Raw genomic sequence first — 72,089 nt, forward strand, 5'->3', positions numbered from 1 at the left:
CTTCTACTTCAAGAAACCAAAGAAAGAAGAGCAAGGTAAACATATATTAAGCATAGGAAACTGACAGAGAGGGATTGAGGAAACCTCAATTAGGAAATAAGAAGTCTGCAAAACCAAGTTCTTCATGAATATCAGCATCACTGATAAACCTATATGAGGCTAAGAAAACAGAGGATGTAGGTCAATGGTAGAGCACCCCTGAGTCCAACACACAGCATCAGAAAGCAAAATAAAACATTAACAAAAAGACATAGCACTTATATAATACGAAGAAAAAAAGTAAAGAAATACTGACATATAAACCTGACAAAAATCTGTATGACAAAAAAAAGCAAGTTTCTAAGGAGATTATAAAAGACAAGGCAAATACATGGAGATATTTCATGTTCACAGATTAAGAGATTCAATGTTATTAATTCTTACCAATTTGGATTATGGTAATCCATTATTATGAATTCAATGAAATCCCCCCAAAATATCTTTTAAGTTACATTTTCAGTCATGAAAGACCCAGAACAACCAACACAGTGAAGACAACTAAGTCCACGGGATGGACACTACCTGAGGTTAAGAACTACAAAAAAGCTACAGTCATTAAGAAAGTATATATTTTGAAGAATAACAAGCATAAGCAAGTCCCTGGCTTGAATCCTCAATACTCAATACACAAAGTATAAAATAAATAAATATAAATAAATTACAGTCTATAAAACTAATTTTCTTGGGCTGAGGAGTAGCTCATTAGGAGAGCACTTGCTAACATTCATGAGGCCCTGGGTTCAATTTCCAGCAGTCCACATACACATACATACACAAAAACAAAACAAAACAAAACAACCCACTAAACTAAAATACTTCTAATGAATGATTAAAAAATGATTATAATAGAAAAGGTACACAATGAGAAGCATAAAATACAATGCAATGAATGGAAAGATAATACACTTTCCTACCGAGACTAAGGAGTCTAAACTTCCCCATGATCTACACTCTGAGCATTTCAGTAAATTCTGTGAAATTCAGGGCCAGGTTTGCTGTGCTTGTTGAACTTCACAAAAACTACTTCTAAAAATGGAAATATTAGACCATACCTAAAACCAGCCAAAATGTTGTACAGATCACAGTGAGTGTAGACACAGTATTTATGTGATTCCCAAATTTCATAAAACCAGCTCCTAAAGGGATGGTCCAAAGAGGAGGCACTTGGGTGGGAACAGGAATTAGGTGACATGGTGAGAGTGCTTGTGAGGGAAATCAGCACTCTTATTTAGACACATATATCTTTTCAGAAAACTTATATCACTATTTCAAAGATAAGTCATTTAGTGATTAAATTATCACATTTGGGCATTTTAGGTATTGCTAAAATTGTCTTTAAAATTTACCAACAAGCCAAGTGTGATGGCACATGCCTGTAACCCCTGCAGCTTGGAGGTCTGAGGCCCTAAGCAATTTAGTGATACCCTGTCTCAAAACAAAAAAAATTAAAATGGGCTGGAGTTGTGGCTCAGTGGTTAAGCACTTCTGGGTTCCATTCCTGATACCAAAACACCACACAGTTAACATGAACCTGCCAAGTCCAGACAATAACAACAGCAACAAACTGTCATTCCTGTCAAATTCTCCACCTTGTAAGAAACTAATGTTTTTGTGAATCCTCATTTATAAATGTATCCACTTTTTTTTCATAGAAATAGATTCATGTTCTGCAGCAACAATGCAAGACAGAATTTATCTCTTTCTTAAGTGGCATTCTGGAGTCAAGGACCTAGTAGTCAATTTCACTGAAAAGACAAGATCAAATTTCACAAAATTTCTCTATATACTGAGGGGTAGCAAAAGATAAATTATCATTTTTTCCCCCTTTTTGGTAACTAGGATTGAATCCAGAAGCACTTTACCACAGAGTCACATCCCCAGCCTTTTATATTGTATTTACAAGACAGAGTTGCCTAGGGTTGTGCTAAGTTGCTAAAGCTGTCCTCAAATTTTTAACCCTCTTGCTTCAGGCTTTGGAGCAGTGAGAATTACAGGTGTGCACCACTGTTCCTGGATGTAAATTAGGATATTTAACAAATGGAAATGTAAGTAGACTTTTTTTTTTTTAAATCCAATTCTTTCTTCCTTCTTTCATAATATTTCATCATATTTGGCTCTGAATAAATGAACCTGGGCCTCAAATAAGTGAGCAGATCATTTCACAGTGAAAAACTCAGAAACAGCTGGTGCTGAGGGAGCACAGACTTGTCAGACTCAAGGGGCAGGTAAGGTCCTTGCCAGCTGGACATCTCCCACCTGGTCCTGCTCACTCAAACACTCCATGATCACCCTCCCAGGAGACCTGGACCATGACTCCAGTCTATGAGGCTTTCAGGTTTGCACAGCACTGCACTGGGGTGGGTGGTCCTTATGCTCTGGGAGAGTTTTCCTCCTTCACAACTATGAGGGAATGCAAGGGCAGGAATCACTGCTGACCTGGCCCCTCAGCACCAGCATCCACAGGCTCACTGTCCACCTGTCTTCAAGGAATAGGAACAGGGCTTGGGAGAAACAATGTCCCAAGGAGGTAGCTATCTAGATGAGGCCTGTTCCAGGAAATCCCTTAGCCCCAAGGCATTCAGCTGCTCCCAAGAGGCTGCACCCCACACCTTAAGCTGTCTTCTAAGAGGAGCTGACCCAGGGCCCAAAATTCCCTGCACCCTCCAAGGCACAGGACATCTGTGGGCACCTTGTGGACACCCCAGGAAAGGATAGTGGCTGAGGACATAGGGCCCTGACAAGGGTCCAAAGGGAACCTCTGCTCAAGAAATTGTGATATGGTATCTACACCTAAGAAAAATAAAAGGAGAAGCACATGATTTTTACAAGTGTGAACTGAAGTTTTCTATGAAGTTGCTCTACATCAAAAAACCTTCAGAGTACTTGACTTCTGTTAACTAGATCACCATAAGGGTGGAAAGACAGAGTTCTGTATGGAGAGCAACAATTATCTTGGGCTATGTTAAGCCCTTCAATAGCCAATTACCTTAATTTCTGTATCCGATCAGAATTCTGAAACTAATAAATTTCTCAGACTATATCACTAAGCTTACCAGATGTATAACCACCATTTTCAAAAGCTAAGAATGCAATAACAACAGACCTACAGAAGAAATCCCCCCCTTTTTTTTTTTGCTGTAGCCCACCAATCTGATGCTCCTACCAATGCAATTGGTTAATGTATTGAAACATAACTTTGTTTTATAAAAGTTCATGTAGACCCAGCACAGTAGTGAAGAACTATAATCCCAGCAGCTTGAGAGGCCAAGGCAGGAGGACTGCCAAATTCAAAGCAGACTCAGCAACTTAGTGAAGTCCTATGGAACATAGAGAGATCTCTTCTGAAAATAAAATATAAAGAGGGCTGGGAATGTGGCTCAGTGGTTAAGGGAGGGAGGGAGGGAGGGAGGGAAGGAAGGAAGGAGGGAGGGAGGGAGGGAGGGAGGGAAGGAGGGAGGGAAGGAGGGAGGGAGGGAGGGAGGGAGGAAGGAAAAGATGCAATCTCTTCCAAGGAGGGACACACACATCATTCAGGATAAGCTGATTAAAATAAATTATTTTCCTCAGGTGGGGTGGCCAATGCCTTTAATCCCAACAGCTTGAGAAGCTGAGATAGGAGGATCAAAAGTTCCAGGCTAGGCAGGTCAACATAGCCAGATCCTGTATGACTACATGATTGGTGTGAATGTACATCATGTGCAACCAGAAATAGGAGCAGTTACACTCAATATTTATGTATGATATATCAAAGTGCATTTTAATGTCATATATAACTAATGAAAACCAAGTAAAAGAAATAAACAATTTCTGCCCAAAACAAACAAAAAAGGGCTGGGGATGTAGCCCAAGATTCCATAACCCTAGTACCAATAACAACCAACTACCTTATTTCATTTTAAGCAGTTATTCTACCCAAACACAGGGATGTGTCAAGTGATTATTCTTTCCCCTCAAGTATAACATTCAGAAACAGAAAACAAATGCTTTCAAAATTGTTATTCTTGCCAGAGATACTGGCAGAGGCCTGTAATCCCAGGGACTCCAGAGGCTGAGGCTGGAGGATCTCAAGTTGGAGGCCAGCTTCCGACACAACTGGGATAAGATCTCAAATTTTTGAAAAAAGGGGGGGGGGTGCTGGGGATGTCACTGATAAAGCTTCCCTAGTTTTGATCCCCATTAGAAAAACAAAATATTCTTCGCAATCTCACTAGAGGAAAAGTCAAAGTTAATAGACTGACCCGTTTGAAATACAGTAGGAAGAATGAATATTTGATAATGATGTGGAAAGATGAGATTTTAGAATGAATGCAGGAGGCAACTGCAATTTTAATGGCCTACAGCAGCCTTCAGAGGAGCTAAACCAGGGGAAGAAAGGTGGATTAGCGACCCTGCTTCTACACATTTGGAAGGGTGGGAGTGGGCAACCAGCAGGGAGAGGAGGGGACCTAGAAACCTGGGCCGCCCAGCTCACCCCGCAAACCCATGGGAAAGGGCTCAGGGCCATGCGCCAGTGAGAACTGGGCAGCACCGCTCTGCAGCTGACCTCGGGGACCCACCAACACAGCGGGACTAGGATACAGACACCCACCAAGGGCCACCCGCAAACGGGGACAAACAAGGCCGCCCGCTCTGCAGCTCACCCGCACGCCGGGGCCCCAAGGCAGGCGCTGAGCGGGTTCCGTCAGCCCTAGTCGCAAAATCACCATTTTTGACTTCAGTAGTGATCCGGTGTCCTCGCGAGGAACCTTCGGGCACCCAAGCTCATGGGGGATACAGGCAGCTCAGCGTCAAGGGAGCAGGAACCAGAGGAGCAGAGTTGCTGAGGAAGAAAAGGCCGCGAGACTGCGAAAGCCCGCCCTTCCCCTACGTCGGCGCACTTGATTGGACAGTTCCACCCGGCGTCCCTGATGGACCGCCTCCAGGCACGCCTCTGCACCGTGACTGACAGCAAGGATTATCCAATCACTGGCTCAAATTGGCTGGAGTGACACGTTCGTGACTCCAGCCCTTTTTGGTGGGGCTTCTTTGCTGTTCTGGGAAATAATCCAGGTAGGAAGCCTTTGCTGGGAACCTGGCACAGAAGGTGACTTCTGGGACTGAGTTGTGGCTCCGCGAGAGAGGCTTTCCTGGCACGAGTGAGGCCCTAGGTTGTAACCTCGCCACGGAAACGAACAGCAATGACAACAACAGTTCCTGGGGAGTCTGAGGCAGCAGGAGTCCAAGTTCACGTCAGCTTCTGCAAACAGTGAGACCCTGAATTGAAATAAAGTAAAAACGGTTGGGGACCCGGCTCAGAGGTCGACCCCACTGGGTTTGTTCCCTAGGACGGCAAGGAAAAAGTTCTAGATAGCTAGATATAAAGATATACAGTATACACTACAATCTGCTTCGACCTCAGGCAACTTAGCAAAACACAATCTCAGAACTTATGAAACACTATTTAAGATATCATATATATCACATGATATCTAAAAATGAAAACAGTTTGACAATTATTTTAGTAATTCTCTTCACCTCCTGGCCTCTGCTCTTTTGAGGAGGCAGCCTGAGTTGTAAAAGGAAGCAATTGGTGTTCCTGCTTTGGCTCAGTGTTCCATCTTCCGCAGAATAAAATAAAAATAAAAGAAGGCAATCCTCTAGGACAGCAATGTGTGGTGGAAATAAAATGAGCACCTTGTGCTTAATGTAGATGTTCTACATTCTACCTTTAGGGAAGTCCTAGGCAGAGACCTGACTCTGGTGATTCCATAGGTCAGGTCGTCTGTTTATCCCAAAACCAAACAGAAAAGGTCATGATGAAAAACAGGAAAAGACTTTGATCAGGGCAGGTACACCAGGAAGACAAGAGAATCATGTCCTTAGCCCTGGCTTCGGGGGCTGAGTAGGACTTTCAGGTTTTATAGAAAGGGTAATCATAGGCATGTATGTGTACAAAAAACTGTATAGGATTTGGTATTATCTGTGGCTTCAGCCATCCCTGGGTCTCATAACATATCTGTGAGCTCATGCTCACTTGTCCCAATCATACACATCTCTCCATTGCACAGACTGGTGTCACTTTGTCTCTCAGGAGGAGTCCCCCTCCTATGTGTTCTTTCCATGCCAATGATTTAGAGGCACCAACATTTTTCAACAAAAAACGCAAGCCTGTTTGCTCCTGACTGAAAAGCAAGATGCTGACCCAGTGTTCTCAGCTTCCTGGGTATCAAATGGTAGTCAAACCAGAGTGAAGAATAAACAAATATCATTCACCCAAAATGCCTTAGGAAACAAGGAAGGGGAGCGGTAGGGGTTTTGTGTGTGGAATTGGGGTCTCTGATAAACTTTGTGATTGTGTCATGTGTGGTGGCTAGGAAGTTTCTGTGCAAAGGCATAGGAGGCCTGGCTGCTAGGAAGTTTCTGTGCAAAGATGCAGAATGCCTGGCTGCTGGGAAACTTTCATGTAAAAGACATGGGATACCTGGCCACTGTAGCAATGTTCTTCACAAGGAAGCTCTGTTAAGAATTTTATTAGTTTTTGAACTTGATTTTAGGCACATAACTCCTGGGAATAAAGAAACTTGCTTTCTAGGTAACTGCAGTGTTTCACCACACGCTGGTGCTCCTGGATCTGGACTTTCTTAAGAGCTGCACAAAGCTCCTGACATTACATATTGTAACTGTGGAATGTAACTGCAGAATTAGCAACCTTACTGATACTCTATAAACAGTAATATAGTTAAGGTAGTAACGACCTAATGTAACCTATTGGTATAAATACACATGGCCATTTTCTTTCCTCTGCACCTTGTCTCTTTGTACCCTTATTTATTTTCTTTACATGTATCATCTATCTACTGTGGGCTTATCTGTCTCATTAAAGTTCTCTGGTAAAAAAAAAAATTAAGTTTACAAGTTACTTTCTCTAGTATTTTGTAAGTGGCAATTGTTAATTAATCTAATAATCTCAACTTCAAAATACAATAAAAATACCCTTATAATATGTTCCTTTCTTCTTACTTCTCTTCCATGAATTTCCTGGATTGGGTAGCTGAGAGTGCTCCTAGCATGTATCCATTGTCAACTCATTTTCTAGGTAAAGTTTTTGAATATTTTCAAACTAATGTCCATAGTCATCTTTTATTCCTTTATTTTCCATTGAGATGATTCCTGGAAGACTCAAGGGCAACCATGTATCACCCAAATTTACATGGAGAGAAGTTGGCCATCTGTGTGTGCTTGCATGTGTGTGGTGCTTCTCAGAAATCTCCACTGAGACATTGCCCACAAAAGTTAGTCAAAACCAGCACTGACTGACTGGCCTTTTGCCAAGATGGGAACCAGTTCTGTTTTTTTTAAAAAAACATGTATCCCAGGCATGTTAATGCTCAGTTCAAATGGAAAAGAAACAAATGCTACTACTCAAGTATCTTATGTATTATTAATAATTTATTGCATCACAATAATGTGTCTATATGAGTACTTCAGTTCTGAATCATCTGGTAGAAAATTTACTTCATCAAAATTGAAGCAATATATTTAAAATAAACACATTAGAAGGTGTTACTCAGGGAACAGTCTTTAATCTGCTTTTGGTTACACTTAATTTCAAATTGTTCTTATGTCAGAAATTACTATTAAATCACAAAAATATCTTCATGTTTTAAAATGGGTAAAAAGGGATAGCATTTCTCACTTTCATGATGTATTATTTAGAAAATGTTCAATATTACATTTTTTAAAATCACAGATATTACCTTGAATGTTCTTAGACTTCCTTTCCATAGTCTCATCTAATTGAACAAAAATGGTATATTTATACTGGGAAGGAGGTCCTCTGGGTATAGATTAACCTTATTTTTTTCTTAACCCTTAATGGTAGTAAAATGTACATTAAATACAACTTATAATAATAATAATCAATTTTTGCTTCACTATTCAGTTACATTTAGCAGACTCACATTTGGTACAGCCATTGACACTATATGCCTCCAGAAATATTTCATTACCCAAACTGTACCCTTCCCCACTGTCAACAAGGAACCCGTAAATATAGAAAAGGATAAAATTCCAGAGAAGGACTATAGCAAAAGTAAGATAATCAAAGGAACAAACTAAGAGAACAAATATAGTGGGTAAAAAAATAATTTCAATAAAGAAATAGACATTCTGAAAATAAATCATTCCGTACTGGAAATGAAGCTTATAATGAATCAAGTTAAAATTCACTTGAAAGTATCACCCACAGATTAGATCATATAGATAATCAGGCCTTGAGGACACAATTCAGGTCTTGAAAGCAGAGTATATGAACTTGAACACTCAGTATGCAATGAAAAAATAAAAACAACTAAAAGGCTATGATCAGAGAATTCATACACAATTTGAACCCTTAAAGAGGCAGCATACAAGAACTCTGAGACAAAGTCAAAAGAACCAATGTGAGAGTCATTGGGATAGAAGAGAAGATGGAGATGTTGACTGATATAATTAAAAACTTTCAATAAAATAAATAGCAGAAAACATTCTAAACCTTAGATATAAAATGGAAATACATATACAGAATGCATAAAGAACACCAAATAGAAAAGATCAAAACAGAAGTGACCTAAGACACATCATAATCATAATGTCTAATGTAGAAACTAAGGAAAAATAGGAAAAGCTGTAGGAGAATAATGTTAAATCACTTTTAGCAGCAAATTAGTAAGGTTCACTACTGACTTCTCAACTTAGACCCTAAAATGAAAGAGGGACAATATCTAAAATTCCTAAAAGAAAAAAATTGCCAGCCAAGATTGCTATATCTAGCAGTTATCTATCAGAATCAGAAAAAATAAAATCTTACTTTGGTAAGAAAAAAACTAAAAGAATGATCACTAAGATATTGCTCAAAGAATAACAATATGATGCATTGACACAGAGAAAACCCCATAGTCACAGCCATCTGACACCGGACAAAGGTGGCAAAAGCATGTTGGAGAACAGTTATCCTTTAAAAACATGGTGCTGGAGATCCTCCCACACCAACCTGCATGGGACCCAGGCTCACAACAAGCTTGGGTCCATCCTGCCACTGCCAGACACCCACTGGAGCTCATGCTTTGGCAGAGGACCACCTCTTCATACCAGCAGACCATTGCAGGAGCTCAGGCCTGGCCTAGATCCACCCACACCGACATACACAGTACCCAATTTCACCACCCTCCTTCACCTGGAAGCCCAACCCTAATCTACTTCCATCTTGGAACACTGCAGACATTGTCATAGCCTTTACCATGCAGTAGCCCTTACCTTTTGACAACAGACAGGGCCTAGAAGGAGCTGTGTCTCAGAGCAGGCATCCCAAAATCAGTGTAAGGCTCACCTTTTTAGCCCCATTTCTGTAAGACATTGCATCCATCTTGGGGCACCTCCACTATTATCTCGAGTTACCTTGACTATTGCCGCCACCAACTTTGGCTGTAGTAGCATACATTGAGGAACACCAGCAGGGTCAGGAAGCCCAACACCAAGGTGAGGTACAGAATATCTGCAAGGGCGCTACGAGACTATAGGGTGGAAATTGTAACATCTCAGATCCACACTGCAAGAAAGGAAGACATATAGGCAACATGAAAAAACAAGGGAGGAAAATGCCCCCCAAATACCAGGATGCTATAATAACCGAACCCATGGAAAACAAAGTTGATAAAATGTAAGAGAAGGAGTTCAGAAGGTTCATAATTAAAATGATCTATGAATTAAAGAATGATCTAAATGAGCAAATATAGGCAAAAACTTATTACTCCAACAAAGACATAAGAGAGCTGATACAGGTAGCAAAAGATTACTTCAAGAAAGAGATAGAAATTCTGAGAAAAAAAAAAAAAACAGGGGCTGGGATTGTGGCTCAGTGGTAGAGCGCTCCCCTAGCAGGGGCGGGACACGGGTTCCATCCTAAGCATCACATAAAAATAAAAGGCATTGTGTTGTGTCCATCTACACCTAAAAAAAAAATAAAAATAAATATTAAAAAAAACAGTCGGAAACCCTTGAAATGAAGAAAACAATAAACAAAATAAGAAACTCAATAGAAATCATAACCATCAGACTAGATCACTTGGAAGAAAGAATGTCAGATAATGAAGGCAAATATTACAATCTAGAAAATAAAGATGATCACACAGTGAAGATAGTAAGAAACCATGAACAAAACATCCAAGAATTATGGGACAGCATAAAAAGACCAAATCTCAGAGTTATTGGGATAGAGCAAGGCACAGAGTTTCCAACCAAAGTAATACACAATCTCTTCCGTGAGATAATATCAGAAAATTTCCCAAACATGAAGAATGAATTGGAAAACAAAGTACAAGAGGCTAATAGGAGATCAAATATATAAAATTACAACAGATCTACACCAAGGCACATTATAATAAAAATTTCTAGCATACAGAATAAGGATAGAATCTTAAAAGTCGCAAGAGAGGAATCAAATCACATCTAAAGGGAGACAAATTTGTATCTCAGCAGATTTTTTAATCCAGTCATTCAAAGCCAAGGATCATAGGACAACATATACCAAGCTCTGAAAGAAAATGAGTGCCAACCAAGAATCATATCTAGCATAATTAAGCTTTAGTTTTGATGATGAAATAAAAACTTTCCATGATAAACAAAAGTTAAAAGGATTTACATCTTGAAAGCCTGCACTACAGAACGTCTTTGGCAAAATATTCCACAAACAGAAAATAAAAAACAATGATGAAAATCAGCAAAGGGAAGTATTACACTACAGGAAAAACTAATCAGAGGAGAAACCAAGTAAAGTTAAATATCAAAAATATACACAAATGACTGGGAATTAAAATGTCTCAATAATAACCCTTAATGTTAAAGGCCTAAACTTACCAATTAAAAGACATAGACTAGCATATTGGATTGGAAAAAAAAAAGACTCAACAATATGCTGCTCCCAAGAGACTCATCTCAAAAAAAAAAAAAAGACATCCATAGACTGAAGGTGAAAAGTCAGAGAAAATCATACCACTCACATGGACTGTGGAAGCAAGCAGGGGTTCATCCTTATTTCAAATAAAGTAGACTTCAAACTAAATTTAATCAAAAGAAATAAAGAAGGACACTACACACTGTTCAAGAGAACCATACACCAACAAGACTTAACAATTATAAATATATATGCCTCAAACAATGGAGCATCAATGTTCATCAAACAAACTCTTTTCAAGTTCAAGAGTCAAGTAGACCACAACACAATAATTTTGGGTGACTTTAACATACATATTTCACCATTGGATAGATCTTCCAAATAAAAAATGAATAAAAAACTATAGAAATCAATAACACAATCAATAACTTAGACTTAACTGACATATATAGAATCTTTCATCCTTCAACAAGAGAATACACTTTTTTCTCAGCACCATGTGAATCCTATAAAATGGATCATATATTATGCCACAAATCAGTTCTTAGCAAACATAAAAAATTAGAGAAACTAACCTGCAATCTATCAGATTATAAGAAATTAAATTAGAAATCAATGATAAAATAAGAAATAAAAGCTACTCCAACACCTGGAGACTAAATAACATGCTATTGAATGAACAATGGGTTGCAGAAGACATCAAGAAGAAGATTTAAAAAAAATTACAGGTGAATGAGAACACAGATACAACATATTGAAATCTCTGGGACATTATGAAGACAGTTCTAAGAGAAAATTTCATTGCATGGAGTTCAATCCTTAAAAGAAGGAAGAGTCAACAAATAAATGATTTAACATTACATCTCAAAGCCCTAGAAACACAAGAACAAATTACACCAAAAGCAGGAGAAGACAAGAAATAATTAAAATCAGAGCTGAAATAAAATAAAATTGAAAGAAAAGAAACAACTGAAAAAAACTGACAAAACAAGAGTTTGGTTTTTTGAAAAAATAAATAAAATTGATAGTCCCTTAGCCATGATAAAGAAGAGAAGGAGAGAGAAAACTCAAATTACTAACATATGTGATGAAGAAGAAAATATCACAACAGACACTACAGAAATACAGAAGATAATTAGAAATTATTTTGAAAATTTGTACTCCAATAAAATAGAAAATATTAAAGGCATTGACAAATTTCTAGAGTCATATGATTTGTACAAATTGAATCAGTATGATATACACAATTTAAGCAGATCAATTTTAAGTGATGAAATAGAAGACACCATCAGAAGCTATGAACCAAGAAAAGCCCAGGACCAGATGGATACACAGTTGAATTCTACAAGACCTTTAAAGAAGAACTTATACCAATAGTCTTCAATTTATTTCAGGAAATAGAAAAAGATAGAGCACTTCCAAACTCATTCTATGAGGTCAATATCACCCTGATTCCAAAACCAGGCAAAGACACATCAAAGAAAGAAAACTTTAGACCAGTATCTCTAATGAACATAGATACAAAAATTCTCAATAAAATTCTGGCAAATTGAATAGAAAAACATATCAAAAAGAGTACACCACGATCAAGTAAGGTTCATTTCAGAAATGCAAGGCTGGTTCAACATATGGAAAACAATAAATGTAATTCATCACATCAATAGACTTAAAGATAAGAACCATATGGTCATCTAAGTAGATGTAGAAAAAGCATTCGACAAAATACAGTACTGCTTCATGTTCAAAACACCAGAAAGTCTAGGGATAACAGGAGCATATTTCAACATTGTAAAAGCTATCTATGCTAAGCCCCAGGCCAACATTATTCTAAATGTAGAAAAATTGAAAGCATTCTCTCTAAAAACTTGAACAAGACAGGAATGCCCCTCTTTCACCACTTCTATTTAACATAGTTCTTGAAGCACTGGCCAGAGCAATTAGACAGATGAAAGATATTAAAGAGAGAGGTAAAGAAGAACCCAAATTAGCTCTATTTGCTGTGGATATAAGTCCATACCTAAAAGACCCCAAAAATTCCACCAGAAAACTTCTAGAACTAGTAAATGAATTCAGCAAAGTAGCAGGATACAAAATCAATACCTAAATCAAAGACATTTCTGTACATCAGTGACAAATTCTCTCAAAGAGAAACTAGGACATATACCCCATTTACAATAGTAAAAAAGAAAAAAAAACATGAGAATCGACTTAATAAAAGAATTGAAAGACTTCCACAATGAAAACCACAGAACACTAAAGAAAGAAATTAAAGAAGACCTTAGAAAATGGAAAGATCTACATTGTCCTTGGATACACAGAATTAATATTGTCAAAATGACCACAGTACCAAATGCACTATACAGATTTAATGCAATTCTAATCAAAATCCCCCCCCAAGAAAACAGTCATGAAATTCTTCTAGAAATATAAGAGACCCAGAATATATAAAGCAATTCTTAGTAAGAAGACTGAAGCAGATGGCATCACTAAAACAGACCTTAAATAGACCTTACAGAGCAATAGTAACAAAAACAGCATGGTATTGGCACCAAAACCAATGATACACAATGATACAGAATAGAGAAAACAAAGACTAACCCACATGTTTAGAGTTATGTTATATTTGACAAAGTTGCCAAAAACGTATACTGGAGAAAAGATAGCCTCTTCAACAAATGGTGCTGGGAAAACTGGAAATCCACATGCAACAAAATGAAATTAAATCCCTGTCTCTCACCATGCACAAAACTCAAGTCAAAGTGGATCAAAGACCTCAGAATTAAACCAAAGACACTGTGTCTATTAGAAGAAAAAGTAGGCCCAAATGTCCATCATGTCAGATTGGGCCCCAACTTCCTTAATAAGACTCCTAGAGAATTAACATCAAGAATCAATAAATGGGATAGATTCAAACAAAAAAGCTTCTTCTTAGCAAAAAAAAAAAGAATCAATGAGATGAATAGAAAACGTACTTATTGGGAACAAACTTTTACCACACACACGTTAAATGGAGCAATAATCTCTAGAATATATATAGAACTCAAAAATCTTAACACCAAAAAAACCAAGGAAATGAACAGACACTTCTCAGAAGAACATATACAATCAATAAACAAATACATGAAAAAATGTTCAACATCTCTAGCAATTACAGAAATGCAAATCAAAACTATTCTAAGATTTCATCTCACTCCAGTCAGAATGGCAGCTATTAAAAATACAAACAACAATAAGTGTTGGCGAGGGTGTGGGGAAAAAGGCACACTCATACACTGCTGGTGGGACTGCAAATGAGGACAGCCAATACATAAAACAGTATGGAGAATACCTGGGAATGGAACCCTCATTTGATCCAGCTATCCTACTTCTTGGTCTATACATAAAGGACTTCAAAATAGCGTACTACAGGGGCATAGCCACATCAATGTTTATAGCAGCACAATTCACAATAGCTAAACTGTGGAACCAACCTAGATGCCCTTCAGTAGGTGAATGGATAAAAGAACTGTGGTATATATAAACAATGGAATATTACTCAGCATTAAAAGAGAATAAAATCATGGCATTTGCAGGTAAATGGATGGAGATGGAGAATATAATGCTAAGTGAAGTTAACCAGTCCCCAAAATCCAAATGCCAAATGTTTTCTCTGATATAAGAAGGTTGATTCATAGTGGGGCTGCGGGGGCATGGGAAGATTAGACAAACTCTAGATATGGCATAGCGGAGGGAAGGGGAAGGAGGGCACAAGGGGGTAAAAAAAAGATTGTGGAATTAGATGGACATTACTACCCTAAGTACATGTATGGAGAAGACATGAATGATGTGAATATACATTGCCTACAAGTGGAGATATGAAAAATTGTCCCATGTATATGTAATATGAATTGTAATGCATTCTGCTGTCATGTATAATAAATTAGAATAAAAAATAAAAAATACACAAAACCCATGAGATTTCTTTCAAGTTTGTTTACAGTGTATAACAAGAAAGACCATGTGAGCTGGGCAGGTGCCTCACACATGTAATCCTGATGACATGGGAGGCTGAGGCAGGAGGAATGCAAGTTCCAAGCCAGCCTTAGCAACTTAGCAAGGCATTGAGCAACTCAGAGAAACCCCGACTCTAAATAAATTATTTTAAAAGGGTTGGGAATATTGCTCAGTGGTTAAATGTCTCTGGGTTCACTCCAGAAGGAGAAGAAACAAGAAGAAGAAGAAAAAAAAAGGAGGAGGAGGAGGAGGAGGAGGAGGAGAATGAGAATTGTGGACAATTGTTTCCATGGATCACAGCTGTGTTGCTATGGATATGAGTTTTCCCCAAAGCTCCTGCTAATGCAGGGATAGGCAGTGAAATGCCTGGATTGTGAGTGCTGTCACCTTACCAGCCCATCCTAGTTTAATGGTAACTCACAGTGGCAACACTGAGCAGGTGGCACATGACTGGAGGAGGTAAGTGTCTGGGGACATGTCCTGGAAGGGCTCGTCTTCCTTGGGCCCCTACTTCATTCCCTTCTCTCTCCCCTCTCCCCTCCTTCCTTCCCTTCTCTCTCCCCCTTCCCCCTCCTTCCTTCCCTTCTCTCTCCCCCTCCTCCATCCTTCCTGGTTGCATGGGGTCAGCAGTGCTCCTCTGCTGCTCCCTTTCTCCCTTCAGCACTGATGCTCCGCCTCACCTCCTGTTTCACACCCACCATGACTGAGGCTCTGAAACCATAGGGCAAAAACAAGCTTTTTCTCCTCAAAGTCGTTCTTATTGTATACTTTAGTTACAGTGAGGGTGAGCTGCCTATCATCAGGGCACAACCGTGGCACTCCCACAGGGCAAAGGGAAGAATTGTGAGGATGCTGGGTGAGATGTAGTTTATCAGTTTTCAAAATTATATGGATTATGAGAAAATCCTTTACATTTGGGAAGTAAAACAGCATGAAGGCTTGCAGAATGGGGTCCTGCATTGCGAGCCCCCAGTGTCCCAGGGGTGGTGCTAGCCTGTAGAGGCACCTGAACTCCATGACTCTGGCCCTGGGTCACCAGGTACAGCTCCCCACTGACCCCAGCTGCTGGCAGAAAGGCCAGAGAGAATGCCCTCTGGAGCCCTGAGCTTCAGCTCTGGAGGTGTCACAGGAGCATGCTGAGGAGAATGTGGGTGAACACAGACTTTCTCCAGTTTCCAGTTTATATTAAGTTCATCTTAAGTAATATGTAAAACAAGTATGCATATGAATAGGTTCCACCTGACGTCCTGATGCACGAATACCGTGTGACATTCAATCAGATATATAATTACTTTTGACATTATTAAAATTATCTTTATGTCAAATGTTGGTAAATTTTATTTCTTATCAATTATTCAGAACACTAACAAGGAAAATCCAAAACATTAATGGCTATGGGTGGGCATTACGGCAAAGTTGTATTCCGAGTTGACAAAGTCATATTCTATTGCTTTCAGGGTTAAGCAAGTGTGGGAAGCACTGTTTCTCAGGCTGCTATATAGAAATTCTGTATTTGCCCCTTTCCTGGCAGTTTTCAGGAGCTGCTCTTACAGTGTTGAATCCTCAGTCAGTGCCTGATTGTTAAAGTCACATGACTGCACCAGTGTCCATCACCCAACAGTCTCCTCCCAGTCCCATGACTTTCCTATTCCTCAGGATATAGATAAACAGGTTCAGAAGAGGTGGGATCATGGTGTACAATGTAGCCACACCTTGTCCTGTGCAGGGGAATGCAAAGAGTGTGGCCTGGTATAGGTGGAGAGGATGGTGGCATGGAACAGGCTTGCCAAGGCCAGGTGGGAAGAGCAGTGGAAATAGCTTTTGTCTGTCCTTTGCTGGAGCTCATGAGGACTATGACAACAAGCACACAGGCACTGGAAGCTAGAGTGGCCACAAATGGTAGTGGCAGGATCAAAATTCCACTCACCATGACTGTGTACTTATACTGGGTCATGTCCTGACAGATCAGAGGCAGCAGAGATGGAACCTCACAGACCTAGTGGTTGATGTGTGGGGACCTGCAGAACGGAAGCTAAAATACGTACAGCGTGTGTTAAAGAGCTGACGGCACACTGCTCCAAACACCTGTGAGCATGCAGCCAAGGGTTTTCTTGCTTGTGAGCATGGGGTAGAAAGAAATTAAAGAAGACCTTAGAAAATGGAAAGATCTACATTGTCCTTGGATACACAGAATTAATATTGTCAAAATGACCACAGTACCAAATGCACTATACAGATTTAATGCAATTCTAATCAAAATCCCCCTCAAGAAAACAGTCATGAAATTCATCTAGAAATATAAGGATGGCTGAATAACACTTGTAGGACATGACACACAGCAGCAGGGCTTTCATCTGCCAAGACTCAAGAACACAAAGTTTCAATCTCACAGCCCAAAAATGTAATGGTCTTGGTATTGGACAGGAAGTTAGCTGCCATGTTTGGGACCGTGGTGGAGATGTACTTCCTGTCAGTGTGGGAGAGCTGGCTGAGGAGACAACCCGTGTTGTGTGGAGCCAGGGGCTCACCCTGATCATGTGCATCAGGGTGGCATCAGAGCTACAGAAAGAGGCTGGCCTTGGCAGCAGAGAGAGGGGCATCCACCAACAAGTCCAAATCTGTCCTGGGACTTTGGTTTCTTGCTTTCATGGCTTGAATTGAGATATCAGGGCAAAGAAGACATGAAAAAGTCCACGAGACAGTGTTGGTGCCCTTGGAGGGAATCAGAGTTAATCATTAAAGAGGATAGGCTTTATGAAATCACTTTGGGTGAATATAACTCTCCTGTATGACTTCTCTATCTATTGAAAATGCCTAATTTTGCTCTTTTGAGTTTCTTATTTGTACTTCTGAGTGAATGTAATAATAGACCAAGTGAATATGGTACAGTGTGGTATTTCAATGCTTGCCTCCAGTGTGTGTGGAGCAAATCAGGGGAATTCGCCTCTCCCTCTCCTAACAATTTCTTCATGTTTGCAGCCTTCCAGTCCTGTCTTGGTGAACTTCATCAATGACAAGGGCCAAAATTAAATCAAAGATGTTCATTGATGGCAGAATTAAAATATGAAGTAACAATATAATGTATTTAGGTGATCTGTTTGCAGAAAGTTTGGTCCCTTTGGCATATGCCTTTTCGAGTGATAAACTGAAGCACTTTTCCCTTGATGTGAAAACATCTGGCCCTCGGTGCTCTCATGTAAGTTGCTGATTTAATAAGAATGAGTTGGTAAATAATAGTATGATTTTAAAAGAAATTTTATTTTATTGTCAATTTCTCCAGTTATAAATATGGAAAAAAGCATTAATATAATCTAAGTGGAAGTAACAAATAGACTTTAGCATTAATTTCTTCTTATAAGTGCAATTTTATAAATTTGCCAAAAAAATGTACAGGAAAAGGTTTGAAACATTCCAATTTAACTTAACATCTATTATACTTTGACTCATGTACATAAAATCAATGACTAATTAATTCAAAGCTAAATTTTGAAAGAAAATTTTGCCTTTTTTCCAGCACAAATCCTGACTTCCACATTTCCAGAGTTATCTAACACCTCTTAACTACACAGAGAACATGATAAAAGCATTTAGTAAAATTTTATGGAACTAAATCCTGTGCTCTCAGCATTTATTGGGTCTTGAATCTGAACACAACACTCTGAGAAGGGTCTCAAGCTCAAAAGATATCTAATGATTATAGTTAGGCTAAAAATCTATTTCTTTTGCGAATTTGGAAACTAAGGAAAAAACTGCTAAAAGGATTTGGTATGTTGATTTGTGAAGTTGGAATTATACAGATTATGCTGTCTTATTAGGAATAGTCTAAAATATTTGCTCACTAATAACAAACACTCAATGACATAAAATGTTTTAATATGATTATTTAAAAAATGGTCTATGTCACAAAATAGGTAGAAATAATATCAACTGATGTTGGTTCTTTATAAATAAGTCCATGAAAACTCAATCTGTACCTAACCCTAACCCTAACCCTAACTCTAACCCTAACCAAATAATGATGTAAGTATTTTAATGAGAATCTAGAAATGACAGAATGTAGCCAAAAGGAAGAGTGAGCTCTGTTTCCAAGACAATTGTCGAAAGGATAGACCAATATAAGATCTTAGAGAAGTAAATCAATGAGACCTTAGAAACAATAAACAAGATAGAGGAACAGAAGGTAAGAACATTGAAATTACACAATAAAATCCATTACATATAAAAACACATCCTGTGTTCTATCAGGTGTGCTGTCAATCAGCTGTACAGAGAAAACTTCTACAGCACAATAAGAAAAAAAGGGGGGGGAATTTCAACTCACCTAGAGACCCCCAGACAAAGGGCACCCTCCACATGGAACCTCACCTGGAGGAGGTGATGACGTGCTGAGAGGACTTCCTGGGTCCTCAATCCTAGGGAGCCTCTCACCCTATTCACCCAGTGTATAGGTTCTCCCTTTTGGTGAAAAAGCTCAAGGAAAAGGAATACAAAAATGAGAAATTTCTGTGATAACACATTCAGATTATCTTATGTCAATCTCCAATCCCCAAGGTAAACAATAGTTGTGTACTTCTGCTCCATTAGGTAGTGGCTCAGACTGTCATTCTGAGTGGAACAACTTAAAATAACACCCACAAATAAAGCCTGTGACCAGCCCTCCCAAGAGCTTGGACAGGGAGAAAAGAAGCAATTTTAACAATTCAGCAGGCCATGGTACAGTTGGACAAGCTGAGCACTGCTGAAACCACAAAGAGTCAGCTACACATTTCTTTTATAGCTTTACCAGTAAGTGATTGGATTGGTAATAGCTGCTCAGAAGAGTGCCTTCTGTGGCACTTCTATCATCACACAGTATGCAGTTGACCTCATGTTAAAAACTGAGCTGTAAATTTTGCCTTTACTAGAAATCCCTCTCCTAGCAATGTAAGCTAGTTAGTTGGTTGCACTTAGGGTGCTGGTAGAGTGGTAAGAGCCAGCACTCAGGGCTGTGGTATCTGCTCCCACCCTGATGTCACCAGGTGATGAAAACTAGCTGTAACAATGGCAGAGTGCACAAATCCTAACCCTACCAGGGAGCCAAAAACCACGTGAGATGATATTTTAGCAAAACTGGTTAAAATTTCCACTGTCTTTGCCATTTTCAGAATGTTTACCTATACTATAATCTTGTCTCTTTCTAAGAGCATTGGTGAGAGTAAGGAAACATAAAAGTGCACTTCTGAATTTTGAGGTCAAATTCAGAGGAAAAAGCCATGCTTGACACATGTCCCTTCAGGTGGAGGCCACACTGTCTAAGAAGCCTGGTCCTGTCACCCTGAGGAGGCTGCCCCCACTGAGCTGACTTAACTCTACCTGGAACCAGCTAAATGTTCGGTGATTCCCTTGGTGTCCTTTTTGCAGATGTCACTAGATACCTGGATAATGGCACAGCCCAGCCTGAGTCGGAATCCAGATAGTGAGCACACAGGCAGAGAATGCAGTGCACACTAGGTAAGCACTCACATCACACAGCTACCTGGAAAGTGCAGATGAGGTGTGCACACGTCCTCTTCTCAGCCTGACCAGTGGGAATGTGGGTTCACTTGGTTGAGCAGACAGCTGCATGTGAATTCAGATACTGTGGGCAAGTTCCACCAAGCCCTGCCTTTAAACAAGAGGACAAGTTCTGGAAAGATCTCTTCTTTCAGACTAAGGATCATATAGGTTGTCTTTTTTAATATTTATTTTTAGTTTTTGGTGGACACAACATCTTTATTTGTAATGTGGTGCTGAGGATCAAACCCGGCGCCGCACGCATGCCAGGCGAGCGTGCTACCGCTTGAGCCACATCCCCAGCCCCCATATAGGTTGTCTTTTGCTTTATAAAACACTCGGTTTAAAAATCATTGCAATAGAGATTTATATAACCTCTTCCAAAAACAGTTTAAAAATTCTAGCTGTAGAAATAAAATAGGTAAGATCCTGGAGGTGGGTCTGCAGACCTGCATAAGGATTCCCTGCCATTTCACTTGCAGATGGTGGTTAGAATGTCACAGAACGTCTTCTTTGAAGAGCTTTCATTTAAAATTACACCATTTTTCAATTATGTCTGCTAAAAAGATATGAAAATAGAAACATATCTAAGAAATGAAGCTACTTCATATGACCTCTTAAAGTAGACAGCCTAAGCTTCCAAAATCTCCAAGTTGAGCACATTTTAGTAGCTCTTTTCACACTGTGAGTTTATAAGACAATTGCTTTTTGGTTCCAGACTGTGTTAAACTTAGTATTAAAATTCTCAGTGCACAATGGAATTTAAACAAAATATTGTGATTTTCAAGGCCAGTGAAAGACGCTGGTGCCTCAACTTCAATGGGCTGCTTCCTGGTGGAGACACAGCCGCACTAGGCTCCTTTTTCTGCACTCCTGGGAAAACTTGGTCTCTACTCACAATTAAACCTCAGGTGCCCTGCGCGCCTCCTACCCGGCACAGACCCTGCAAATGCTGATCTGCCCTTGTCACCGCCTCCTCCGAGTGACCCTCGCAGCCCCTGCCCTCCTGCGCCCGGAGCGGAGTGCCTTCCTCTCAGCCCGCACGGCTCCCGCACTCCCAGGTGCATGTCTCTGAAACGTGGGTGCCTTGCTATGGAAGATGATGACAGTGCGGCCCCAGCTGAAGAGACAAAAAACAGAAGGGCTCTGAATGCTGTCTGACCAAAAGACAAGGTGGGCTGCAGAACGATGGTTAACCCAACTGAGAAAATGTGCCTGGGCCACCAGAACCTGTAAGTGCCAAGAAAGGCAAAATGACTACTGATGATCAGTTGGAGGAAGAGGAAGAAGAGGAGGAAGATGGCCTTTCAGAGGAGGGGGAGGAGGAGGAGGAAGAGGAAGCAGAGTTTTGCAGACATGATGAAACATGGACTTACTGAACTTGATTGTAGGCATCACCAAGTTTGTAAGTTCTCATCAAGAATTCTCCGGAATTTTAAAAGAAAGATACTCTGACTTTGTTGTTCATGAAATCAGAAAAGATGGACAGATCAGCCATTTGGATGACTTGTCTATTCCAGTGGATGAGGAGGATCCTTCAGAAGATGTATTTACAGTTTTGACAGCTGAAGAAAAGCAGCGACTGGAAGAGTTCCAGCTTTTTAAAAATAAGGAAACCAGTGTTGCCATTGAGATTTCAGATGATCAGCTGGTCATGAAATCAAGTTAGTATGTCTTACGATCAACTTTTTTTTGATCAACTTTTTTTTTTTTTTTTTTTGCCGGGGGATACCAGAGATTGAACTCAAGGGCTCTATACCACTAAGCTACATCCCCAGCCCTATTTTGTATTTATTTAGAGACAGGGTCTCACTGAGTTGCTTTAGTGCTTCACTGTTGCTGAGGCTGGCTTTGAACTCATGATCCTCCTGTCTCAGCCTCCTGAGCCATTAGGATTATAGGTGTGCTCCACCAAGCCCTGCTTTACAATCAACATTTCTTAATTAATTTTTTTATTATATATGATAGTGAAATGCATTACAATTCTTATTACATATAGAGCACAATATTTCATATCTCTGCTTGTATACAAAGTATATTCACACCAATTCATGTCTTCATACATGTAACTTTGGATAATAATGTCCATTATATTCCACCATTATTTCTAACACCACGCCCCTCCCTTCTCTCCCACCCCTCTGCCTATCCAGTTTGTCTATTACTCCCATGCTCCCCCTCCCTACCCCACTATGAATGAGCCTCCTTATATCAGAGAAAACATTCGGCATTTGTTTTTTTAAGATTGGCTAACTTAGCACTATCTTCTTCAACTCCATCCATTTACCTGCAAATGTCATTTTATTCTCTTTTATTGCAGAGTAATGTTCCATTGTGTATATATGCCACATTTTTTAATCCATTCATTTATTGAAGGCATCTAGGTTGGGTCCACAGTTTAGCTATCGTGAATTGTGCTGCTATAAACATTGATGTGGCTGTGTCCCTGTAGTATGTTGCTTTTAAGTCCTTTGGTTATAGATCGAGGAGAGGGATAGCTGGGTCAAATGGTGGTTCCATTCCCAATTTTCCAAGAAATCTCCATACTGCTTCCATATTGGCTGCATCAATTGCAGTCCCACCAGCAATGAATGAGTGTACCTTTTTCCCCACATCCAAGCCAACACTTATTGTTGTTTGTCTTCACAATAGCTGCCATTCTGACTAGAGTGAGATGAAATCTCAAGAGTGGTTTTGATTTATATTTCTCTAATTGCTAGCAATGATGAACATTTTCATATATTTGTTGATTGACTGTATATCATCTTCTGAGAAGTGTTTGTTCAGGTCCTTGGCCCATTTATTGATTGGGTTTTTTTTTTTTTTTTTTTTTTTTTGGTGCTTAGCTTTTTGAGTTCTTTATATACCCTAGAGATTAGTGGACTATCTGATGTGTGAGGGATAAAGATTTACTCCCAAGATGTAGGCTCTCTATTCACCTCACAGATTGTTTCTTTTGCTGAGAAAAAACTTTTTAGTTTGAGTGCAATCAGCATTTTTTAATGGAAATAAATAAAATAGAAAATATCTTTGTATTCAGTATAATGTTAGCATTTTTTTGTGAAGCCTTTTTTTTAAAAAATATGGCCTGTATACCTATTTGTGCTATTAAGTAGAAGTAAAATGTGTTTCTTAGTGTGAGATGCCCTCAAAAACTGAAATGTTGTGTAATAAATTTACATTTTGTTTATATATATATAAAATAAAATAAAAACCCGCAGGTGCACAAAGAAAATGACACTTCATTAGCACCATGGTCTGCACTCCATAAAATACAGTCAAATTTAATTCAAAATAAATGATAAAAATCTACTTATTCAAATGAAATATACTTTTTAACTGACAACTTTAAAAATGATCCTTATGTTAAGGAACACTTAAGATATGCACATAGATTGACTCTCTCTGATTAACCAAATGATGTATGATCTTTACAAATCACGTATTTATGACACATCAAGGAATTACATAACACAGGATCTGGACTGTTTTACATACTGCATCTTTTATATCTAAGAAGACTCTTTAAAGGATGCTAACGATCATTTGAAGTAGGAAACTCAAATGTCTAACTGCAAATAAACTGATATGAACAAACAACCCAACTTCAATAGTTTAATACTCTTAGACATCTATTATCTGTCAGTTTCTGTGGGTTGCATGTTGAGCACAGCATACTGGTCACTTTCTTAAGGCTGGCAGGAATGAGGCCTGACCTCAGAGACACCTGGTCCCTCCTTCTCCCATTTTCATCTTATTGGCCTGAGCAATTCAGCACAAGTGCTTTTTTTGACTCAAAATTAATTCAACTTTTATCTGCAAAACTCCTTCACATTTACCCAACAGCTCAGTGTGTTTTACCCATCAACTCTGCCAATTCCTGAGGAGAATCAGGGAACAGCCCCCATCTGCAGGGAACAAAAGGCCCTATCACCAAGCCTGCAGGAGGAAGTCCCCTGGGGACCCCAGGGACTGTTGCAGCAGCCTCCCAGGCACTTTTGTTGACTCTGAAGATTGAGCAGATAGGGTCCCTTAGTGTTTGCAATATAAGCCTTCCTTGACTTTGTGTTGTGATTAGGAAAGCCAGAAATTAACCTTGACGACTATCAAGAAAACAAGTAACAATTAATGCTGGATAGCATGCAGGAAAAGAATTATACACTCATACTTTGATGTTGGGACTGCAAATTGGTTCAATCACTCTGGAAAGCAGTGTGGAGATTCCTTAGAAAACTTGGAATGGAAAAAACATTTGACCCAATTATCCCACTCTTTGGTTTATACCCCAAAGACTTAAAATCAGCATACTATAGTGACACAGCAACATCAATATTTATAGCAGCTTAATTTACAATAGCCAAGCTTTGGAATCAACCTAGGTACTCTTCAACAGATGAATGGGTAGAGAAAATGTGGTACATACACACAATGGAATGTTACTCAGCTATAAAGAATAATAAAATTATAGTATTGGCTGCTGAATGGATGAAACTGGAGAATATCATGCTCAGTGAATTAAGCCGGTTCCCCCCAAAACAAAAGTTGAATATTCTCTCTGATGTGTGGATGCTAACCCATAACAAGGGAGGCAGGGAAGGGAAGTATAGAAACTCATGGGTCAAAGGGGATTAAATGGTGGAGTGGTAATAGAACACAGTAGAATAAATCAGACATATGCTCACATATGAATACATGAAAGTATAACTCCACATCATTTTCAACCATGAGAATGAAATAAAAATTGCAATGGGTTACACTCCATTTATGTATGTCAAAACACTCTACTGTCATGTGCATCTAAAAACAATACATAAAAATATAAGAAGTGAGCCTTGATGGTTTATCATTAAGTGTGACCTGACGTTTTCCTCTTGCAAATTTTAATATTCCTTTCTTGTTTTATATGGTAGGACTACTACAGTTTTATTTAGTGCAACCAGAAAACTTACAAATATTAGATCATCATGTATGTTGAAATAAATTTATTTGTTGATATCTTCATTTGCTACCAAAATGTTATTTTATTATAGAGCCTGACAAACCTATTATTAACAGTGAAGAAAAATTTAAGTGTACTTTTTAGTTCAAGATGTAAAATGCATAGCTAGGCTGAAGCATGCACACGTTTCCTTTTTTATATAACTCCCACAGGTTTGAAATAATGAGAGAATCATTTAAATGCTGTTGATTAAGTTTCTATTTAACTTTAGGTGCAAGTATATACCTAGTGGTGGAGAACTTGCCACATTCTCTTACCTTTCTTATAGAATTTAGAACTTCTCAAAATTCATGCACAATATATATAAAGTCAGAAGGTATTGAAGAGATAGTACATACTAGATTTTAAACACACATATATACATAGTATGTATAACATTATGTCATAATATGTAAGAGATGCAAAAAACTTAAAAGTAAGAAAAATAGAATCTAGGGCTAGGGATGTGGCTCAAGCGGTAGCGCGCTCGTCTGGCATGCGTGCGGCCTGGGTTCAATCCTCAGCACCACATACCAACGAAGATGTTGTGTCCGCCGAAAACTAAAGAATAAATATTAAAAAAAAAAAAAGAAAAATAGAATCTAATAATATGTAAACAGAGGTTTAACCCATAAAAGCATGTTGCTTTCACATCCTCATGCTGATGCAATGTTCATTCACCCCAGGATGCATTTCCATTACCTCTGAATAGACAAAGGAGAAATGAAGGCACACACTTGCAGAGCTTTTCTCAAGAAAGATGTCACTTGCTGAAGGAAGCACACAACTAATTCCAATGGCTCAAAAGGCTAAGCAGGAGAAATACAAGTTCAAAGCCAGCCTCTGCAACTTAGTGAGGATCTAAGCAATTCAGTGAGACTATGTTTTAAGTTTTTATAATAATTTAAAAAGGGCTGAGATGTGGTTCAGTTCATAAGCAACTCTGGGTTCAATCCCTGCTACCAAAAAAAGGAAAAACAAATGTACTCAAATATGAACAAGACTGAATGAAACTGAAACAACTGAAGGCCTTGCCACATTTCTACATACAAGGCTTTTCTCCACTATGAGTTCTTCCATGCGATTTCAAAAGACCTGGAAAGTTGATAGTGTGACCACCTTGCTTAAAGGACAGAAGGTGATCTCATTCCTTTCGTGTCTGAAGGAAACTGTGTAAGTTGAATATTGTCCCACATTGTTTATGCACAGGGTTTTGATACTGTGTGAGTCCTTTCATACAACTGAAAAAACTAGAATATCTAAAGCCTTTACATTTCTTACTTGAATGAGATTATTTTATTATTATTATTTTGCATGAATCGTTCAAGATGAATATTTCCAGTTCTTAGAAGGAACTAAAAAACCTAAAAGACTTCCCACATTTCTCACAGTTACAGGCTTCTCTCCATGAATACTTTCATATATAAGAAGGAAAATAAAACATCACACTTCCAGGAGATTTGTTTTACAGGGTAAATGAAATTTCTTTGAAGGCAATAGAGAAAAAGGAAGAATTTCCATATTTTTTACATTTAGAGTTATTCAGTCTGACGTGATGGTGTACACCTGTAATCCCAGCAATCAGGACAATGAGTCTGAAGGATCACAAGTTTGAGGTCAGCCTCCAGAACTTAGCATGACCCTAAGCAACTCCACTAGTGCCTCACTCAAAATAAAAAATAAAAATGACTGAGGATGGGCTCAGTGGTCAAACACACAAGTACAAGACAAAACAAAACAAATCTGCAATTTGAGCCCTCTCATGTCTTAGAAGACGACAAAGAGTATTGATTTACCACTTTTTTCACTGCAAGGATTTTTCCCCAGTACACTTACTACATGTTTATGAGTAAAATGGTAATAATGAAGACTTTGTCCATTGTTTTCATTAGTAGGATTTCTCTCCAGTATGAGTTTGTTCATGTCTGTGAAGCTGAAAAAATGTAGCAAAGGCTTTTCACATTGTTGACATTCATAGGGCTTCTCTCCAGTATGTGTTCTTCCATGAATCTGAAGGTGACTGGATCTAGCAAATGCTTTTCCACATTGTTGATGTTAAGAGGTTTCTCTCCAATGAGTTTGTTCATGTGAGTGAAGATGACAAGACTGAGTGAAGGCTTTGCCACACTGCTTAAATTTATAGGGCTTCTCTCTAGTATGAGTTCTTCCATGTTTGTTAAGGCAACCGGACCTAGCAAAGGCTTTCCCACATTGTTGACATTCATAGGGCTTCTCTCCAGTATGTGTTCGTTCATGTGAGTGAAGGTTAGAGGACTGAGTGAAGGCTTTGCCACACTGCTTACATTCATAGGGCTTCTCTCCAGTATGAGTTCGTTCATGTATTCGAAGATAAGAGGAAGTAGTGAAGGCTTTTCCACATTGTGGACATTCATAGGGCTTCTCTCTAGTATGAGTTCTCCTATGTATGTGAAGGCAACTGGATGTAGAAAAGGCTTTTTCACATTGTTTACACTTATAGGGCTTCTCTCTAGTATGAGTTCTTTTATGTTTGTGAAGGCAACTGGATGTAGCAAAGGTTTTTCCACATTGCTTACATTCATAGGGTTTTTCTCCAGTATGTGTTCTTCCATGTATGTGAAGCTGACAGGATGTAGAAAAGGCTTTTCCACATTGTTTACATTCATAGGGCTTCTCTCCAGTATGCAATCTTCTGTGTGCATGAAGTTGATGGGATACAGCAAAGGCTTTTCCACACTGTTTACATTCATAGGGCTTCTCTCCAGTATGTGTTCGTCCATGAATCTGAAGGTGACAGGATCTAGCAAAAGCTTTTCCACACTGTTTACATTCATAAGTCTTCTCTCCAATATGAGTTTGTTTATGCGAGTGCAGGTGAAAAGACTGAGTGAAGGCTTTGCCACACTGCCTACATTTATAGAGCTTCTCTGTAGTATGAATTCTTCTGTTTATTAAGGCAACTGGATGTAGCAAAGGCTTTTCCACATTGTTGACATTCATAGGGCTTCTCTCCAGTGTGAGTTCGTTCATGTGAGTGAAGGTTAGAGGACTGAGTGAAGGCTTTGCCACACTGCTTACATTTATAGGGCTTCTCTCCAGAATGAGTTCGTTCATGTATTTGGAGATAAGAGGAAATAGTGAAGGCTTTTCCACATTGGAGACATTCATAGGGCTTCTCTCTACTATGAATTTTTCCATGTTTATGAAGGCATCTCAAGGTAGCAAAGGCTTTTCCACATTGTTGACATTCATAGGGCTTCTCTCCAGTATGAATTTGTTCATGTGAATGAAGGTTAGAAGACTCAGTGAAGGCTTTGCCGCACTGCTTACATTTATAGGGCTTCTCTACAGTATGAGTTTTTTCATGTATTTGGAGACAAAAGGAAGTAGTGAAGGCTTTTCCACATTGTTGACATTCATATGGTTTCTCTCTATGAGTTCTTTCATGTTTGTGAAGGGAACTGGATGTAGTGAAGACTTTTCCACATTGCTTACATTCATAAGGCTTCTCTCCAGTATGAATTCGTTCATGTGCAGAGAGGTTAGAGGACTGAGTGAAGGCTTTGCCACACTGCTTACATTTATAGGGCTTCTCTCCAGTGTGGATTCGTTCATGTATCTGGAGATGAGAGGAAGTGGTGAAGGCTTTTCCACATTGTTGACACTTATAGGTCTTCTCTCTAGTATGAGTTTTTCCATGTTTGTTAAGGCAACTGGATTTAGCAAAGGTTTTTCCACATGGTTTACAATCATTTATCTTCTCTCCAGTATGCATTCTTCCATGTATATGAAGTTGACAGAATGTTGCAAAGGCTTTTCCACATTGTTCACATTCATAGGGCTTCTCTCCAGAATGGGTTCTTTCATGTATTTGAAATTGAGGGAATGTAGCAAAAGCTTTTCCACATTGTTTACATTCATAGGGCTTTTCTCCAATATGAGTTTGTTCATGTAATTGAAGTTGAGAGGAACAAGTAAAGGTTTTGTCACATCTTTTACATTCATAGAGTTTTTGTACAGTATGAGTTTGTTCATGTGAGTGAAGGGTAGAACACTGAGTGAAGGCTTTTCCACACTGTTTACATTCATAAGGCTTCTCTCTAGTATGTGTTCTTCCATGTATCTGAAGGTGACTGGATCTAGAAAAAAATTTTCCACATTGTTTACATTCATAGGGCTTCTCTCCAGTATGCATTCTTCCATGTCTGTGAAGTTGATGAGCTGTGGCAAAGGCTTTTCCACATTGTTGACATTCATAGGGCTTCTCTCCAGTATGAGTTCGTTCATGTGAGCGAAGGTTAGAGGACTGAGTGAAGGCTTTGCCACACTGCTTACATTTATAGGGCTTCTCTCCAGTATGAGATCGTTCATGTACTTGGAGGTGAGAGGGAAAAGTGAAGGCTTTGCCACACTGCTTACATTTATACGACTTCTCCCCAGCATGAGTTTGTTTATGTATGTGAAGGGAAGAAGAATTTGAGAAGGCTTTTCCACACTGCTTACATTCATAGTGCTTCTTTTCAGTATGAGTTATTTGGTGTCTTCTACATGAACTGGGATTAGTGAAGGCTTTCCCACATTGCTCACATTTATAGGGCTTCTCTCTGGTGTGAGTTACTCCATGGCATTTAAGGGATTTAGAATATTTGAAGCCTTTTGCCCAATTTATGCATTCATGGCATTGCTCCTCAGTAGGTGTTTGTTTATGTCTTCTAAATAGATAGGGAGAACAAAAGGCTTTTCCAAATACCCTACACCTAAAACGTTTATCACGACTGTGTATTATCATTTGTCTCTGAACATTGGTGAAAGAAGAAGACGTCTCACTGCATTGTGTACTTTCATAGGGTTTCTGCCCAGTATGGGTTTCTTCATGTCTTTGAATGGAATCGGGACAACTGAAGACATTCCCACACACTGTACTTTTATAAGGTCCTTTTACAGCTTGTATTAACATTTGTGTTTCACCACTTCTATGAGAAACCAGAGATTTCTCATATTGTTTAAATTCACATGGCTTCTCTTCACATTCCACATGCATGTAGGGTTTCTGTCCAGAGTGAGATGTGATCTGCCTATGAAAGAATAAAGGACATATGAATTCTTTTGAATACATAATGCAGTAACATGGATTTACTCTATTAAATTTTTTCTTTGTCAGGTTAATTTAACCATGACTTCTATAAAAATGACCAGCACATTAACAATGCTTGATTTATTAATGATTTTCTATTCATTAATAGGTCTTAGGCTTATATTACCACCAATGCAGTTAAACAGTAGGTTTTCTGACTTGTTCAAATTGCCTGAAAATAAACAGACTGAAAGAAAAAATCCTTACCAAAACAGTTTCCCTATAGCTTTGATCCAAACAGTGATATGCACATATGCAATTTCATAGCATTTTTTTTCATGTTGACTACTTTGAAAAGACTGAATATCTATGTTACATGCAAATATATATATCTGGTAAAAAATATTTATAATAAACACATTTCACATTGTACATATTTCTTTGGTTGGTTGGTTTTAAAAATCAGATGACATTGTAAGATTTCCTCAAGGACATTGCTCCCTCTGGTGAGTACAATTACCTTAGACTACTCCCAGAATTTTCAATCTGAACTTCAATGTTCTTGTCTTCCCATGTGTTTCCTAAAATGGCAACACAGAACAATCATTATGTATTACTTATGAGCTAGAAAAACTTTGCCACAGTCTACGTGCATTTTATGTTGCAATAATTCATTAAAGGATTCCCTTTTCACATTCTACATAAATGACCAAATAAACACTGGTTCTCTATTTGACTAAATAAAGAAACATCACTATTACCTATAGTAGTCAGGTTTCTGAGGACTTCCAACATCACATCTCTGTAAAGATTCTTCTGGGATAGATCCAGCAAAGTCCATTCCTCCTGGGTGAAGTTCACAGCCACATCCTCAAGGGTCACTGAGATGTAAAATATCACACAAATATGTACTGGAGGCCCGAAGAGATGATAACCTGGGGAATCTATAATCAACATACATGATGTTCACATGATTCTCTGGCCTCCAGATAAATTCCATGATTTGGTCCATCAAATCTTTAATGCACTATATTCCTCATAGCCATTCCAACACTAGAATTGGGCCACTCAAAAGTCAAACAGTAGAGTGTTTGACACCCTTCCTAGTGGTAAGTTCACAGGAAATAAGACATGCTCCCTGGTTACTCCTAACCTTTTTTTGTTGGTTACACGTGTATTACACGTTCTAACAATGTCCTGTGCAGTACAGAGCTAACATTAGCACTCCTGATATTATTTACCCTTAGAAAAGAAAGGTGACGGAGTAGGAAATTGCTGGAATCAGGAAACTCAGCATTTGAGACAAATCCTGCAAACCACAGTGGTTCACTGTGCCTACACAGTTTATGTAAACAACATGGTATTTCTGATCTGTTTTCCTTCTAAAAGTCTATTATTCCTTCCTTCCAGAAGTGCCTATAATCACCCCTCACACACACCCTCTGGGCATGTGCTCACTAATAAGCTTTCCTCCCAGATAATCTTCAACCACTTAGTCACAATATGTTAATTGGGGATTATTCTCATCATGTGTAATGATTAAACCAAGAGAACACATATAATTTGTCAGGTGCTTTACTCCAGATCAAATTTAGCCAAGTAATAAACAAATGCAATGATCAATAACAGAATAATTTGATAATTTCTAATGGTTAATGTCAAAGCAAAATGGGGTAAATGGGAAGATGGCATGTGTCTTAGAAATAAGTCAGCGTCCCCAAGATGTCACCTTCTCCTAACAACCTTACAAAGTTTTATAAGTCTCATAATAGAAACCACTTTTCCAAACTCACAGGAATAATGAACGTCCAGCAACTGCCAAACACTGCAGAACAGCAGAGGGTTCACTCACATAATGTATAGTCATGCGCCACATAGCCATGTTCTGCTCAAGGACATTGTGATCAAGGATGGGCAACATGTGTAATTGTTGTCTGTTGTGAAAGAGATTCTGCACGGCTGTAGAGATGCTGATGCAAAAAACCGTAAGGCAGGAGAACTTCCACAGTGTGACACACAACCACACTCAAGGCCTTAGACATGGGACATTCAGAGCAGCACAATATCAGCAAAAGTTAGCAAATGACCATAAGAAAGCATTCAGTGGGTTGGCCTTCAAGGATTGGAAAGATGATGAGTGACAGCAGGTGTTGTGGAGACAGATCACAATTGTGGTCCAGGCAAACAGAAATCCGAGGGGTAAAGGCAGTGCATCCCTCTATTTTCTAGACAAAAAGACCATTTATTATACATTCAAATGTGAAAGAATAAAATACTTTTCAAAAACCTACAGAAAATTAATGTAAATTTATTTATGGTGGGCAAATTAAAAAAAGAAAAAAGAATGCATGGAGTGAACCCAGGGCTGCTTAATGACTGAGCTACATCCTGAGCACATGTGTTATTTGTAGACAGGGTCTTACTAAGTTGCTCAGGGCAAGGACACTGAGATCTGGAAGCAACAGTTTATTAGTGGCACCATAGCCCAGAGGAACAATTCTTAAAGCCCAAGCCATAAGAAAGTTTTTGGTACATCAAGTCAAGGGAGCTAGTGCAATATTTTGGAGGGTGCACATTATATTCTTATATGGGCATAAGCCTGTCAACAGTCTAAGAACTCAGCTTACACAGTTTAGGGACTTTTACTTCACTAGGCCTAAAGAGGGATTGTTCTGTTCCTGCTATTTTGTTCGATGCTTCTGCTACCATGGTTATCTTGTTACAGGCACCTGTAGCTACTGCAATCCTGCATGAAATGTCAGTAAGCAGAGCTGCTGTAGGTCAGCCTGCAAAACCACAGCCAGTCAGCTCTTAAACTGTGAAAGTTTCCATCCTTCCTACCACAAGGAATTCAGGGAAATCTGTCAAACTGGCTGAACACAAGCTAATTCACTATACATAGCACAAACAACAAAGTTTCTAGGAAATGCATGAAGCCTTCAACAAACAGGAACAATGCCACAGGAGAAAGAGAAGAAAAACATTTCCATTTACTTTTCAAAAACAACAAACATTTACAAAGTATACTGAGAAACAGAAAGGCCCAGCTTATCAAATAAACACTTGAGATAGACCATCTCTGAGAAAGATCAGACTCCAGAATCCCTACACTAAATGTCTTTCTTTTCTTTCTTCCTTTCTTTTTCTTTTTGGTACCAGGAATTGAACTCAGGAGTGCTTAACCTCTGATCCACACTCCAAGCCCTTTTAATTTTATTTATTTACTTTGAGATAAGGTCTCTATAAGTTGTTTAGAGCCTAAGTTGAAATTGTAAACCTCCTGCCTAAACCTGCTGAGCTGCTGGGATTACAAGCATGCGCCACCGAGCCAGCCCTAGGTTAAACATAGTCTTGAATTTTTTAATATGCATGTACCTGAAAGAAAGTCAAAATACACTAGGCAGAGACATACAGAACTGCCCAGGACAATAAAAACCCACAGTTACACTGGGAGACATCAGCACAACTCTATTGGGTCTGAGACCACACAGCAGAGGAGCAGACAGGAGGACTTCCCTGGCCTTTAGCCAACAATGAAGCACAAAGCCTTCTCAGGGCCACAGCAACACCCTCCAGGACAGGGCACATTCTGAGCCATAAACCACACCCCTACAAGTGTGCAACACCAGTGAAATCCCAAGCATGCTCAAAGAACATGGGAATTAAAGCTGAAATCAGATCAGAAGCAGCTGGAAACCTCCAGGAAATGAAAGGTGAAATACAGGCTCTAAACAGACACAGGAGGAAGAGATGGCTCAAGGGAAAAGTTGACCATTTTGAGAGAAATGGAATGCAAAAGTGCACTGTAGGAAATCAGACGGTGCTTCAGGGATATATAAGGCATCTATTGCACATTTCAGAAAAGAAGAGCTAAAAGCAATAATTGAACCTTCTAATTCAGGAAACCAGAGAAAGACGACCAAGGGAAATGTAAATGAAGCACAAGAAAGTAAAAGAAAGACTGTTGATGAACCCACAATCAGGAAATCAACAACCTGCAGAACGAAATTCTTCATGAACATCAGCATCACTAAAAAACTCATATGAGAGGATGAGGTTCAGTGGTAGAGCACCTGCCTAGCACCTGTGAGGATTCAATCCTCAACACCACATGAAAATAAGTAAATAAAATAAAGGGACAAAAAAAAATGAAAACATAAAAGACAAAAGAAAGCTGAGGACAAATAATGTACACATTAGAATAAAAGTGCCATCGATACCAATTCATAGGCACTTCAAGTAAATCATGAGCATGTGCTTCACACAACTTTGATAACTGAGAGGAACTGGACCAATTCTTTATCTCCTGCAACTTACACACAAGGAGAAATACACAAATGGATAAGCCAATGCCTACTGAAGAAACTGTGTCAATAACTAATTCACCTCACCCTGAAGGGCACAGGGCAGGTATAGGCACCTTGGGGCAGCCTCTGGAAAGAAAAATGCTGAGGACACTGGACCTTATGAGGCATCCAAAAAGATCCTTTCTGCCCAAGAAATTCTGATACGGTGCCTGCATTTAAGGAAGATAAAAGGAGAAGCATGAGATTTTTACAGGTGTGAACTGAAGTTCTCTATGAAGTTGCATCTACATTAAAGAACTTTCAGATTATTTGACTCTGGCTAACTAGACCACCAAGAGGATGGAAAGACTAGATTCTCTATGGAGAGCAAAAATTATCTTGGGCTATCGTAAGTCCTTTAATAGCCAATCCCTCAACTTTTGTATCAGACCAAATTCTCAGAACTAATAAACTTCTGCTGGGCTTGGTGGTGCATATCTGCAATCCCAGCTGTTTGGGAGGCTGAGGCAGGAGGTTATGAGTTCAAAACCAGCCTCAGCAATTTAGTGAAGCACTAAGCAACTCAGCGAGATCCTGTCTCAAATAAAATAGAAAAATGGGCTGGGGAGGTGGCTCAGTGGTTGAGTGCCCTGGATTCAATCTCCAGTACCAAAACAACTACCACCACCTCTACAACAACAAAAAATGAATGAACTTCTCAGAATGTATCCCTAACCTAACCAGACATCTACCTTCCATCATTCCCCAAGGCTAGTAATATAATAAAAACAGACCTATAGAAGAAATTTCCCCTTTTTTGCTGTAGCCTACCAATATGATGCTCCTACCAATGCAATGGGTTAATGTATTCATATATAAATTTCTTTTATCCTGACTATTAAAGTTCCTAGAGGCAAAGCACAGTAATCCCAGCAGTTTGAGAGACTGAGGCAGGAGGATTAATAAATTCAAAGTCAGCCTTGGCAACTTAGATCACATCTCAAATGAAACATACAAAGGTCCGGGGATGGGGTTCAGTGGTTAAGTGCCAATCAGTTCAATCCCTGGTTAAAAAAAAAAAAATTGATGTACGTAATATATTCCAGGGTGGAACATATACATCATTAAGGGTAACCTGAATCCATGTTCCTGAATACAGTCATTAATATTTGGATCAAAATGAACTATTTTCCTCAGGTGGGGTGGCCAGTGCCTTTAATCCCAACAGCTTGAGAAGCTGAGGCAGAAGGATCACAAGTTCCAGGGCAACATAGCCACACCCTGTCTGAAAATAAAATTTAAAAGGGATGGGAATGAAGGACAGTAGAATAAATCAGACATTATTACTCTACATGCATATATGACTGCATCGCCTGTGTGAATCTACATCACATATAAGCAGAAAAAAGAGAATTTATATTCTATTTACATATGGTGTGTCAAAATGCATTCTGCTGTCATTACAACTAATGAAAACAAAATTTAAAAAATAAATAATTTATACAAAAAAAGGGCAGGGTATGTAAACCAGGATTCAATATCCTTTGTACCAATAACCAATTGCTTTATTTTCTTTAAAGCAGTTATTTTACATAAACAAGGGAAAGTGTCAAGTGATTACTCTATTCACAAATAGAAAACAAATTATTTCAAAAGTGTTAATCTTGCCAGGGATGGTGGCATAGGCCTGTAATCCCAAGGACTCAGAGGCTGAGACAGAAGAATCACAAGTAGGAGACCAACCTCCAAAATAAGTAGGACAAGATCTCAAAATTTAAAGAGGGGGAGGGAGGCGGCGGTGGGGCGGGGTGGGGTGGGGGTGGGGGTCACTGTTAAAGCTACCTTAGTTTTAACCGTCAATAATATATATTCTTTGCAATATTTCACTAGGGAATATGAAAATTAACAGATGTGTCCACTTGAAACATACGAAGAAGAAATATTTGATAAAGCTGTGAAGTAGAGAGAAAAATGGCATTTTAGAATGAATGCAGGAGGCAATTGCAATTTTAAAGATCTACAGCTGCCTACACCAGGGGAAGTAGGATTTGTGATCCTTTTGCTCCACATTTGGAAGACTTCATGTAGGCAACCAGGAAGGAGGGGAGGGAACGCCAAGGACCTGAGCCTAGCCCATCCCAAAGACCACTGGTACAGAGGCCCGGGGCCACCCGCCAGCAGAGACTAGGACCCACGCTCTGCAGCTGACCTCGGGACCCAGCCGTCGGCACACTCGGGGGACCAGAGAACAGGGCCCAGAGCCACCTGCCCGCCATGACTCCTCTACGCTCCACAGCTCACCCGCGGGTGCCGACCCGGTTCCGCCAGCCCTGGCCGCACAGTCACCATTTTGGCTTCCATGGTGACCCGCTGTCCTCTCCAGGGACCTCCCGGCACCGGAGCTCTCGGAGAACAAAGACTGCTCAGAGTCACAAAAGCCTCCGAAGCAGAACACGCCGCGCGAGGAAAGGCAAGAGCGGAGTTGCTGAGGAAGAAAAGCCCGCCGGATTGCCGAAGCCCGCCAGTCTGCGGAAGCCAGCCGGACTGCGTTAGCCTGCCCGACTGCGGAAGCCCGCCCTCCTCCGCACCTGATTGGACAGTTCCACCCGGCGTCCCTGATGGACCGCCTCCAGGCGCGGCTCCGCATCGTGAGTGACGGCTAACATCACCCAATCATTGGCGAGAGGGACAGATCCTTGGTCCCCGCCCTGTTTCACGCGGGGCCTCTTTGCCGTTCTGGGACCCAATCCCGGAAAGAAGCCTTTGCTGGGAACCTGGCACGGAAGGTGACCTCTGAGCATGAGCTGTGGCTCTGGGGAGAGGCTTTCCTAGCACGGGTGAGGTCCTAGGTTGTAATCTCACCACGGAAACGAACAGCAATGACAACAACAGTTCCTGGGGAGTCTGAGGCAGGAGGAGCCCAAGTTCACGTCAGCTTCTGCAAACAGTGAGACCCTGTCTTGAAATAAAGTAAAAACGGTTGGGGACCCGGCTCAGAGGTCGACCCCACTGGGTTTGTTCCCTAGGACAGCAAAGAAGAACGAGGTGTATATATGGTATCAGCTGGTGTGAGCTCGGGACTTAGCAAGACAGTCAGAACTTGTGAAACACTGTTTAAAGATGTATACATATATATGGCTGGGGATGTGGCCCAAGCGGTAGCACGCTCGCCTGGCATGTGCGGGGCGCTCGGTTCGATCCTCAGCACCACATAAAAATAAAATAAAGATGTTGTGTCCACCTAAAACTAAAAAATAAATATTAAAAAATTCTCTCTCTTTCTCTTTAAAAAAAGCATATATATCACATGATATCAAAAAAATGAGAACAATTTGACAATTAGTTTAATAATTATCACCCCCTCCTGGCCTCTGCTCTTTTGAGGAGGCAGCCTGAGCTACCAAAGGAAGCAATTGGGGTTGGCTTTGTAGTTCAGTGTTCCATCCCCAGGAGAACGAGAAAAAAAAAAATGAATAAAAATAAAATAAAAAAAGGAAGGCAGGCGGGCAATCCTCTAGGACAGCAGTGTGTGTGTGTGTAGGGGGAGGATATAAAATGGTCGCCTTGTGCTTAATGTAGATGTTCTACATTCTACTATTAGGGAGTCCTAAGCAGAGACATGACTCTGATGATCCCACAGGTCAGGTCAGCTGTTTAATCCAAAACAAGCAGAAAAGGTCATGATGAAAAGCAGGAAAGGGATGGTGATCAGTGCAGCTACAACAGAAAGACAAGGGAACCCTATCCTTAAACCTGACTTCAGGGGTGACAAGGACTTTGAGGTTTCATACAAAAGGTGATCATAGGCAGGTATGTGTACAAAAAACTGTAGGATTTGGTATTATCTGTGGCTTCAGGCACCTGTGGGTCTCCTAAGATATATGTGAGCTCATGCTCATTTGCCCCCTTGACTCATGTCACTCCATTGCATAGACTGAGGTCACTTAGTCTCTCAGGAGGAGTCCCGTCCCATGTGTCTTTCCATGTCAAGTGTTCAGAGGCATCAACATTTCCAAGAAAAGCCACATGCCCAACCTCTCCTGCCCAGAAAGCAATTGACCCCCAGATGTTGACCCAGTGCTCTCAGCTTCCTGGGTTTCAATTGCTAGTTACACCACAAAGAAACAAAAACCCTGCTCAGCTCTACTTATAAATCTTGGATATAAATCCCAAACATTTACCACTCGGGCCAATATGGCCTGTGGTATCGTCCATCTTATCCCTCTTGGAAAATAAATAAAATTTTCTTCTTTGCTTTTAACTTGGACTTTGTGAAGTCTTTCACATCCTGCACACTGGCCTAAGTTCATTCTACCTAACATTATCAACTATGGATGGGGCGCAGGGGGTGCTAATATATAAAGATCATATTCCCACAAGAATGGAACAGTGGCCACTTACCTGCCAGGGCTGAGATCTGACCTCCAGGTGCTTTTTTAACTCTTTACCCTGTGCTAGGGATGGAATCCATGGCAGGGGCACTTTATCACTGAGCTATATATATCCTCAACACCCTTTTTATAGTGGTACAAAGAAGGTGAGTGGAAGCATAAATATAATGGGTTTGAGAAAATGACTCCTGATGGGGACTCCAATCTATTATTGATCAAATGAAGAAAATGACACATGATTAGGCTGGGCTTGGTGGCACACACCTGTAATCCCAGTGGGTACAGATGCTGAGGCAGGAGGATTGCTAGTTCAAAACCAGCATCAGCAAAAGAGAAGTCTTAAGCAAGTTAGTAAGAACCTGTCTCTTAGTAAAATAGAAAATAGAGCTGGGGATTGATTCAGTGGCTGAGTGCCCCTGAGTTCAATCCCCAGCACACACACATACACACAAACATACATACACAAATCCTAATTATATCATTGGTCTTCCTTTAACTTCTTCAAAAGACATAAGATTACATAATGCAATAACTCTTTCAGCAAGTTACTGTTTAATCTGTAATTTTACAGATATGACATATAAAAGAATAATATACAAAAATGGAATATAAAACAGGATTTATGTGAAGAAAGAAATAGAGCTATGTAGGATATTTTAGCTGGCATTCTTAGTATGAATGTGTGGATGATTCTGATGAGATATACATGGTGTGAGATATAAAAAATCCAGGGATCCATTTTCAGAACACAGCATTTAGCCTTAAATGTAAAATTGGAATGTAAGAAAGACAGCCTGAGGGGAAATAGAGCAGAATTCAAAGATACAAGCACAGCACCACAGCCTGTTGATGTGGCAGATTCAGATTCCATGCACCTGAACCCCCCTTGACCCACAGGAGGTAGGGAACGGGTTTAGCCTGACCAACAGAAATAGAAATATCTGTTAATTTAGGTAAAGTAAAACTCTCTACATGCCAAGATGCATTCAATCAAAGAAGGCTTTCCTGCTACAAGAGAACAAGGGAAGTGGGTACAACTAATCATATATTTCTTTATATACATATATCTAATTTTTTTGATGCCAGGGATTTAACTGAGCGGGGCTTAAACACTGAGCCAGATTTCCAGCTCTTTTTATTTTTATTTTTTTCAATTTTGATACAGGATCTTGCTAAGTTACTTAGGACTGCACTAAGTTGCCGAGACTCTTTTTGAACTTGCAGTCCTCCTGCCTCAGCCTCCCAAACCACTGGAATTACAGGTGTGTACCACACTGCCCAGCATCATATTTCTTTAAATGATCCTATGAGAGATAGCAAAATCCAGGTGATGATCCGGAAGATGGCACACACCTTAATACTTACCCAGTGAGGAACTGGGGGTTAGGGGGGCCTTGGGCTCCTGATGATAAAATGCTGACCATACTACTCTCTGTGTGTCTGCTCCCTCATACTTTCAATCTTTCAAGTCCATCAATAAAAGCTGTGCTTTCTCTGTATCTTTGTCTCTCAATCTTTTAGGAGACAGAGAGATGACAATGATAGGAACACAATATTAAGAGAATAATTCTATAAAATGGGTTCACTGTGCTGGCCCCACATGCTTTCTTTGCCTAAAAGCAATTTACCTGCAACTCTGCCTGGCTTAAGTGGACAAGATAAGTCACATTATTCAGCAAACTACCTGTTATCTGTAGGAGCAGTGCAGGCAGGGAATATCCTAAGAGGAACCCGAGTTACTTTGCAGGAAGACTTTTGTGACCCTTTTCACAGGCCAGGTTTTGGAAGATAAGAATAATTCTTTGGTTAAGAATCCAATTAGAACAGCTCAGCATGGCTCAAGGTGACATAGAGTTGCAATGACAGTGGGGACTTAAAAGTCTGATATACCCCTGTGGTCAGTCAAAGGTCAAGAGGTAGACCTGAGCAGGAGTCTCTGGAAACTTCCCTGAAACCCCAATAAAACTGGAGTTCAGGAGAGGCACACTGACCCTCTCCTTTGTGAAAGGACCTGTTCTCTCCCTTGAGAGGCTCCCCTTTCCCTTTTCCTGTCCCTTCAATAAGCTCATGACTATTGGGGGACTCACCTGAAATCTTTCTGACTTGTTTGCAAGAATGGAGATTTGAAGGAGGTCTTTATGTTATCTCCATTTCTCTGGGTCTATAACAAAGCCATTTTTGAGTTTTGGACGAGTGAGCATATTTCTCACGCATGATAACTCATCTCTAGGCCAATACATATAAAACTGGAAAAAAATCACGGAAGAAAATCTTCATTAGCAAACAAAACCAAAACAAAATATAAAAAGATCAGTAGCCGTGTATTGTGATTCAAACCATGCCAGGAGGATCAAAAATTTTAGGCCATCCTCAGCAATTTAGCCTCACCCTCTCTCAAAATAAAGTTTTAAAAGGGGCAGGAAATATAGTTCAGTGTTAGAGCACCCCAGGCTCAATCCCCAGTAAAACACAATCACACACAATGAAGATGGATAGAGGAATAAAAATGACATAAGAAAATAGAAGAATGTAAAAGGGCAGATATGAATCTACATTAACAGAAACATTAAATGTGAATTGACAGAACAATCCTATTGAAAGGTAGAGATCATCAGACAGAATGAAAACATGGTCCAATTCTATGCTATCTACAGGGGTCACTGTTTGTAAGCAAATATATAAAGAGTTTGAAAACAAAAGGATGTGAATCATACACCATGCAGACAGCCAGCAGGAGTGAGATGTACTATAGTACCTCTACTAACATCAGGCAAAATATTTCAAAGCCAAATATTTACTGATAAATAACATCCATGGAAACATGAGTTTAAGGTGTTACTGAATGCCCCATTTTTTTTCCTAATGCCAATCCAATAATGAGGGCCCAGAGTTGAGAAAAAAGGGAAAAAATGTTTGCTAGCAAAGAAGCAGCACAGGGGCTCCTGTCCCAGAGGCTGTAATTCTGACCATTAGAAGAATGGGGGTGGGGGTGTGTACCAGGGATTGAATTCAAGGGCACTTGACCACTGAGCCATATACCCAGCCCTATTTTATATTTTATTTACAGACAGGGTCTCACTGAGTTACTTAGCACTTCACATTTGCTGAGGCTGCCTTTGAACTCTTGATCCTCCTGCCTCAGCCTCCAAAGTGACTGAAGATTACACACATCGCCAGCACACCTGGTTCAAAACAAAATATTTTATTAATAAGGTGGAAAGTCCTTAGTCTGAGATCAATTAGAGTTTAGAATTAAGTTATTCTGTGTTTGGTTTGGGTTAGATGTTGTAGGAACACGAACGAGGGTCCAGCAGGCACAAAAGCTGCTAGTTTCACACAGTGTCACACAATTCACCCTCAGGGCCTCCCCTAGATATGGAAGCACCCTGTAGCATCCTTTCACATTCTTACCAAGATGAACATTCTGGAGTCTGCTTAAAACACAAGCTAACTTTGGGACATGTAAGAGGGCCAGATGTCTGCACAGGAGAGTGGGCTGCCATGAAGATGGCAGGTGGGGATGCAATGACAGAACGACAAACATGCCACATCATTTTCCCATGAGAAGGCCTAGTTCTGGTGGTTGCTCCTGTAAGGGAAATGAGACATAAAGATCTTTGACTGGATATTGGTTCCTAGACCAACTGAGTTGCAGAGGTGATCTGGGGCTTTACACAGACCCCTGCTAGACCCATTTCCAGGAAAGTGACAATTCCAGGCTTGCCTAAGTCCTCTACCCTCACATTTCACCAGAACCTGAGACTCAGAAGAGAAAACATCATGAGCAATTTGGTCCCAAGTCTGCCCCAGATCTCCTTCCTGGGTGTGTGAGTGCATGCAGTCTTGTGCTCAGGCCTTCTAGAAGAGCCAGAATAGAACCCAGAAACCTGGTAGGTAGCCTTGCTGAATGAACATCTTATCCATGGTCATGACAGCCACAAAGGGCTTGGGGGTTTAGGTGGACCTGTCCTCTGGCAGCCAAGGGCAGCCAACAGCCTAGACACAAGGATTTCACAGGAGGGAGATTTGAAATGGAAGGAGAGGACTGAGACTCTGCTGCCCACCCAAAGTGCCATCCTGTCCATCTTGGATGCCTGGCTGGACAAGCACCCAGAGGAATCCTGTTAGCCTAGTTTTAAAGTGAAAAGTAGAGGGCCTGGGGTGGGCTACCTTGGTCTGGGTGAAGCTCACACTACACATGGGTTCAAGGAGTCAGATAGCTGGATTGGGATCCTGGCTCCCAGGATGCCTTGCCCCTGTGATAAGTGTGTCTCACTAGAGGCTTGGTTTTCTCTGTGTGAAGGGGACAATGCTGTCATCATCCACACATGGGGTTTGGACGAGGCACAGTGGACGTGGAAACGCAGACTTAATCTAAGTCAAATTGAGGATGATCTGCAGAAGAAGGAAATTCTTTCCACCTAGAATGTGTGCTCTTGAATCTGCATCCTAGTCATCTGGGTTTATAGATCATTAAGGGAAATAATGGAGGAGGTCAGAGGAGGAGGTGGCAGCACACCTGTAGCTGTGCTGCTCTGGCTGAGGAGACCTCTTCCCAGGGCTGCCTTCTATCTTGGGCTAGGTCAGAATGACCTGGAAAGCTTCAGTCTCAGGCCTCCTGCTTTCCCAAGCTAAAGGATTCTGTGGCCTCCTTCCCTTATTTTCATGTGATGCTTGGGACCATATTTCACTTACCTGGGTCACATGCGGGCACTGTTAAATGAGGAAAGCTTGAGAACAAAGAACAATGAAGGTGAAAAGCCTGGCCTAGTGTTTGAAGGAGGCCCTGCGGAGACCCATCGTCCTGGGTGGCCTCCTATCCTGCAGGCCATAGCCCTGTTAGTGAATGAACCTCCTCACCCAAGGTCAGGTGCACCCTTTTCCTCAGCAGCTGGGTGATGCTGGGTCCAATGATTCCCTCTAGCTCTGATGGGACAGGAAAACTGGCCAGCCTCTTTCTGAGATTCCAGGAAGCTTACAAAAAGAGCAGATATCCTCATCCCTCATTCCTGACAGCCCTTACCCAGTTCCTCTTATTCTGGTGAGAGAGGTAAATATTTAAGTTTTATAATGAGTTGATGCTATAGTTGAACATGATACTAGAATTTGCCCTCTACAACTTTGGAGTTGTTCTGTTATTTCACTTGCAGGGAAAGTGTAAATGAGATTCAGACTACTTCATTCCTCCTTGAATTAAGAAATCCTGCAGGAGAAGTGTGAAGTATGTGGTCAGGGCGCCTCCTGCCGGGCTCCTGCAAGATCACACAGCAGCACTGTTCCCAGCATTCTTGTTAGCCTCAAAATGTGTCACCTGAGCCAAGAGTGGAGCCAGGACCTCAGATTCCCCAGGCTTCAGAAGTCCCTCCTCTAGGGGGGAGACCCCTTGAATCTGAGTTTTGAGCTGGGGGGAACTAGGTACACCATAGCACCCAGGTAAGAGGGGACTCCTCCCTCCAGGAAGGAGACCCCTTGAACCTAGGTTTTGGGGGGGAGTTTTGTGCAACATGGCACCCAGGGGAGAGGGGACTCCTCCTTCCAGGGGGGATACCCCTAGAATCTGGGTTTCTTGGGTGGAAGCTCCCCACCACTGCACCCAGGGTATAGTGACGCCTCGCTTCAGGGGGGAGACCCCTTGAACCTTGGTGTCTGGGGGTGGGAAGGAACTCCACCCCAGCAACACACCGAGGGTAGAGGGGTCCCCCCTCCAGGAGGGAGACCCATCAAACCTGTGTGTGTGTGATGGGGGGAGCTCTGTATAACATGGCACCCAGGGGAGAGGGGACTCCCCCCTTTAGTGGGCAAACCGCTCGAACCTGGGTGTGTGGGGGGGTGGGGAGTTCTGTACAACATAGCACCCAGAGGAGAGGGGACTTCCCACTCCATGAGGGAGACCCATTGAACCTGGGTGTGGGGAGGCAACTCTGTACACCATCGAACCCAGGGGAGAGGGGACTCCCTACTTCAGGGAATAGACCCCTGGAACCTGGGTGTGTGTGTGTGGGGGGGCTCTGTAAATAATCACATCCAGGGGAGAGGGGACTCCCCCTCCATGGAGGAGACCCCTCGAAACTGGGTGTGTAGGGGGAGAGCTCTGTACTCCATTGCCCCCAGGGGAGAGGGGACTCACCCCCTCCAGGGGGGAGACCCTTTGAATCTGGGTGTGTGTGGGGGGAGACCCCTCCAACCTGTGTGTCAGGGGAGAGCTCTGTACACCATGGCACCCAGGATAGAGGGGACTTCCCCCTCCAGGGGGATACCTCTAGAACATGGGTGTCGTGGGGGAGAGCTCCCCCCCATGCTGCACCCAGGGTAGAGGGGACTCCCCCCTCCAGGGGGGAGATCCCTTGAACCTAGTGGTCTGGAGTAGGAGGGAGCTCTACCCCTCCCAAGGCACCAAGGGTAGAGGGGACTCCCCTCTCCAGGGGCGAGACCCTTCTTACCTGAGTGTAGGGGGCGAGCTTCTCCCCTCCACCGAACCCAGGGTGGAGGGATCTCCCCCCTCTAGGGAGAAGATCCCTCCAACCTGGGTATGTGTGTGGGGGTAAGCTCCTCCCACTTCACCCAGGTGAGAGGGACTCCCCTCCTCCAGGCGTAAGACCCCTCTAGCCTGGTTGTCATTGGAGACTCCCCCCCCCACCCCCGCCGCATCCAGGGTATAGGGGAGTCCCCCCTCCAGAGGAGAGACCCCTGGAACGTGGGTGTGTGTAGGGAAGCTCCCCCCAACGCACCCAGGGTAGAGGGGACTTCCCCCTCCAGCGGGGAGAGCACTCTAACCTGTGTATAGCGGGGGAGCTCCCACCGCCTCTGTGGCCAAAACATCCTGGAACACTGATTACCAGGCTTTTTGGTGGTGTAGTTTCAATATACAATCTTTGTTGGGTCAAATACAAGTTAGGAATTTATGAAATGGATTTTTTGCTCAATAAATTTTGCAGCAGTGCCCTTGGAAACATACCTAAAATGTGGAAAGAATATGTCAGTTTTTCCTTGTATTTAAATATTAATTTTGATTTTTGTATAACATTCTCTTCTGTGTTTCATTTTATTTTGTTTTGTTTTATAAAAGGAATTGAATACACAAATACACATGCACAGATACACACAAGAAGAATTTGGTGGAAAAAGCTGGTGTGTGCAAAGTAAAACATACAGCTCTCTGCTGAAATAGTTGACTAAGGATTGCGGTTCCATCAGTTCAGAGAAACCAGGTGAGAAAAGCCAAAGAGACCCTATCAAGGGAGAGTAACCATACTGATTTTCATTGAACAGATGGAACAACCCCCGATTCTTGGACTAAGCTCTCTAAATGAATGGAAAGTGTTGCTTAATTTCTTTCTAATTATGAGTATTCTTTTTTCTTTTTTTCTACTTATAGAAGAAGTTGTCAGAGAATGTCTCTTTGCTGCTTATGGTTATTATCTATGTAGATGACCCTAGGTTTATGTTTAATCTTAAAATATCACAAGTACCATTTGTATTTTTTATGTATTCCTTACAATCCTGTCCAGATTGGACCACACTTTAAAAAAATTCTTTTCATATAAATGCAACTTTTTTTCCACATACCTATTTTTTTAGGTGTTTTATCTCCCCTCAATCTCAGTGCAGTCTTTTCTGTTTCTATATCTCAGTTGGGAAACTAAGTGTGTTAGCCTTGAATGTTGTTTTCAGGAAGCTTGTAGGTTGATGAGACTTTTGAAAAATCTCCCAACTTTGACCCCCAGATTTGAGGCTGCCCTCAAAGCTGCTAGCTGGGGGTGGCCTTCCCCTGCTAACATACTCAGGTATTCCGGCCTTCCCAACCCCAACTGCATGCTATGGGACTCCACCTGGATGTTACTGTGAGGAATAAAAAGAAGTTTTAAGAGTGTACATTGCATGACACACCTGCTTTTGAAATAAGCATCTCTGTGAAGCTGGAATTCTGGCAACCCTTTGCTATACCTGTATCCTGCTGCAAATTTTCTCTTAAGAGTCTAGTGAAATAAACCATCAAAGCCCTCGAGGAATAAAACAAAATTCTAGGAATGAAGGCAAGTAAGAAAATCCCAGACTTTCAGGCAGAAAAGTTTTTATTAATATATGTCCACTGTTTATTATATTTCTATGTCAACCTCATTATAAATATGATTGAAAACAAAAATAATCTAATAAAGGTCCTTAATGCTTATTGCCAGATTGCTTGTTTTAAAACTTTGTAGCCTATTTTATACTTATCTACATTTTATTATATCAAATTTACCAAAATTTGCTAATATTTATTCTTATTGTTTTAAAATTTCCAATTGTGAAAGAAAAATTAACAACTTTCACCCATTTACACATCTTCACATTTGCTTAAATGTTTTATAGTATTTATTTAATATTGACTTCGAGCTCAATATAATAAAATGTACTTGAACATTTGCCTCAAAAATGTGGTTTTTCTAGGTTTTGCTGTAAATTATTAGAATTAATTCTTTTTAATTAAATTAAATCTTAATAAACATTTTCTTCTTTAAAATAATTTTAGAATAAATTTCTAGAACCATTTGTAAAACATGAAACTATGTATATGTGAAATGAGACAACATTTGGATTTTTTTTAATTGATTTTTTTTAAATACATGACAGTGGAATGCATTACAATTCTTATTACACATATAGAACACGATTTTCATATCTTGTATAGAAAGTATGTTCACACCAGTTCATGTCTTTATACATGTACTTTTTTGCATTATAATTCTTTATTTTTAAAAAACATTTTATTAGTTATTGGTGGACCTTTATTTATTTATATGTGATGCTGAGAATCGATCCCAGTGCCTCACACATGCTAGGCAAGCACTCTACCACTGAGCCACAACACCAGCCCCCGCATTATAATTCTTATTACACATATATACCACAATTTTTTATATCTAAAAATATGGAATGCTTCATGAATTTTCCTGTCATCCTTGTGCAAAGGCCAGGCTAATCTTCTCTGTATCATTCCAACTTTAGTATATGTGCTGCCGAAGTGAGCACAACATTCTGGATGTTTTTAAAGAATATGTAATCTTAATTCTAGCAAAAATAACTCTATTTTATTACAATCAGAGCAAGTATGGGTGTGTCAGTACACATTTGAATATCTCAACTCAACAAAGATGTCAATGCAAACCACATAATTAAATTCTGAGAATTTCACATTCTTTGTAGATTTGTAAAGTTTTGAAATGTAACTTTACTCAGTTTCATAAAAATAGAGACACACATAGGTTCATGTTTCTTAAATGGTGTGTACATGTGTGTAATTTAAAAGGTATTTCTGAATTTCAGAGGCAGGGCCTGGAGATGTTGGATGTCTTTCAATTCCTGCAAGTACCTGGATGATTATATACAGCACAGAAGGAGACACCGGCTAGGTATGAATTGAAGAGCAAAACATGCTGCATAGGTGTTATTATTAGTGTTTTGAACATGCATTTCTTTCCACACTTAAAGGGATAGAAGCTTTAGTTTCTTCCTAGAGAAAATAATAATAGATGTCCTCTAATTGTGAAATACGGAAGTAAAGGTACACAGGGGTTCATCATTTTTCCTATTCATTTTCTATATGGGAAGCTACTTCTGAGCATGTTTTTCATGGCCGTCAAGACATCTTTGTTCCGGAAGCTGTAGATGACAGGGTTGAGCGTGGGCGTGACAATGGTGTAGAATATAGCCAAGAACTTATCCTGGCCTGGAGTGTGGTATGACTTGGGTCTCATATATGTGAAAATAAAGGGCCCATAGTACATTATGACCACAATCATGTGGAAGGAACAGGTGGAATACGACTTCTTCCGGGCCTCTGATGACTTCATCCTGAGGACAGTGAGAAGAATTTTCACATAAGATGCACAGATCATGGAGAGAGGGATCAGCAGAAATAGAATGGCGCTCATATCAACCCCTCGTTCATAGCTTGAGGTGTCTGCACAGGACAGCTTCAACATGGCAGGAATTTCACAGAAATAGTGATCAATCACTCTAGAGCGACAGAAGGGTAAGTGCAGTACCAGCCCTGTGTGCACCATGGCGTTGAGGGTTGCAACCAGCCAGCACCCTGCAGCCATGAGCACACTGACCCTCTCACTCATGATCACTGGGTAGCGCAGGGGGTGGCAGATGGCCACATAGCGGTCACAAGACATGGCAGCCAGGAGGAGGCACTCACCACCCAGCAGCGTGAGGGACAGGAATACCTGGATCCCACAGCCTGCAAAGGAAATACCTCTGTGGCCTGACAGGAAGTCAGTGATCACCTTGGGAACGATGTTGGAAACGTGCAGGATGTCCATGAAGGACAGGTGGCTGAGCAGGAAGTACATGGGGGTGTGGAGGCGCGGGTCCCTGCGGATGAGCAGGATCATGAGGGCGTTTTCTATTAGGGTCACAATGAAAAGGCCAAACAGGAAGGAGAAGAAGACTAGACTGGAGTGGGAAGAGGAGAAGAGTCCCAGGAGGATGAAGTCAGTGTTGGCGCTGTGGTTGACGGGCCTCATCTCGATTCTGCTTTTCCTAAAAAGAGAGAATTAATTAATTAGAAAAAGAAAACAGTGCTGCATCTCGATGTCACTTACATAGGTCTGCCTGATAAGTGAGGTTACTGATGCATGCTTTGTCATGAAGACCCATGGCTTGTTTCACAGAGCGGGCCTGCACTTGATCTGCTCCTGGGTCATGCTTAGCTTGCTCAATTGGCCTTTGAGTCTATGTTGGGTCTCAAAGTGTCAGTTAATTCCACGTAACAAACTGAAGTCCTGTCTTTGGTCAGCTCTCACCTTCTTAAGGAGGCCTACCCTGCACAGGCTTCTTAAAATCCCAATGCTCCTGCTGGACCCGGACTCCTCTGGTCTCCTTACTGTTCTGCTGTGTGGGGTTTGCAGCCCACCTTGGCCTTCTGTTTATTAAATGAACAGGTCAATTCCACTCACCTCTCATTGTCGTTGCTCCACCAGGGTTAACCTCATGATGGACACTGCCCAGGACAGACCTGGCCTTCAGCAGTTGCTCAATCATGGGTGTTGAGCTCAGGACTAACATACATGGGCCATGCTAGAGAGACCATTCTACCATGAGCCTGGGATATGAGAGTCCTCCCTCAAGGGCATGCACCACAGCAGCCCATGAACAAATGAGTAAATACAAAAATAGACACATAGGGGCTGGGGATGTGGCTCAAGTGGTAGCGCGCTCATCTGGCATGCATGGGGTGCTGGGTTTGATCCTCAGCACCACATAAAAATAAAAAATAAAGATATTGTGTCCACTGAAAACTAAAATAAATAAATAAATAAATTTTAAAAATTCTCTTTAAAAAATAGACACATAAATATTATGACAATGAAACTTCATTTTAAATAAAATTTTAAGTAGATAAAACTTACAGAGGATGAAATATAGGAGGATTTTAAATATTGTCCTTGTTTATATGTAAGAAATGAAAGCTATATGTAGTCAAAATCAACAACATATCTTTACAAATATATTTTACTTTTCTCTGTTTTCTTAATGTGTAGAATTTGAATCATAACTTTTTTATTCTACATATGGGAAGTCATAGGTGTTCATGTTATTTATTTATACTTGGAAGGTGGTTACTTGTATCCTTACTTTATACTTATTTGTAATGTTCTGTATATATAATCTCTCCCTCAATATGGAGATTATATACATCTATGATTAATATATATATAATTAGTATATAGTGACATATAATTGATATATATAATTAAGAACAACAAAAAATTGATCATCTCATTGACAAGTACTATTGAGCTTAAATATAATTAATTTTTATATTTGCATATATGAAAATTAAGTCACTAACAGTGTATAAATGATTTAGTCTTGCATATTTTTTTTTTGTAAATGTTGTTTCTGTATCATGCACTAGATCAATTCTTAACCTTATTTCTAATTCCCTGGACTGCTAGCAGCATTTTGCTGTGGTCCTTTTTTTAATGAAATGACCTAGAAGTGAGTCAAAAAGACCAGCTCTGAGTGAGGTTTGGGACCCTGCCTGTGCCCCTGTCCTGGCTGTTCCAAAGGCTCTGACCCACAGCTCAGAAACCTTGATGACACACTCAGGTGGAGACTTCAGGCAGTGTGTCTCCTGTGAGATGGTTGGTCACAAACATTTCCCAAATCAATGAAAATCACTCACAACTCAAACTGAGCAATACTGTGTCTCTGGAAGCATATTTTCCCTCTGGTTTTGCTTTTCCAATTAATTTTCCACTTTATTGAAGTCACCCCCTGACCATTTACTACTGAGATCCCTGTGTTTAGCAGACCCCGGGCCCATTGCAGGTGCCATTAAAGACTTACCACAGACAGAATTTTTAAATGGACATCAAATATTTTCAGTTGCTCCTAAGTTCTTCCTCCTGTGCATTTCTGACTTGACTGTGTTCCCGTGGTGTTCACTGCATCTATACATCCATCCACATTTTCCCTGCAGCCCTGGGAAGCCAACATCGCTCACTCCTGTCTCCCTCAGTGTCCTGCTTCTACCTCCAGGTGCAATTTCTATGAGGCATCTAGAATTTCCACAGGCACATTTCATGACTCTGCCCACCCATCACCCCAGGTCTGGAGCACACTCCTAAGATGCCAGGATTATTAATGAAACTATACCTTCTGTGCCATTCAGTGGCATCTGGATTGACTAGAAGAGCTACACCTGAATCCAAAGATGAGTGCTCTAGCAGCAAGCTAGTTAAATGTGTAAGGAGGGAGAAAGAACCTGGTACACACCTGGCAGCTTCTCCCCTGGACATGCAACTCTTTCCCTGGGTGAAGTCTGTTTCCCCACCTCGATCCACAAATCCTTGTTAATGTTGGAGAGACATGCACCACAGACTTCTTACCCACCTCTCCTCTGTAATCTTGGAAGCTGGCCCCAAAATATGTTCTCCACATGATTTTAATACTTTTTAATGAACTTTTAAATCTGCTTTTCTATAACATCTTGTAAAATTTTCTAAGCATCTCTGTATACCTAAGGTTTTATCATTTAAAATAAGCAATGAGTCAGTTACATCTGAAGTTTAACCAGTGTGGTTAATGCTTCACAGAGACTTTGATCAAGGTCAAAACAGACACTTTTTTTTTAAGGAAATAGGAAACATAGACCGTGGTATGGAGAAAAGAATAGAGAAAAACATCAGCATAAATCTTCTAGGTAATTTCATTTAAAAAAAAAAAAGGGCAGGGAGGTAATAGAAAGAAAGGAATAGGCCAATCAGAACACTACAGGGTATGAACAGGAGAAGAAATTTCAATGTCAAGAGCAATGCCAAGATTGAAAGGTCACAGTAGACAAAGAGAATTCTTTCAGAGCCCAAACTCAGGAGTAAATATAGTCACACCAGGACTTCGCTGGTGACACAGAAACTCTTTCCCACCCCTATAAATCAAAAGTCTTGAGAGCAGACATGAGATTGCACGCCTGTAATCCCAGCAGCTTGGGAGGCTGAGGCCGGAGGATCACACGTTCAAAGACAGCCTCATTAAAAGCAGTTTTCCAAAGCAAATCATTTGCACTAAGAAAATCTGTGAGACCCTGTCTCTAAATAAAATACAATATAGGGCTGGGGAATGTGGCTCAGTGGTCCAGTGCACCTGAGTTCAATCCCCAGTACCCCCTCGCCCCTAAAGTCTTCAGATTCTTGTTTTGTAACATAGGAAATTTCAACTAGATGCAGAAAAATTTAGTTAACCATTGTTCAATTTTTTTACGGTTATTTCTCAGATTTTGTTAGGAGAAATAGGTCATGAATATCATTGTCTCTAAATGTTCTATATTAACAAAGCCAAAATTTTGTGTTATACTTTATACATTTATATTTCTTTTAATCTACTGATATTTGCTATTGGTGTTACATTTGTTGAAATAAAATTGTTATTAATTTGTTGTATTGAATTAATTTCTGAAAGCTGACTTGTGGCATATATTAAAGTTAATTTTTAACTCAGAAGGGAAACAGTATGTATGTGTATATATATGTATATATACATGTTATTGAAGAATGTTGTACATTTTGAAATCAGAATTTATTCTAGGAACATATTAATGAAAATAAAATTCACTAACTTGGGCAAGTGAGATCCGGGAAGGGAAAATTTCTACTGCCTCTCATGACATTTATTGGCTGCTCTGAAAGTTTCTATTAAATTGTAATTTGGGGAACCCACAACCAAGCACAATTCTAGTACATGTTACTCAAAATGCTTAGCATGCACCATTTTATGAGATGAAAATTTAAAATATTATTATAAAGAAAACTGAATTAATTAGCTGCCTCTAGTTTTGCCACATACACATACAGTTTCCTCCTAATGCAGACATTTCTTCTGGAACTCACTTTTAAGTACACACACACTCTGCTCCATCACATTCTCTCACTCCTCCTAAGTCCTGGTCTGCAGGCCTTCCACTGGCGTCATCTGAGAGTTTGGGTGGTGGATCTTACCTACCTGCCTCCCTTCCATGCCCGGCTGCTTTCTGCAGCACACACCCTCCACCCAGCTTCAGCGTCTTCAGTTCTCCAAATTCAGTGGTAAAGTCCCTCTCCACTGGACCTCATGCTCTCGGCAAACAGATCAGTCCCCCAGAACCAGGCAGGCCTGGCAGGATGGATGCCCAGTGCACTGGTGAGGCATTGAGGTGGGTGTGCACTCTGCTGCAGGCTCACCCAGGAGCCCCAAGTCCCACACGTGCACTTGCAGGGCCGCCTCCACCTCCCTGGACCTCATCAGGTAAACACCACAGGCGGCATTTCTCACTTAAACTCCTCTACTCACTGGGGCATCAGTTACCCTCACCCCAATGGCCCTGAGCCCTGGCTTGTGCAAAGAGACACGTCCAGGGAGTGGCTGAGGGCACCAGAGCTGCCTGGACTTGGCACTCCTTCAGATGGGATGGATTTGGCAAGCGCACTGCACAAGAGTCATTTGGAACCAGCAAGCAGAAGCACAGAGGACAGGTCTTAATGGGAGCCCTGTGGCAAGTGGCCTCAGGGAGAAAACAGTGATCTTTTCATAGGGCAGCAGAAGGAGCCATTCCCCATGGCATGGCCTGGGAAGAAGGGGGCGGGAGCAGGCCTAAGTATCATGGTGACAGTGGTGGACACCTAGGGCAGCCCTGGCACTCCCGCGGGAGCAATGGCGTGGCTGGCTCTCAGGGGAGAAGGGATGGACTGTTTTGCCATCAATTAATCATGTAGAATTAAATTTATGGTAATGATGATAACAACAAGAAAAAAGATCAAGAAAAAACAGTTTTAAGAGAAAAAATAAAGTTTTCCTGAGCCTCTGCACCCTGCTCTGTTTACTCAGCAGATTTTATTCCTGCTCTGCTTGGAGTCCTCTGCAGCTTCCATCACCTGACCAGGGACCACACTGAGCCATATTCAAGAGAAGGAAAGATGGTGAAGACGGGAACCAGATCAAGACAAGATTAGCAGAAGAGGAGAAAAGAATCACAACAGTAATCACTGTAGGTGGTATTTTAAACCACAGCCTTGGGATGGTTTTTGAATTCACTAGCTTTGTCTTTGAAGATCACACAAATATGTGTGAAAGATAGGTCTATTAAAAATGCATAGCCAAATTTATTTTCTTTATAAATTCAACAATTTATTTAAAGGTGTCAAATCTATTCCTTATTAATTATTGGGAGTATGTAAACATTTGTTAAACAAAGATTGTTCCAAAACACCAGAGTCCCAATTTTAAAAAGCTCTTAGATTTTCAGTGGAATCTGCCCTCCAATGGAAGACCAGTAGTTTGTAAGAAATCATAATTAAAAGAAATAAAAGTAACAGTTTCTAGCAAAAGAGAGGAGGTGGAAGAGAAATATCACACATACACATATTAATTTATTTGGGCATATATTTACAGGGTATGTCAGAAAATTCATGATTTTTTTTTTCTAAAACTCCCAGTAGTGTTCTGAGTGCTCTATACTTTTTGTTATGAAATCTATGGCTGTGTTTGGTTTTGAAGTATCCACAGACTCCTTTTCCAAAACTGAAATAGTTCAAAACATAAAAAGGAACATAAGCACATAGACAATCTGCTAACGACAAGTCCTCTGTGCCCATTCGTCATCAGGAAAATTCAAATGAAAAGCCAAGTGCTCACAAGAATTGGCCAAAATGGAAAAGTTTCGATAATACTGGGAACAGTTGGGACCCGTGTTCATTGCTGGCTGAAGTCAGCAAACGCTCTGAAAACGGGCTGAGTAAGTCACCGCCATCGCCTAGAGGAGTGGAGGCATGTGACACACAGAGAGGCTGGAGACAGCTCGGTCACTGCGGCTCGCACTGCACACTGCGCAGACGCCTCTCCGCTAAGCGATAGGCAGAGGAACGCGAAGGCGCCAGCCAGGGAGGACCACTGGCAGGAAAACAGCAGACCCACCGACAGTGCAACACGGGACTCTGACCAGCGTCCTGACCTTGGAGGGAAACACCCTGGCACAGACAGCACCTGCAGCCACTTGGCCTCTAGACGTAGTCGCAGAGCGGCCGCGCCCAGGGCCAGGGTAACCGCGCAGCTGCGCAGCCTCGTGGGACCGGCAGGGGGCGCCGTCCTGCGGCGCTGCAGCTCCAGACGCGCTGGCTGGGGGCTCCCGTCTCAGGAGCTCAAACTCCAAGCTTCCGTTAGTTTCCAAGCCTCCATTAGTTCCAGGGTTGGGGCGAGGCTCTGCTGTCCAGGAGGAAGCGCTTTACAGGTTGTGCGGTTGACCTTGGCTGGGGGAGGGGAAGGGACACTAGGGAAGAGCCACCGCAGCTGACGCCATCCGGGCAGTGAAGGGTGCTGTCCAGGCCCATGTCTCCTCCAGGACTGCACAGCCTCCTTGCCTTGTTCCCTTGCTGAGGCCCAGGTCCTGTCCCAAGGGGTACTCTGCCTTCCTGCCTCAGTGGGCCATGTTGCTTGAGGTGGGCATGAGCTGCGAGTGCAGAGACTTGTGGAAACCTCTGAAGAGGATGCCTGCAGTCTAAACTCCCAACTGTGGAAATCCTACACTGACGGGCAGCAAAGAACCTCAGTCCTCAAAATCACTAGACACTTAGTTCATTATTTAAAAAAGAAACCACTGTGGTGCATGACATCGAAATGTTACTGACATTTTAACTGACAGAGTTTTAACAATCCACAGTTTGACCTGCTGAAGACAGCTCAGTAAACAAACTCAAAGTGTGAACCTTCATGCATGATCCAGAGTAAAGCAGAAAAAATATATTTATATCTATATCTATGTATATATGAAAGTTAAATACCTTCTCCCTAAGAAATACCAAGGTCTTAGTACAGGCCTTCCTGTTTGGGCAAGTAGATGACCTTGTAGTCATTATTCAAGGCCACACACTGGCCATACACTTTCTTAGGGCCCCCTTGACCTCCCTGTTCCTCAGGCTGTAGATGAGGGGGTTCAGCATAGGGGTGAGGATGCTGTAGAAGGCTGACACCACCTTATCATAGTGAGCTGATCTGTAGGATTTGGGTCTCATGTAGTTAGAAAAAAATGGCAGCTCCATAAAAGAGCCCCACCACAGCCACATGTGAGGAGCAGGTGGCAAAGGCCTTCTTGCGGGCTTCTGGGGAGCGCATGTGGAGGACAGCAGCCAGGATGAGACTGTAGGAGGTCAGGATGAGGCAGAAGGGCACCAGGAGCATCAACACACAGCAGATGTACATGACATTCTCAAAGACAGACGTGTCAGCACAAGCCAAGCGCACCAGCGTGGGGGCCTCGCAGAAGAAATGGTCTATCTCTCGCCTGCTGCAAAACGGGAAGCTCAGGGCAACAACTGCCTGCATCAGCCCATCAGCTGCTCCCAGGAACCAGGACCCCATGGTCATCCTCAGACATAGTGGCCAGCTCATGAGCCTGGGATAGCGCAGAGGGTGGCATACGGCCACATAGCGGTCATAGGACATGGCTGCTAAGAGGAAGCACTCTCCACCACCCAGAGTGAGAAGGAAGAAGATCTGGAAGCCACAGCCAGCAGGGGAGATGGACTTGATTCCAGTCAAGTAGTCAGCAGCCATTTTGGGCACAATGGTGGAAACCACCATGGCGTCCATGAGGGACAGTTGGCTCAGGAGGAAGTACATGGGCGTGTGGAGCCGGAGGTCCCACTGAATCAGGAGAATCATGAGGGCATTGCTCACTAGGGAGGTGAAAGCTATTGTCAGAACCATCCCAAAGAGAAACTGTTGGGCTCTGGAGTGGCCCAAGAGACCTAGGAGAATGAAGTCAGAACTGGTGTTCCCACTTTCCATGATTTCAAACAACAGAAGAGACACTGTCAGTGGAAACATAGGAGAGAGATTAAGTTTTTAAATGCCCCTTGTTATTTATATCCTTCTAAATAATCACATGTGTAACAATGAAATCTATTTCAAATCCTTCATCTCTCATTTTTCTTCTTGTTTTTATTTTTGGTGCTGGGGATTGAACTCAGGGGTGCTTGGCCACTGAACCACATCCCCAGTCATGTTTTGTATTTTATTTTGAAACAAGGTCTCACTGAGTTCCTTAGTGCCTCACCATTGCTAAGGCTGGCTTTTAACCTGCAATTCTTCTGTCTCAGTCTCCTGAGCTGCTGGGATTACAGACATGTGCCACCGCGCCCGGCTTCATCTACCTTTTAAACATGTTTAAATCAAGATAAAATTAACTTAAAGGATTTTTTTTGTCATTTTGAAGTTTCACATGATAAATGCCTCCTAGGTTGAGTGTTGATTAATTGCATACCAAATCCTAATTCTTGAGGAGTTGCAACTGACATGCAAGAGAGGCTTTTTAGTTACTTGGTGCCCAAATAAATGGGTGAGCAGGAAATGGTGTACATGTGTCATTCATATTGATGCTTTAGTGATGTACTGCATGATCAATATTCTTAGAGATGAATTGTCAATATCTTACTTTCAAAAAATGATGTACTTAATAATGAAGATTCCAAATCTAAAACACATGAAACTTGGTTAAACTACCCAAATCATGATGTTTTCCCTGACGCCGACTGAATCTGGAAAGCCCTTTCTAAAACTGGAGGGCTTACCTTCTCAGATTTAGAAGGCAGGAAGACAGCGTTTGCAGACAGAAGCATAACCTCATGTGAAGTTGGTAGTACCTTAGTCACTTCCACAGTTTTAAACTTAATCAGTGTTATTTGAGTTTGTTAGTGTGGAGCTCTATTGCTCAATGCACCCTCTCATTAATCCTTCAATAGTGCTTTGTATTGTTCCTGGCAGAAGCAAAAATGCACTATTTACTGGATAAGGAAAAATCCTGCTTCTTTATTACAAAAGTGTGCAGAAACATTAATTTCTTCCTCATTCCCCATAGAATCAAAATCTTTAAGTCAATTTTTGTATTTGATCTTCTCCTGCTAGAACTGGATAAAGAAGCCCAGAACTGGACAGATGTGGCTACTAGTCTGTCCTCAAGGATACTGCCTGCTTCATCATACATGGTAGAAGGTGTGCAGCTCTTAGGGAGTGCCAAGATCCACCCTAAATCCAAATGCTAGTTGTGACTGGAGAGCATCCTGCCTTGGATTGCTCCACCCTGTGGAGATACTTCTTTGTCAAATATGTCTTCACTTGCCAACCTCTGTGCTCTGCACACCCCCGAATCTCTGAAGCATGATCTGTGTGCCTGGTGACCACATGAAAACCCTGGCCATGGCTCTCACTGGCTTCCCAAGGCTGGAGGAAACCCTAACCCATTCTTCCCTACTCCAACCTCTCAGTGTTAAAGACAGACTAAGCTTTAAACCTATTTAGAAATCATTATGTAATTCAGTAACTCTAGGATGTTGGGCAAGTTCCTTTAATTTTTGCACTGTATTAAATATCTTTAAGTGAACAGTGACACAGTGACATTAAGTATATTCACATAATGGTACAACTCTCACCAGTGTCCACCTTGAAAACTCTTTTCATCTCCCCAAAATGGAACCGTGCACCATTTGAGAGAACTCCTCGTTCTTCTCCCAGGCCACTAGCAGCCTCCATTCTCTCTCCCTCTATAAATCGGTGACTCTAGGAAGTGCACTTGGAGGAAGTCACTCCTGTCCTTGTCTGTTTGCACTACCTGCTGTCCATGACCTTGACTCGGGTGCATGGGTGCTGCTTGATGTGTCAGAGTTCCCTCCTTCTCGAGGGTCACTAGTGCCCCACTGGCTGTGGGCAGCACACTTTGCTTATTCCTGTACACATCAGTGGTCGCCTTGCACTTCCACGCACTTTTCTGAGCATTTATGTGCGTTTAACAGACATTTGACCACAGATGTTACAGCTTTTACTTTAATAAAGTGATAAGATGTCACATGAAATAGGACAACTTCAGTGATCCTTTTGCTTAAGTCATGCAAGAGAGGTTTATGAGTTTTTAGAGAATAAATTCAACAACTCCCATGACTTTTCAGTCCATTACAAAGTTTTTACTTGTGTTTAATTTTATATTACACAAATGAAGTAAGTTGACACTAGTTAAAAATATTTGCAAAGCTATACAGATAGGATTATTTGGGATTCATTTCTAGAACAATGATCATGGATACAAAGTGTTGCTAAAAGAGTAATAAAGCGTTAACTCTGCTCGAAAATAAAATACAACATGCCATTAAAAGGAGGAAAGGAAGCTCAAATCCCAGGGTTGGGAAAATGTATTATCCTGAAAAACAAAGATTTCCTTTTTCTTTCTTCCCTCTGACTTCTTGGGTTTGGAGATTTCTTACCCATATTTCCATCTGCTTCCATAGCTTTTTCTTAGAGTGATGTGAAAACGGTTGCTTTTCCCATGTCTTTGCAATGCTGTGAGGAGCACAGCATTCTCCTGCCCTTTCTTCCTTTTAAAAAAGCCTTTCGGTAATCATGGGAAATTTAAAGCAGTGCCTGTAATTTTCTTTTCTATACTTTTTTTCAGACTCATCGCCAAAATTTGATATTAAAATGTTAAGTTTCTTACCCAGTGTAATGAGATGATCTTCTGTAACAAATAATATCATACAGACTTTTTATTTGAGGGAATCCATGGGCTGTTAAAGAATCCAGCTGGTGAGCAGCAGCTAACACACGAGGCAGCTCTCCGGGCGTAACAAGCACAACAGGGAACAGAGGATTTTCTCAAACTTGTTGAGCATGAAATGCTAGGACTGGCATCCCCTACCCACGTGAGGGGACAGTGACTGCAGCAGGCTGCATCTGCGTCCTCTGTGAGAAGCATGATCGCAGTCCCCTCGTGCTGCAGGAGTGACTTGCTGCTGCTGTGTCCAGCTGGAGTATATCAGTGCCCATGCACAGCTACAGGGTGTGTGACCTGTACCCACAGGGGCTGGAAGCACTCTCATTAGCCAGAGCCACGTGACGTGACACTTCAGGGTCAGAGAGGTTTGGATTTCAGGGCTGTTTTAAAGATTCCCAGGATTCTGACTTATTTGTATGCTTCAGAAAGCTATGAGTCATAAAATAATAGAGGATCATTCCGGAGTAAAAAGAAAATGTAAATAAGTGTCCTGGGAAAAGGTCATGATTTTAAAACACATCTATGTGTGAAGTTATAGGATCCTGGTATTTCTTTCTGAATTTCAATAAAAGAGAAAATTTAAAAAATGAACCACTTATACCAGCCACTGTCAAAAACTATAACTGGAATGAAATGAAGCCAAGGGTAGAATTCAGCTAATTTTTTTTGCCCCCTTTTAACTAAATTTAAGAGAATCAATGCTAAAGTACAGGTGCCAATTTGCATTTATGAAAGAGAGTTTTACTTTATTTGTATGTTTGCATTTTGTGTCTAGGTAACAACATCCATTATAACAGCAACAGTGCTGGAGAGAGCTCTCATATTGCCAGGTGTCACAGACTGATTCTGTGACGTGTTTCCTGTCTATAGATGCTGACTTTTAGCAAAGTGTCCAATCCCAATCAGATACAGAATGTGAAAGATTTTGGTCTTTAGGTAGAACTTTCATAATTCTGAATTGTTATTTGTTCATATAGCTCATAATGTTCTCTAAGTTTTATCATACCTTATTTTAATCTCCATTCCTTGGATGGTTTGAATGACCTTTTTTTTTTCCATCCCAATGTTCAGAGACATCAGGATCTTGCTGTTCTACTCTCCGGCAAATGCCAATCTGACATTCATCCAGATGTGTGCCCCGGGGGCGAATGCTGGAGTGCGCTCATCACCAGTGTTTGCAGGTGTCCCAAAGAGGAGCAGCTTGTCCTCATCACCAGGGGAAGCTCTGGTAAGTCTGTGGGTCATGGAACAGGATTCCACACACAAGACAGCAGTGGAAATGAGTTGGCCACACCTATAAGAGCTCCACAGACAGGCGTCACCAACAGCTGGGGAGGCCGAGGCGCACAGAAGTACAAGACACGTCCTGCATGCCCAGCACTCCAGCAACAGGCTCAGTCAACCAGTGTGTCACTAGAAGCATCGCAGCTGTGCAGGAAGTAAGAGTGGGTGAACAGTGGGAGAAGGTGGGGATTCTCGTGGTCGGGAAGTGTTGGCCCGTCCATGGGGAGCAGTCCCTGTGTGTTCAATGGTGCCTCGTGGACACACACTGGGCTAATCCCCACTTCTCTGCAGATCTTTATGGCCATAGGATGATAAACTAGAAATTCAGAATGAAAGGGCAGGTTGAGGAGGGTATGTGAGGAGTGGCAGGACGTGAGCAGCCATGCAGCTTTATTGCTCGGGTGAGGGCTGGGTCTATTGTTGCACATCATGTTAGGAGCTGTTACCAGTGTGAGCCATTCATGGTCTACAAGTATCTCAACCAAAAATGAAGGCGAAGCCATTGCACATGCCCATGAGTAAAAATATTGACAGTGGATATAAAGGTTTTGTCACGGACTCTCCATCAAATGTGTCTTTTCTTCCCTGTGACTGCAGCCAGGTTGGGCTTATTAGCTGCTGGATCACACTCTGCACAACTTCACTCCAGTGTTTTCAGCAAAGTACTGACTTATCGTCATCCTTGGGCACTGGGGAATTCTGATGTGTCATTGACTTGTATATAAGGTGTTAAAGCTATTCTGGAAAATGTCTGTTTCTTTTAAAAATAGACATTACCCATAACCAAGCAATTTTAGTCACAAGTATATATCCAAGATGACTGAGATTATATGTCCACTAATCAGAAAAAAAAAGCAAAACAGGTCACCATAGAAATCTTCATGGCAGTTACTTTCTTCACAGTCACAAATATTCAATGTCAGAATAAAAAAGATTATTATATATTCATGTAGTATAATGCTAATCAGTAAAAAAATAATTACATGAAAATATGAAGCATGTAAAATTTTATAAACAGGTTGAGGAAAAGAAGCTAGAAAGGCACAAGCATTTCTGCTCAATGGTGATGAAGTCAAAATGATGATTGCTGTTTCCAGGCGCAGGTGTTACCAAGGAAGGTCCACAGGGAACTGCATGATGGGACTGTTTCTGCCTTGGCTTCCACCAGTACTCCACCCTGTCAGCCACTCAGGCAACATGGTACCCTGAGCATGAGTTCTCCTCCTTCCCCCACATTTAACATCCCATCTGTCCACACTGCTCCTTCTCTCCTCTCCTGACTGTGGCCTCTTCCCACTTCCCACCATCACCCAGGGGTGGCACCCACTTGCTGAGAAGCCTAATGCTTCCTGGTTCTGGCCTTGATCCCCAAGTGGAGCTCTCCGAGGGCCCTCTGTGATGACCTGTGAAATATAACCCATCCAAACACACGGCACCTTTTGTAGAGTCCTCGACAGCAGCACCCACTCCTGGGGGAAAGCGAGAACAGGAAACCCGCACATCATGGCTACCCAGGCCCAGATCCCTGAGGGAATACGTGAGCACCTTCTGCATTCTGGATGAGGAACGTCAAAAATAAGGACAGTGTTTTCTTCTTTGGAGAAGTTTTCCCACCTTCATTTTCATCACTGTTTTGGCTGTTTCCTTTGGGTTAGTCTCCCTTTTCTAAAAGCCTTATCTGCAGGACAATTATGGAAAATGCTCTCCTTGCTACGAAGTCATTTTCTGAATCAAGCCCCCGTGGCCCATGGGCGGTGAGTGGTTGGTAAGCCATGCTTCCTAGGTGGGTGGGCATTATCTGCTCCTGGTCTCCTGGGAGGCATGCTCTCACAAACTCTGTGCCTGCTTCTGAGTGCCTTGGCCCAATTCCCTGAGGCTGCCAGAGGCTGCCAGTGTCCCCACCAGTCCTGAGCCTAGAATGGCAGAAATGTGCCTTCTGACTGTCCTCCTGCTTCTTTCAGCATCAGGAAAAAAAAAAAAAAAAGCCCCTGGGCAGCTCGAGTCTTTCCAAACCTGAACGTTCTTACGCATAGTCTCCTTATGGTGAAATTAGGAAGTTTCCCCAAGAATCAGGTCAAGGGACTGAAAGGCACGTGGGAATTTCAAACCCAGAGAAATCCCGGGAGGGAGAGAGAGTAAAAGGAGGCATGAGGACCACAGAGCCACGCAAGATGACTCAGCCAGGAACAAGGAGCACGGGGAGCTTTGAGGCCTGGGAAGCAGAGGGGCACTGGCAGCCTGGATCCTGAGCCTCTCAGACCTGAGTGTTCTCAGGTGTGCTTCTCTGCTAGGGGTGTGCTTTGCAATTGCAGGTAGGGTCTGGCTGGGGTGCCTGTAAGCCTTCCTGGCTTGGATGTCCATGAGGGTCACTCAGTCCTCTCTTTGGTGTCCATCACCTCCATGGTGATCCTGCCACCTCCCTCTGGAGGAGATGAGCCTGTGTCTTCATGGGACTTAGTTATTCTCAGTCACATCCACAACCACATGTCTCATGCTATGGGTTGAGATGGACAGTTTCTCCAGCCTTCCTGGACCTGCTGGAGGGGATGCTTTACTTCCAACCATTTGCCCAGCTCTGAGCCTGTAGTTCTTCAACCCCCCTCTGCTTAGGTGTCTTTTATCTGATTCTCTACTTTGGTGGACTTTACAGTTTTGTCTTTATTTTTCTGGGTCAAACAAGTACCTTAAATTGGCCAGCATTTTTAACTTCTTTTGATTAATATTCTTGGTAACAAGATGATTCTTCATGTATTATTTCTTCTAGGTTCCCACTGTGTTAACTTTGATTTTCACCTCCAATATTAGGTATATGTATATGTGAGTATGTATTTTCATCATTGTATTTTTTTTTCAATGACATTATTACAGGATTTTTCAGCAATAGTGGGAAAAAACTTAAAAGTCATATGGAATAATTAAATACCCAGAATTGCTAGAGCAATCCTGAACAAAAAAGAGCAAAGCTGGCCACATCAACAATATCTGATTTTGAATTACACTACAGAGCTATAGTAACCAAAACAGCATGGTACTACAATAAAAACAGGTACTGGACCACTAGAATAGAATAAAAGACACAGAGACAAAGCCACAGTTTGTCATCAAATTCTTGACAAAGTCCCCAAAATTATGTCAGAGGAAAGACAGCCTTGTTAGCAAATGGTGCCAGGAAACTGGATATCCAGACATAGGAGAATGAGACAAGATCCCCATGTCTACCTCTGCACAAAAGTTAACTCAAAATGGATCAAAAATCTAGATATTACACCAAAAAAATTGCAACTGCTACAGAAAAATATAGAACCAACATTTAAGTGCAGGCAAAGACTTCTTCAATGGATCTGCTAGAGCTCAGGAAATTTTACAAAGAATAAAATAAGGGGAATCAAATTAAGAACTTCTGCACAGCAAAGGAAACAATAAACAATGAGGAGAGAGAACCCACAGAATGAAAGAAAGTCATTGCCAGCTGCTCCTCCAATAGGAGATGAGTATGCAGAATATGTAAAGAAATTAAAAATTTTTTAAACACCAAAGACCAAATATCCCAATCAATAAAGGGGCAAATGAGCTAAACAGAATATTCTCAAGACCATTAGTCATATGAAAAAGATGTTCAATATATTGAACCCACAGAAAACTGTAAATGAAAACTATTCTGAGGTTCCTTCTCACTTAAGTTAGAATGACAGTCATCAAGTATCCAAGCAACAATGAATGCTGGTGAGGATGGGGGAAAAATTCTTACACAATTATGATGGGATGTAAATTGGTGCAGCCACTGTGAAAATCAGAATGGAGGTTCCTAAAATACAGAAAATAGATTGTCCACATGATCCTGCTAGAACCCTCCTTGGTATTTAAAGAATTAAAGATATCACACTTTAGAAAATTATGCCTGTGGAAAAGGCCAGCTTACACTTCAAACTCAAAAGTACCAAATTTATTATAGAAATATATTTTAAAACATGTCTCTGAAGTTAGTTTTCATTTTTTTCTGGCTGGTTATACATATAATAAGGAAAAATTCCAGAGGCTGATAATGTAGCCTAGTGTCAGAGCAGTTGCCTAGCATTCTCCAGGACCTGGGTTCCATCCTTAGCACTAGCAAAAAAAAAAAAAAAAGAAAAAAGAAAAAGAAGAAGAAGAAGAAGAAGAAGAAGAAGAAGAAGAAGAAGAAGAAGAAGAAGAAAGAAAGAAAGAAAGAAAACAAAATTATTAACTCATGTTTCAGTGCATGAAAACAAGAATTCATTTGTTTAATATGTATTTGTTCAGTTTCAGTAAATCATATTTTAATGCTTACGGGGCATAAATATGTGTTCTCCATTTCCCAATTATGCAAAGGAAATTATTAAGCTATTCAGGATCATAGAGATTTGGTTTGTGGTCCAGCCCAATGTTAGATGAATTCATTCAGTTTTGTCATGTAGACCTACTATTCTGCTTTTTTTTCTTGGAAGCTTTGAATAGATGAAAGGAATAGTGGCTGCTGTTTATTGATAACTTTCTAAATATAAGTATCTAATTAAAGACTGTTTACAAACCTCCCTTTTCATTCCTTCAACAATCCTAAATGTAATTACTGTGCCTATTTTAGTACAATACCTTGAGGTTCATGGGGTCCAAGCACTGTATCTAATGCCACTGGTCTTGTAATTGTTGGAATGTAGATTAGAGTTGAGCTCTGTGCAAGACACAAACTCACACTCCCATGCTCTCAAATGCTCCTGTGATTGCCATGGGGATCCACTGATAGGCTTGTTTACATGATTAAACTGTAGACAGAACTGGGAATTCTCATTTTCACTTTGTTAAATCCATGTGGGTAAAATCACCTTGTGAATACAATATTCTATTTATTTATGAATGCATTAAAATATGTATTCCATGTTTAATCTTTGCAATGAGATATACTTAGTAGTAAAATAAGCCTGGGATTGCATTACACCCCCCAATGACTCTAACAAATAATTTGTCCCATTTGAATAATATTTTTCTGTGTCTGATTTCCAAATATCTCTTTCCAAAAACATTTTATTGGTGAATATTAATCACACAGAATTGTGGCATATTCAGACATATACATAATTTTGATGAATTTTAAAATTAATTAACCCCTGTACTCTCCCCCTCACTCCCCTAGACCCCCTTTCTCTGCCCTACTAGTCTTCATTCTATTTTCTCCATTCTTTTTTCTCTTTCTCAATCTAGCTTCTCCATATGAGAAAACATGGCACTTTGGTTTCTTAATTTTTTCTCTTTTTTTGGTGATGAACATCTAATTTTTGTTATTTTCAATCAGACTTTAAATCAATCAGATTTTAAATTTCTTAATTAGATTAAATTTTTAAATTCAATCATATTTAAAATCAATTTAACAATAGCTATAATTTTGAATGAAAAAGAATTTATTATTCTTTTCTTATGTAATTAATTCTGAAGAGAATAATAAAAAATACATATAAGCTAAAAATCATGAATGTACGACAGTTAAGATTCTTTCCTAGTTGAACTGCAAGTTAGCAGTTGATTCACCCTCAGCCTTCACCTTATGGAAACTGAAATACAGGTCAGGAAGAGGAAACAAACATGCTCTCTTAGGTCCTTGGGCTTTGACCTGCCTGAAATATGGAATTAGGCATGATCACATGGAGAAGTGTTAGGAGGATACTATAGAACACACAATGCCTTCACAGTGTTAGAACAATGCTTTGGATGGTGACCGACTTCTAGGACCAGCCGAGCAGCTTCTGTTTAGGAGGTGAGCAGCACAGCTCTGGGAGAAGACCCTGGCTTACTCAGCTGCAGCAGTGCCAGTGGGGAGGGGAGAGCAGGCACTAAAGGTGTGGAGGAGGCGAGGTTACTGAGGATGCAGACTCAAGCTCACAGGGTACTACTGCACCCCACAGGCCATGTCTGTGGTGAAACTGAGTGCTGAGTTGGGGAGCTGGGAAGGCAGGATCCTGGCTTCCTCTGGGGCTGAGCCTGGTGCATAGTCCTAGGAATGCTCTTGCTGGGAGTCGGCAGGAAGGAAGGCTACAGCTACCTCACTGGGTTTCCTGTGCCTGGTACAGACTTTGTATTCCAAGACCATGTATGTGTCTAGGATGTGCTGAGATGGTTACAGAGAGAACTGGGGCAGAATATACTATCAGATTTTAAAATTCAATTTAACAAAACCTATGATTTTGAAGGAAAAATAATTTATTAAAAAAGGCTAATAGAGCCAATTCATTCTTATCCTTCTTTTTCTGTTTCTTTTCCTATTTATTACTTGGCTTTAGTTTTTTCAAGGAAATTAAGGCAGAAGGGAATTATGTCAACCCTATTGTGTTGCTATATTGTGGGCATGTACAACTATGTAACAATAAATGCGATTGTTCTCTATATCACACCAATTAAAAATGGGGAAACAGAAACATATAATCTACTATTACCAATCTGTTATCTGAATCATTCAGATACTTGTATAAAAATTCATTTAATAAAAGCTGTATAGGATTAACAACTCATTCTAATCAAATAGTAATAATCTTAATTTATTTTATTCTCCTCTTGTTTTGTCATGATTATTGCTTAGTTTTTGTACTCATTTTTATTTAAAAAAATTAAAAGAGTGTACTTTCATGGAGAAAATGAACCAAACTTCAAATGATTCATTTTGTTGGGGTTGCCTCCCCAAAATCAAGCTGGCCTATTTCCCTTGCTCCTGATCATCTCTGTGTTTGTTCTCGCCTGTTTGGGGAACTCAGGGATGACTGCCCTCATCTTCTTGGACCCACGGCTCCACACCCCCATGTACTTTCTCCTCAGCCAGCTCTCCCTCATGGACCTGATGTACATCTCCTCCACTGTCCCCAAGATGGCCATCAACTTCCTCTCTGGCAAGAAGAGCATCTCCTTCCTGGGCTGTGGTGTGCAAAGCTTCTTCTTCCTGACCATGGCCAGCTCAGAAGGTGTAATCCTGGCCTCCATGGTCTATGACTGCTTTGTGGCCATCTGCTGCCCCTCCACTCTCCTACACATATGAGTAAAATGAAGTGTGTGAAGATGATCCTGGGGTCCTGGACACTGGGCTCCATCAGCTCCTTGGCACACACTGTCTATGCCCTTCATCTTCTCACTGCAGGTCCAGGGCCATCAATCACTTCTTCTCTGATGTTCCCACCATGTTGCCCCTGGCCAGTGTGGACACCTGGGTCTATGAGTACATGGTGTTTGTGAGCACAGGCCTGTTTCTCCTTGTTCCTTTCCTTGGCATCACTGTGTCCTATGGATGGGTCTTTTTCCTGGCTTCCATATGTGTCACACATTTACCTGTGGTGACACTGTACTGCACATGGTTTATCTACACTTATCTCTGGCCCAGGAGTCTCTGCTCCCCAGCAGAGGATGAGTTTGGCTGTCTTCTACACCATCCTCACCCCCATGCTCAATCCCATCATCTACAGCCTGAGGAACAAGGAGGTGCTGGGGGCCATGAGAAGAGTGTGTGGGATGTTCTCCCCCAGGAAAAAGTGACCATGGCCGTCCCTGCTCCTCTGCATCACTTCAGAGTAGTGCTGACAAACAGAAGGATAATGCTAGCCACCTGTGCAAATTAAATATTCTAGGACACATTTAAAAGTAAAATTAATTTAAATGTTATGTTGGTTATTATATAGATCCACAATCATTATGAATATGTTTATGTTAAAATATTATAATGTTAATTTTAGCAATGTTGACATTAATCATACATTATTTTATATTTTGTACAATATGTTACACATGTTACTATAATGCATATAATAATATCTATAATGATATCGACATGTTATCATTTTGAAATATTTGAGAAGATATTATGACTGTTCTTGACAAGTTTGTTTTCATTTTAATTTCTCAAGGTCTTGTATAAGTTCTGACCTTAGAACACATGACAGTTTCCACCCTACACTTTCCAAGTGTCCCAGAGAATCGTGGGGCCTGTGTTCATAGAAGCACAGGGACAGTGAGTGACTTATAGTAATTTCCTTCAGGGCCACATGAAGTTTCTCTTTCAGACAGTTATTTTTGGCCTTGGGATAAAGAATTGCATTCTCAACCCTTATAAACAACTCTCTATTTTCTTTTAAATTTTGAGTTTATTTCTTGTAGTGAAATTGAATTTTAAGTATCTTCTAGCAACCACTATTATTTATAAATAATTATTAATCCAATAAATATTTGGGGATGTAATATGTAAAACAGCTCTTTCCTGCCATGGGGACAGCTGTGACATGTTTCTTTCATTGCCATTTTCAAATTCCTTAATCCAGTGCTGTCCATTGTCCTGAATGTCATTAAGGGGTTTATATTTTTTAATTTAATTTTTTATCAGTTCTTTTTAGTTCCACATAATATCAGGCTTCATTTTGACATAATTATACAATCATGAACTATAACTGACTATGGATTAGTCCCCAGTGCTTCCTCTTCCCTTTCCCCTCCCTCCCTTATTCTCTTTCCTTTAGTCTCCTCATCTTTCTTGTATTTAATTTTTTTAAATTAGTGCCTTGTGGATATATATATAAAGGTGACATTCACTGTAGTGTAGTCATGTGTGTAGATAGGAAGGTGTGATCAGATCATTCCCCCTTTCTTTCTGTACTTCCTCCCTCCCCTACAATACCCTTTCTCTACCCTCCTGATCTCTATCTTCATCAAATTACTCCCCCTTTTCTCTTTCTCTTTTTCCCTTCTGTGGCCTAGCTTCTGCATATCAGGGTATATATCCAGTCTTTTTTATTCTGGATCTGGCTTATTTCATTTAGCATGATCTTCTCCAGATCCATACATTCACTGGCAAATGCCATATTTTCATTCACATTTATGGTTGAATAATATTTCATTGTGTACAGATATCACATTTTCTTTATCCATTCATCTGTTGATTGCAATTTAGATTGGTTCCTCAATCAGGATATTGTAAATTATGCTGCCAAAAACATTGATGTGGCTAAATCTTTTCAGTGTGCTGATTTGAGATCTTTTGGATACTGAGGACTGAGAAAGCTGAGTGATATGGTTTTTTCATTCCTAGTTTTTTGAGGAATCTCCATACTGCTTTCCAGAGTGTTGCACTAATATGAAGTCCCACCAAAAATGTATGAGTGTACCTCTTTTCTCACATCCTCACCAATATTTATCATTATGATTGGTATTCTTGATAATTGCCATTGTTACTAGAATAAGATGAAATCTCAAGGTGGGTTTTGGTTTGTATTTCCCTGATATCTAGAAATGTTGAAATTTTTCATATATTTATTAGCCATTTGTATTTCTTCTTTTAAAAAATGTCTGTTCAGGTCTTATCTCCATTTCTTAATTAGATTAATTGTTGTTGGTGGTGGTATTTGGTGTTAAGTTTTTTCAATTCTTCATACTTTCTGGATATTAAACCTTTTTCTGAGGAGCAGGTAGCACCTATTCTGCTAAGATCACCTATTCTGCCCTCCCTCTTCATGCTCTTAATTGTTTCCTTTGCTGTTCAGAACTTTTAAATTTGATGTCATCTCATTTTACTGATTCTTGGTTTTATTTCTTGTACTTACAAGTTTTGTTAGGGAACATAATGCCTGTGGCAGTATGTTGGAGACCTAGGCCTATACAATTTTCTTCCAGTAGCAGGGTTTCTGATCTAATTCCTTAGTCCTGGATCCACTTTGAGTTGACTTTTGTGCAAGGTGAAATATGAAATATAGGGCTCAAATTTCATTCTTCTATATATGGACATCCTGGTTTTTTTAAACCTTTTTTTTAAAAAAGGGATCTTTTCTCCAGTATATATTTTTGACACTTTTGCTGAGTATCAGATGACTGTATCTATGTGGGTTGGTCTGTATGACTTCTATTCTATTCAATTGGTCTTCATGTCTGCTCCAATGCCAATACCATGCTGGTTTTATTAATAGAGCTCTGCAGTATAATTTAAGGTCTGGTATTGTGATGTCTCCATTATAGCTGTTCTTGCTTAGGATTGCTTTGTGTGTTATGGGTCACTTATCCTTCCAAAGGAATTTTAGAACTCTCATTCTAGTTGTGTGAATAATGTCATTGCTATTATGATGGGGATTGCATTGAATCTGTATGACACTTTTGTATGGCCATATTGACAATATTAATACCACCTATTCAGATCATGAGGTCTTTTTATATGCTAAGGTCTTCTTTATTTAGTGAAATATAGATCATTTTTTATTATAGAGATCTTTCACATTCTTCATTTGATTAACTTTTAATTGTTTTTGAGGTTATTGTGAATGGAATCATTTTACCAATTTCCTTTTTCAGTGGAGTTATTAATGGAGTACAAGAAAGTGATTGGTTTATGTATATTAATCTTGTATCCTGCACTTTACTAAAATTGATTAGCAGCTCTAGCAGTCTTCTGCTGGATTTTTTTAATGTTCTAATTATAGGACCATGCTGTTAACTAGATTTAGAGTTAACTAGATTTCTTCTTTTCCTATTTCTCTTTCCTTTCCTTCTTTTACCTGATGGCTCTGGCTAGAGTTTCAAGAACTATGTTGAATATGA

At 40.7% G+C, this 72,089-nt stretch overlaps 3 protein-coding genes, 1 non-coding gene and 1 pseudogene across 6 annotated transcripts in view; all 5 read right to left on the reverse strand.

Moving 5' to 3' along the window:
• The window catches only part of LOC144256604 (uncharacterized), a 13,522-nt gene extending 8,673 nt beyond the window's left edge, over positions 1-4,849 (reverse strand). Inside the window, exon 1 of one of the 3 annotated variants that reach the window (XM_077801918.1) lies at positions 4,743-4,849. In XM_077801918.1, the coding sequence (XP_077658044.1) occupies positions 4,743-4,745 (3 nt within the window). In that variant the 5' untranslated portion in view covers positions 4,746-4,849. Of the gene's footprint in view, positions 1-4,679 lie in introns of all 3 variants that reach the window. The other 2 variants (XM_077801924.1, XM_077801931.1) reach the window with 2 other exon arrangements.
• Positions 4,850-26,034: 21,185 nt separating this feature from the next.
• LOC144256609 (uncharacterized) lies at positions 26,035-37,342 on the reverse strand. The gene is made up of 5 exons (XM_077801939.1): positions 37,092-37,342; positions 31,266-31,448; positions 31,025-31,085; positions 28,392-30,505; positions 26,035-28,324 (listed from the first exon to the last, which is right to left on the reverse strand). Exons 2-5 carry the CDS (start codon positions 31,297-31,299, stop codon positions 27,507-27,509), a joined length of 3,027 nt encoding a protein of 1,008 aa, XP_077658065.1. The 5' UTR covers positions 31,300-31,448; positions 37,092-37,342; the 3' UTR covers positions 26,035-27,506.
• Positions 37,343-48,086: 10,744 nt separating this feature from the next.
• LOC144249210 (U6 spliceosomal RNA) lies at positions 48,087-48,193 on the reverse strand. Its single transcript, XR_013342190.1, has one exon. It is a non-coding gene; the product is annotated as a U6 spliceosomal RNA (small nuclear RNA).
• Positions 48,194-48,753: 560 nt separating this feature from the next.
• Positions 48,754-49,695, reverse strand: LOC144254500 (olfactory receptor 2AJ1-like). The gene has a single exon (XM_077797749.1). It carries the CDS (start codon positions 49,693-49,695, stop codon positions 48,754-48,756), a length of 942 nt encoding a protein of 313 aa, XP_077653875.1.
• Positions 49,696-56,559: 6,864 nt separating this feature from the next.
• Positions 56,560-57,490, reverse strand: LOC144255384 (olfactory receptor 2T33-like; annotated as a pseudogene).
• Positions 57,491-72,089: the final 14,599 nt, after the last annotated feature.

The sequence above is a fragment of the Urocitellus parryii genome, chromosome 1 (genome assembly GCF_045843805.1).
Source record: "Urocitellus parryii isolate mUroPar1 chromosome 1, mUroPar1.hap1, whole genome shotgun sequence".
Classification (NCBI taxonomy): domain Eukaryota; kingdom Metazoa; phylum Chordata; class Mammalia; order Rodentia; family Sciuridae; genus Urocitellus; species Urocitellus parryii.

What these genes read in the sequence shown, in the direction of transcription:
- LOC144256609 (XM_077801939.1), bottom strand. Translation starts at nt 31,299, where the DNA reads ATGTTGGAAGTCCTCAGAAACCTGACTACTATAG. An exon ending in CAGAAACCTGACTACTATAG is followed by an intron (nt 31,086 to 31,265) that starts GTAATAGTGATG and finishes TTGCCATTTTAG; the next exon opens with GAAACACATGGGAAGACAAG. An exon ending in AAAAGCCTTTGCTACATCCA is followed by an intron (nt 28,325 to 28,391) that starts GTTGCCTTAATA and finishes AGTGTGGCAAAG; the next exon opens with CCTTCACTCAGTCTTTTCAC.
- LOC144254500 (XM_077797749.1), bottom strand. Translation starts at nt 49,695, where the DNA reads ATGAGGCCCGTCAACCACAGCGCCAACACTGACTTCATCCTCCTGGGA.